Source organism: Podarcis tiliguerta (genome assembly GCF_965153285.1).
Source record: "Podarcis tiliguerta genome assembly, chromosome: 7".
Lineage (NCBI taxonomy): Eukaryota > Metazoa > Chordata > Lepidosauria > Squamata > Lacertidae > Podarcis > Podarcis tiliguerta.
The window spans coordinates 77,082,303-77,133,342 of NC_139540.1; the positions used below are offsets into that span (position 1 = coordinate 77,082,303).

General features: G+C 41.0%; 1 protein-coding gene and 1 long non-coding RNA gene across 5 annotated transcripts; one reads left to right on the plus strand and one right to left on the minus strand.

Moving 5' to 3' along the window:
• Window positions 1-1,217: 1,217 nt before the first annotated feature.
• Window positions 1,218-35,946, minus strand: ANKRD33B (ankyrin repeat domain 33B). Of its 4 annotated transcripts, none has more exons than XM_083449497.1 (4): window positions 33,787-35,946; window positions 16,655-16,784; window positions 9,161-9,301; window positions 1,218-4,117 (listed from the first exon to the last, which is right to left on the minus strand). In XM_083449497.1, the coding sequence occupies exons 1-4, from the start codon at window positions 34,282-34,284 to the stop codon at window positions 3,285-3,287; spliced, it is 1,602 nt and encodes a 533-aa protein (XP_083305623.1). In that variant the 5' UTR covers window positions 34,285-35,946; the 3' UTR covers window positions 1,218-3,284. The 4 variants fall into 4 exon arrangements, with proteins under 4 accessions (XP_083305623.1, XP_083305622.1, XP_083305625.1 ...); XM_083449496.1 differs by having other exon boundaries at window positions 1,218-4,138; XM_083449499.1 differs by lacking the exon at window positions 9,161-9,301 and having other exon boundaries at window positions 33,787-34,718.
• LOC310681678 lies at window positions 35,839-46,015 on the plus strand. Its single transcript, XR_014513501.1, has 2 exons — window positions 35,839-35,964; window positions 45,605-46,015. It is a non-coding gene; the product is annotated as an uncharacterized lncRNA (long non-coding RNA).
• The last annotated feature ends 5,025 nt before the right edge of the window (window positions 46,016-51,040 follow it).

Here is a 51,040-nt window from a genome sequence, read left to right on the forward strand (position 1 = left end):
CAGCTAAAGCTCTATTAAGCTGATAGGAAAACACTGGACAGGGGGGAAACTAGTTCCTTGTGTTTGCTACCCCAAGATGCAGTGATGGCAACCAATGTGGATGGACAAATTCATGGAGGGTCAGACATTCAGTAGCTGCCAGCCATGATGGCTATGTCCTGCCTCCACTGTCAGAGGTAACATATGCCTGTGAATACCAGTTACTGGGAATCGCAGGTGGGGGTGCTGTTGTACTCAATTCCCGCTTAAGGGCTTCCCATAGGTATCAGGTTGGCCACTGTAAAAATAAGATGCTAAAGACTAGATGGGCCTCTGACATCATCTGGCAGAGCTCTTCAGTTCATTTGCTTTTGGGTACTATGGCTTTCAACTGGAGAGCAAGCACATAAAGATCTCTTTGATATCAATAGAATGCCTAAGTTTTATAATCTCTGCCTGAAGTTTTCAGTAAGAATCTCTCTCTCTTCATGCATCTTAACAGTTTTGCAAAGAACGATTGGCTTACCTGAAGTGTAGATTTAAGAGTGGGATGCTGGGGACAGTAGACTGGGTGAGTCCTCTCACATGACTGCAGGCAGGAGCAAAGACTTTTGGAAGGCAGGCACTTGCTCAGTTTTTCTGGACTCGCCAAACAGCATAAGCATAACAACAACAACAACAACAACAACATATCATTTACACCCCGCCCATCTGGGCAGCTCCCAACCAAATCTTAAAAACAAAACAGCATTAAACATTAAAAACTTCCCTAAACCATACACCGAAGCACCTGAAAATGGAATATTAGCCTGCCTCTCTCCCAGCTCATAAACCAATTAAAAAACAGAAGAGACAGAACCCCCTCTAAAAAATAGAAATCAGACTATCTTAGGGAAGGCCAGAGGATTGGGACATACCGCAGCACTTTCCAACAACTGAGTGAGTCCACACTGCTGGCGTACTGATTACAAGACCTGAAGTAATACCGTGCGGCTAAAAGCCGCTTCAGCTGAAAACATTTGATCTAACTAATAATGTCTTATGAAAGTGGAGGGAGACAACCAAGCGGCTGCCCTACAAATCTCCACTAATGGAGCAATTGGCCATAAAGGTGGCTGAAGTTGAAGCTGACCTAGTCGAATGTGCAAAGGTAGGAGTTGGGCGGGGCAATTTCATGGGGTTAGAAGCTGATCGTAAGATCATGCAGTTCCCAAACCAAACTGAAGTAAGGCATGCCATAATTTAAACAGAATTTATTGTTTAACATAATTGAAAATATAACATATACACATACAAATGGGTTACACCCTTTGAACATTACTGTTTAAATTCATCCCTGAGAGTGATAGTGCATTTCAGTCCTTTAGATGATAAAGTGCAAATTCATGTACTTGCTTGTAAGAATTGATTTTTTTAAAGAAACTGACTGATTTGATATGTAAATATAATGTGTTGGCTGTGAAGAAAAAATATATCATCTCTGTTGGAGCATAAGAGAAAGATGCATATAGGCAATTTTGCCATGGGCATGTAAAAGCTTGCCCACTAATTACAAAAAAAGGGGAGAGCATCATTTGAAAATATTACCGACATCTTTTTAGGATGCCATAAATTTTAGTAATAACAGAACTTAATACATATCAGCAATTTAGTTTTGCAGAGAACTGATTAAAAAATGGACAAAAATGTATATGCATTCATTTGGTTGATGGTCTTCCATACTAGAAGCATGCATGGTTAGCTAAAGCTCCTGTTCCATATAGACCAGGAAGTAGTGCTGGAACGGTCTCTCAGTTTGGTATTCTGTTTCTCATTTTTCAAATCTTAGATTCAGTTCTCCACATTTCTGCAACAGTCTGCATAAAAAAAACCCTCATGCAAATCCTTTCTCATTTTAATGTTTTTTATGTACACTTTTGCCTAAATTATATACCAGTACATGCATTTTTGTAAGCACTGCTTGGAAAACTGCATTGCAGATTCAGATACATGGGAATTTCAAAGGATTGCTGTATTCCAGTTCTTGTTTTGATAAATTTGGCTTTAAATGAGAACTGAATCAAATCTCTACCCTGCCAGCAATAAATTCATTGAACTCAGTGGGGTTTATTTCTGAGAATGGTTATGTTTGCACTTTAAGTTCAATGGTGGTGTTCAATAGAATTTTTGCATGTACTAAAAATGCCTTGAGCTTCTTGGGAGAAGCACCATTCCCTCTATTTCTGATGTTCAGGAAATGAGTGCAGCTTCTTATAAAGCAAAAATGGCACTGCCCACACGCAAGCTGGGAATGTAACAGCAGGTATAGGGGTCTGCAGAAGAAGAAAACATATTTAGGAAGAAGTCAGGAGGGATTCAAAAGATGCTCAAATGTTCAGTGGCCACAGCATGCTGACTGGCTGTTGAGAGTTAAAAAAATTAATAAAAATGGTGTGGCTGAGGAACGTGACAGCTAGAATCCTGAACAGGGAGCACATCACGTTGCTAATTTTGCTGCAGATCTGTTTCAGAATACAGAAGTGGGAGAACCTAAAGTTGAGCATTATCCTGATAAATAACTGGGGAGGATCCTCAGAAATGTTGCATTTTGTGAAATTAACCCAATTCGTAGTAGTTTTTACATTTTTTATAAATAAACAGTAAAATCTCATTCAATACAAAATATATAATTTCATACCATTTTGTTTCCATTAACGTAACTTTCAGAAGAAATGCTTTACAAACATTTTATTCATAAAGTTGTTTTTCTACAAAATGCCCTGAGATTTTTGCATCTTTTAAATGTTTGGTTTTTTGTTTTTTGAAATTTCATTACAATGTCCATATTTTCTTAAAAGCAAGCATCAAGCTAAAGCCCTTTACTTTAGTGTGGGGGATGGGGAGATCATAATACACTTGTACAAAATCCGTAGACTTGTCTTTTCACTTATCCTCAAGCCAGTGCTTATGAAATCTATTTTTAATATTAGTTTCCCTTGCAAGATACTCTGTAGCTTAATACTCTTTTATGTATAGAAAAATGTCTGATATCCAGACTAACTCTCCCTTCTTGGAGCTTAATCCCATTACCCCTTCTGTGGGACATCTGTTTTCCACCCCAAGAAAACTACCTTTTCCATATTTTAAACCTGTTCACAGATTCTCTAAATCTTTCCTTACATTTCTTGACGTATATACACTTTACCATATCAGTTGCTCTCTAGATGATTTCTTCTCCTTTAAATTGTGTCATTCAGCTGGCCCCAATATAGCAACTTGACTTTTCTATTGATCTTGGTAGTGCTATCATGAGTCTCAGCCTCAGTTCAAGTCTTGCTTTTCACGGGAGACCCTTGCTTCTGTTTCTGAGCTGCTTCTGCTTTTTTCTTTTCTTCTTCCTCTGCCTTCTTCCTTTCTTCCTTCAGCTCTTTATACCTCCACTTAGGAATCTGCAGGTAAGCCCCATCAGCAGCACTGCTTTTTCGCCTGACTTTCTCTGGCTGGAAAGTAGGGGGAGGTGCCTTGTTGATTCGGACTTTGGGGATGACAAATCCTGGGCGCACACTGCTCCTTCTCAGCAAGTGTAGTGGCAGCAAGCTTGATTTCCTTGGAACCACAATGCTAACCTGAGGTACATTTAGACTGAAAGGCTGGAGGCTGGCTCGCCTTTCCTTCTTTTTGGAGACTAACATAACTCTGGAGTTCTGAAACAGCTTCTCATAGCTGTTAAAATGGTCTTTGCTATCCATAGATTTGATTTCCTTGGCTCTTTGTTTCCTAAAGATCTCTTGTACAGCAGGCCTGCGTTTCCCTAGGCCAGGCGGACTTCCAGGGCACACGGTCCTACAAGCTACGGCAACAAAAGAGCTCCTTAGACTTGTCGTCACCCGAACCATGTGATCAAGGACACCATCGTCTTCAGGGCCTTTGAAACCTCTGGAAGCTATTATTGACCTCACGCCTTCCGAGATCTTTTGCAAACAGGTCTTTGGCTCTGCAGCCTTGGCAAGAAGTTCTTTCAACTTTGGCCATTCTAGCTCATAGTGGTCACAAAATTGCTCAGCACATGGCTTGTCCATAAGTCTTTGCATAAGATAGGCAGATTCTATTCTTCCTGTGAAACATGCCCATTCCTGAGATGTGAATCCACGGCCTGGGTCTGTGGCATAAATGTTTGCCCCTCAAAGGAGAGAGAGAGAGAGTTAGTTGTTTTTTTTAATTATTGGGGTTTTTTAAAAGTGCAGCTGACCACATTATATAGGTAAAGCTAAGCATACCCTGAATTTTGTAAGATATTGCGTTAGGAAACTCTGAAACCTTAGCTGCTTGACAACTCTTATTTTGACTGTCAGTTAATATTTTGATAAAACAACCCAATTTTACTTTGGTTTTTTAGCTACACAAATTATTTAGATATTTACTGCTCAGTACAGAACTGTAGTGAGAGCCAGCAGATATTGTTATGTCCCCATAGCTACACCGTCAGAAATTAGAGTGATGTTTAACATGTGTCATCGTCACAACACAAGTAATAAGTGCTGCCTGACCTTGCATTTCATTGTCTCATTGAGTTGGAGTTTTAAAAAACACTGTATCAATCTCAAAAGTCTTAATGAAGTGCAGTTTTGTGATAATCTCTAAGGTATTTTAAATATTTGTTTAATTCAAATCGCCAGTAAAGAATGTTGTGGAAGTGTGTATTGGGAATGAATGGTTTTTCTAGGTTTTATTCCTAGGAAAACATGATTCTACCATACACACGCTTCTCACATTAAACTTAAATTTCCATTTATCTTATTTTGCCCATGGCAGGGGTGGTAACCTTTTGCCCATGGCAGGGGTGGTAACCTTTTGTAGACTAAGGGCCACATTACTCTGCATAAAACTGTTTGTGGCCCCATATTAGTGGGCACAGCCAGATCCAAGCTATTTCCTGTAGATACAGATAGTCGTACCTTGGTCTCAAATGGAATCCATTCCAGAAGTCCATTTGACTTTTGAAAACCAAGGCGCAGCTTCCGATAGGCTGCAGCAGCTTCCTGCACTCCATTGGAAGCCACGTCAGACGTTTGGCTTCCAAAAAACGTTCGCAAACCAGAACACTCATTTCTGGGTTTGTGGTGTTCGAGTCACAAAGCGTTCAAGAACCAAGGTACGACTATACCATAATTAAATAAGCGTATCTCCACTCAAGTTTCTCCTTTACTTTTCTTCAGCCTTTTATTTTTCAACATTTGTTTTCAACATTTGTTAAATTATATTGCAGACTACATTTTAATCTGTTCTGTCTCTGTAAAAGGCAAAAGGAACTCCGTAATCCTGGAAGAATGCAAATAGTGTCAATGCATAGCTGAACAGCAAAATTTCACATACAGCTATTTAAAACCATACAGCTATTTAAAACCTCAAACTTCAAAATGCAGTTACATCCCCAAAACTGCATGCATGCTATTGCGAAATGCATGGATGATTATTATTATTTCTATATTTGCAAGGAACACAAGTCTGCTGAGAAGTGTTTCCCTCTGTGATGATCTTATTGCAAAGGAACTGCGATTGACATAACATCAAACCCACCCCAGAGGGCCAGATGAAATTTGGCTGTGGTCACATTTGTCCACACAAATTCAGTTTTAAATCATTTTATATTACATTTGCACTTGCATTTGAAAGCAGAGTATCTCTAAATGTAGCAAATTACAGGTGTAGGGTTTGCAACAGATAGATATACAATAAATGGAAGGACTGCAGTTCAGAAAAAGAATGGTATCTAAGCGTGTCTTGTTCATATGCTCCTCTTTCTCCCCCCCACCCTGCCTGCCATATAAACTGCGCACCACAGTCAGCTCCAAAAACGGACTGGAAGGGGGAATGGCCAGGAAACTCGGAATGTTAGGTCTACAATGGATCTTTCATTTTGCAGATGAAAGCAAAATTATACATACTAAACAGCCAACAAAAAAGTACCAGTAAAAAACAAACAAAAGCTATTGAAAGGACAAATGGAAGAGATGTGAATAGTGTTTGCTGACAATTCCAGCACACCAGATGGCACAGCCAGAAACCCAAATCTGTGGATTTAGGCTAATCTCATGAATGGTTAAGAGGTTAATTTGAGATTACATCTGACCAGAATAAGAGTCAGTGAAAGGTATATCTGAAACCATCCAATGCCAGACAGGAAAAGGAGGAAAGGTGATAGGAAGATATGGTTCGCTGACCCCTCCTTATCTCTAGCCCTTATACTGGCAAATATTAAGGCACACTACTCTAATATTCTGCTAAATAAAAAAAATGTTGGCTGTGTTTTTCTTTTATATTTATTTAACAACAAAAAATGGCATTATGTATTCCTCCTCATGTAATTTTCTGCTGTTTTATCTCAGGCAAACGCAAAGTAGTTGACTGCTTTTCCTGCTCTAGGCATTGAAGTTTTGCTGCTCCATGTGTGTACATTCCCAGCTGTTCTTAAGATTGTATTTCAGGATCAAGTGCCCCAAAATTAGGCTGTTTACCTGTAATGGTGGCCATCTGTGCAGTCACACTTGAGTGTAAAACATTTTCAGGAGTTTATAATATGTTAGTCAGGGGGTTAGTATTCCTGTCCCCTCCTTTCAGGGAGAAGGGCTGGCCTGAAACAGGTGAGGCAGATGCCTCCTGTTAAGTTCCTTCAGCCTTGCCATGATGATTTCAACGAACTGACGGCACCAGCATTGAAGAAACTACATGAGCTGTGACTGCACAGATGACCAATCAAATAACGCAATTTACTGGTAAGCAACTTGTCTTTCCTGTTTGATCTCTCTCCAATCACACAGATGGGTGACTGGAGCATACCTTGGAGTGTGTGCTGGTACCATCACTGAAAGAGACTCTGAAGATAATATGAGCATTTATCCCACGGAACACAAAGATTGAATCAAGTAATAAATAATACTAATGGAATGAATTGTAGAAACAATACAGAGCTCAGATAATGTTTTCTGTTATTGTTGTCGTAGGGCTAAGAAAAGAAAAGAACGGAATATGGTATTCTCAGCTCTTGACTCCAGCATCCTCTCTGCCTAAATGGGGAAATTCTACCAGTAAAGCTGTAGATAGAAAATACTGAAGATTGTCTGTACAGTGACCACAAATAAGTCTTCTCTAATAGCTTGTCAAATTTTTGCTGTATGTTCTTTCTCAGGAAATCTATTTGGGATACAATATTTGCTTTAAACACTACTGAAGTATTGCAGTGACTTCTTTAAAACTAATCCCACATGAACATAAATGAGGTTAGGTACTTTGCTACCTGGGTCACACATGAATATTCAAGTCCTCCTTCCAAGTGTCATGGCATTCTATCAATCATTCTGAATTACATTGAGCCTGAAAATCAGCTTGTAAGAAACGTGTCCATCTCCACTTAGACCTGATTTTCCAGAGAGAAATCTAATATTACAAACAGGGTTTTTTTCAGAATAAGTAACCTGAACATCCCAGTCAGTTTGGAATATTAATATTCCATTAAATTAATACCGCTACACATATTGCAATATTATCTGCAAATGAAATATGCTTGAAGTATCTGAGCTGAGGTTTCCAGCAAAAACATCAGAAAAACTCCAAGTTTATAGGAACTTTTGGGCCCTTCTTTTTTAAAAAGGCAATAATAACGTAGATGTTTCATAGCTTCATTTTTTGACTCATTTCAGTATGAGTAAATTGGTCACGTAATAGCCTACTCAGAAGTAAATCTTATTGAATGAATGGGGCTGACTCCCAAGAAAAGTGGGGTTAGGCTCTAGTTTTACAAATATTTCAAACAACTGCGGGAGTCCACAGCAACCTAACTAGCATAGGAGAAATTTGCAGCTGAGAATATTTGTGCAATTGCCTTTAGATGGGTTGAAACTGTGTATCTTACCATTTTACCATATGTTAAACCATATTTAACAAATAGGAGCCTTCAGGTATTTGAATAGAAGAACATATTTGTATCTCGTGTGAATTCCTGTTCTGTAATATTTGCTAAAAGCAATGAGTAATCACTATGGTTTGCCCTGGCTTAGGGATACTCTCTCAAAATAAGGCCGCAATAGCTTAGCTCTGTTTCTCCTGAGCCTTTTGGCAATAAATCCATGTTTCATCCTCTTTAGCACTCTACAAGCTCCATTATTTCTTGCAATTGCTGAGCAGTCCTTAATCCATGAATTATATCTAAATATAATGTCTGGCCAGTAGCTGCCATCCTGACAGCTTCCCTAAAATGAGCAGAAGTAATAGCCCATCTCCACATCACTTTGCTATTAACCCGTTTCCTGATAACCTGAAATACACAAAAAACACTCTGGTCTCCATGAGCTATTGAAATAACCCTGTGAATAAAAATTGTAAATTTTCAAGAGGTGTGTTTTTAGTTTTTTATTGTTATTGCAGATATTTAGTAACACTGTCTTAATTATGTTGTGTGCCCCCCTCAGCCCCCAGTTGGAAGAGTGATATAGAAATTTTAAAAAAATAAGCAAGCGAGCCTGCTGCCAGTTAAAGTCAACTTCAGAGGCTCTGCTCCATCCTTATGTAACATCAGAAGATGGGCACTCAAGACAGTCTTTTTTAGTGGTGGAACCACAACTGTGAAATGCCTTCTCTGTAGAGACATGCCAGGGCTCTTCTCTTTTAAGCTTCAGCTGATTACTGAAGACTTTTCTTTTTTTCTATTTCAGGGTGCTTTTAATATAATTTTAGTGTTCCAATTGTTACTCTCTGCTTTTAATTCAGCTGCTTTGTCTGCTTTTCCTATTGTGTTTTATGAAAGTTCTGCACTATGCAAGGGTTAGTACAAGTTCACTGGGTTATGCCTTCCATTTAAACGTGAGTATGTAAACCCTGCAGGCACTGAAAGGAAATTTCAGCTGCCCTAGATTGTGTTTGGTACTGCTTTTGCAAAATATGGTAGAATATTCATGTTTATAAATAAATTAATGAATTTAGTTTACTTAATGAGATCCATTTGTAGAAAATTCAGTGGTGGAAAGCAACAATAAGCAACAATGGTTTTGCATTTCTCTCTCCCTCTCTCTTCCTTTGTCCAATCTGTAATTAGAGCAGGCAGGGCTGCCAAGAGAGTAAATATCAAGAACTGCAGTCCTTCATTTACAAGTAGTCTTTACAGTAGTTCAAGGGAATGAGAATAATGAAGCATAGGATTTTTCTATACCTGCCAACATTAAAGCTCTGATGCATTCACTTCGGCCTTGCATTGCAGACTTCATGAGTGCAGTAAATCCAAAGACATTCCTTTTCTCAATATCAAGGCCAGGATAATAGTTTAATAAATACTGTGTAATAGTAATATGTCCTACAAAAAAAGAATAAAAAATATCAATACAAAAGTGTATTATTTTCAAACCACTGTGAATTCTACTTGTTTTATTTTAACTCTCATATTCTGAAGCTTCAGGACAGATCACACGCACTCCTCAGAGTCAAATAACCACTAAGCTATCATCATCATCATCAAATTTATTATTTATACCTTGCCCATCTGGCTGTGTTTCCCTAGCCACTCTGGGCGGCTCCCAACTGAATATTAAAAACACAATACAGCATTAAACATTAAAAACTTCCCTAAACAAGGTTGCCTTCAGATGTCTTTTAAAAGTAAGATAGTTGCTTATTGCCTTGACATCTGATGGGAGGGCGTTCCACAGGGCAGGCGCCACTACTGAGAACTATAAAATGCTATGGCTTGGTTCAATCCTAAAATAAGGAAGTTAACAAAATGGGTTTCACCCTCTCCTTCCCACACAGTCACTGGTGCTCCCTGAATATGTCTCTCTGAATGGTTGGCAAATACACATACAGATCAGTTACTTCTTTTCCTTAGAAATGAAAGCTATGCAAAATTTTGTTTGCAGTATATTAACCAAAATTTAATGGAAAGTTGATTTGGTCTATCCATATTCCCTATCCCTGCTCGGAAGGATAATTTAAGCTAATCATGGCAGAAGGTGGGTTCTAGGGTGTAATGTTCATACAATTTAGTGCCAAGTAGATTAAAGCAGTGCTTTTGAGTTATGCCTGGAAAGCTATAGGAAGCTAATTGAAACACTGGATAATGAATCCAGTTTCCTCCTAGCCACTCATTGCCATCACAGGCAATTTCCAAATAATCACCAGTGGCAGGCCTACATAGAATGCTTGAGAGTTATAAATATGATTACATTAATGGTAATTTGTGAGAGTCTATGGTAAGTGGAAATAATAGTTTAAAGATCTGTTGTTGCCTTGCCAGCCGTAGGAGGGTTCAGTTTCCCAACTCTGCTGTAAAACTCTGGTCATTAAGCTTCTCCTATCCTGAACTAGCAACAGGACAGATTATGAACTAAAATGACTAAGTAAGTAAATAAATAGACACAGTATATATATTCTTAGAAATGCTTTTATCAGACCATATCAGGCATAATCTCGCGCAGAAGGTCTGCCTGCTTTGCCAGTATCACTGAAATATGTAGAGTGGTAAAAATCTATCACAGGCTAAAATTATAGACGCTAGGGAGCTAACAGTCTGAAGACCAATTAAACCATCAAGCCCTTGTAATTGGACTGACAGAACAAGACAAACATCTAGTGCCATTATTGCTCATTCAGAACATTTCCCCCCACTTGTCATTTGTTGTATGATGGGTTGATGGTTTGTGTAATAATGTAGTCTGTCAGCCAGCTGCAACAACAACAACTTAATTACTGTAAGCTGTATAAAAAAAGTTCCCTCATCTTATTTTGCAGTCCGGTTAAATATTCTGCAATACATGTCAGTCAGTTAAATTTATCCAAGAATGTTTATGAAGAAGTTTCATACAAGCAATTAAACAAAATCCATAGCAGAACATCTGGTACAGTTTTAATGATCAGTGGCTTCATGGCACCCAAACAAATCTACATATTCTAGAAGGAGGAGAGCTGCATGTTTATCTATTTAAGCAGCTTTAATGACACTCAGGTATTTTATGGACAGCTGTGCTCTTTGGTTGCCTCTTTCCTAACTGGAGCCCTTTTTTAGAGTCCTTCTACCTAGATAGCGACAGGGTACAATAATGCAAAATTATGAAAGAAGTGAAAATGTCAGGCATTCATTTGGAGTGTCTCTACTTGCTTGTTCTTAGGGACGTTTCTGATTTGAACTTCTGATATTTTCCCGTCCTTATCATGTGCTCATGTCCTTTTGAATTGATCAGCAATGGGCTCAGCTGGAGATCCTTACTGTTGTCTGATCACCCAACCCCAAACCCTCTTAGGCCTACATAACTTCAGAACACTCCTAGACTTTCTAGGTAATTTAAAGTACAAAAATCAAGAAATAGGCATGCCCAACTCCACAAAACCCCGTAGAGCAGATTCAAACAACCACTTTGGAAACTGCTTTTCCATCATTACTAATTTATATCACTGGTGCTCTCTGAGCACCAATGAGTCACTAGAAACGGAAAAGCAGCCAAAATGTTCCTGCAGAAACCAGGCACCTGATCCTTACAAATAATATCCTTTCAAAGGGCTGCATTAAGTGCAAAGTCCTACTGCAATCCGTGGAAAACAACTTCATTTCTATAAAATGAATCTAGATTTTCCTTTCAATGTATCTTTTCCCTCCTATTTCTCAGGTAAAGGGCTTCTGATAATAATTGTTCACAACTGCATTAAAACTATTTCATTACTGAGGTGCCCAGTATTGCTGACATTCTGAACGTGCCCCTAACTCCTTAAGCTTCTGTTTACCTGACCTGAGACCTGTGCTAATTTCCTCATGGTAATAAAAGAAAAATCATGCCAAATAATTTGAAAAATCATGCCTCTACAGACTCTCAGCCTTACTTTGCCACCTGCAAAATGGGTGGCGGCCCTTACAGAATTGTTAGAAATAGAATCTCTAACTAACAGAAAAGGCCTCACTATTTTTGAGTAATACTGAGTAAAAGTTAGTAGCAGCATTTTCATAGTACATGCTTCAACATTAGAATTTGGGGGTTTACATCACCGTGCCCTCCAGATGTTTTTGGGCTCCCGGCTCCCACCAGTCCCAGTCAACATGGCCATTGGCCAGGGATTACAGAAGCCGTAGTCCAACATCTGAAGGCCACCATTTTGGCCACCGCGGTGCAATTCATACATGTGCACTAAGGACATAAGGCTCAGGCTGTGTACACACCAATCCCTTTGTAGTACCAAAGCATACTTTTTGTCACTCTGGAATTGTTCGTGCTCATCCTCAGCATGCTGCTTTCAATCTTGATTGACTCTAAATCCTGCCATCCAAAAGGGTGGGTGGGTGTGGTTATCAGACAACCATTTGAAAAACCTCCATTATTTAGGTTATCAATGGCTTCTCCTCCCTGCATATGCCATGAGTGAATGAAGAAGGGAAGCTGTGGATACACTCCCCCATTGCTGGAACCACCTTCATCTGTTTTCAAATGGACACACTGTGGGGAAATGCAGAATCAATCTGCAATGAATTTTTATTTTGGAATGAACCAACCAGTTTTTCAAAATGCACTTTTCAGGAGCAAAAATATGCACTAGATCTAGATTGTGTGTGGACTACAAAGAAAAAGGAAGTACTCAGACTCTCACTGATTCTAAAATAAAATGTTGTTCATATGCAGTCTCAGTCCTTCAGCTCAATATTTCACTTTGGGCGGTATTGAGCTAAACAGCTGTGCTAGAAATAGGATTAGAACTAGTGCAATAGGATTTCCCTCCTTTTCTCCACCCCTCATGCCTACCCCATGCCATACCCAAAGCTGTTCCAGAGGGTTTGGGAAACACCCAGAACAAATTTGGGGGCCCAGAGGAAGAGGTTTTTTTTCCTGTTGCACAAGGATAAATCCTTGCACTGACAAAACAACCTGCTTAACACTACTTTGAATACAGCCCTGGTAACCTTTTTTAAAAAAAAGATTTGTTCTTTAGTCTGAATTCAGACACAAATGGTTGCACTATTCAGACTTGCAGTTTCAGGTGCAGTTGCTAATTCAAGTTAATGGCAATCAGTTAACTCCATTTAAAAGCTCTTATAGAAAACATAATCTTTATATATGCTCACAGTTGAAGCAGCAGGAGAAATGCAAGATGCTAATAAGAATTTCTACTTGTATGAACTCTTTTAACATAAGCTATCTGTGCTGGGGGAAAAGATTGCCAATACAATGCACAATTAATTCAGAATGTTAATACTCCATGAAAAAGCTTAAACTGGAAAAAGGGCAAGAGAGAATTGAGCACAGTAACTATAGGATAGAGGGATGGCTCTCCTATGCAACCGTAGCTGGTTAACAGAGAAAAAGTAGGAGGCCAGATCTGGACGTGGACTCAGCTGAAGTGTTCCTTTCATCAATATTGGATTCAAATGTGTTCTAGGTGCCTGTTCAGGAGCTTCTTCTTTTTTAAGTTATAATTTCAGGTGGTAACAGTAAGTCTGAAATTATGTGTGCTAGGGATGTGTAACTGTGTGCTGTTTTCAAGACAGTTTAACAGTGGTATTAAGACCAGAGATGCAGAATGAAGTCAACAGAAAATAGCAATGTTAGGATTCTGGTAGAGGGGGAAAGCAATCAATTTGATATGGAAATGGAATAGAAGAAATGACAGGCCACCCTCAAATTTTAAAGTGGTATGTTGAAAAAGAATCCGCTCTTAAAAATCTATAAATAAATGCAACTTTAATTAAAATGCATAAATTCTTTATAAGGCTGTTTGAAATATATGTCTATTAATTAATAATAGGACTTTGGCAATTGTGAAAACATAGCTCCAATTCTGCCAGTAGTAAACTCTACAGTGCAACAAGATCATGACTGAAAAAAAGGTTTACTGTGAATGCGCCAATGTTTCCCACTTTCCCACATGGGAGAAACGAACCACAATATGAAGCCAAGGGATGTTCTTGGCTTCCTGGTCATTGCTAATTTGAACAAAACAAACTATGATCCCCAGTTAAGCTAGGAATCATAGTTTGTTTCTAGAACCAAACAACAAAGTTGGTGAGAACTCTCAACTGTGGCTGACTGCAGGGATGGGAAAGCTTTTTTCAGCCAAGGGCAATCTTACCTGAATGGAAAGCTGTCAGAGGCCACATTTCTAAAGTGGGCATGGCTTCTCGAGAACCCAGTCCCAGTCCCTTCTTTGCAGACTTCCGTTCCCTTACAGAGAAACATCTGTAACACACACCAATCTCCACTTCTCTTTCTCTCCACTCTTTGCCTGTCTCTCCATTTCCTGTCTTTTACACACACTCTCACTGCCTTTTCTCTCGGGGGTCCCTTTCCAGATCCTCTCACCACTGATTAGCCACAACAATCACTTCACCCCAAATATTAAGCAGACGGAAAGCATCCTTTTTGCTTTTGTTCTTCTGCAAACCAGAGACAGCCACGCCTGGCAAGAAGCAGCACCAACCTTCCCCAGCAACAACCCTGAAAAGGCAGGAAGTTCTTAAAAAACAAAAAAACCCAACCTTCCTCCAAGGTGGCACCGACATGTCTTAGCAAGTCCATGAACATTCTCCTTCTCACCAGTCATGCTTGGAGCACGTTCAGGGACAATGGCTGTGGAGGACTGTGTGTAATATGTAGCCATTTCTGGATCCACACAGGAGTTAGGGCTGTTACCACAGGGTGGGATGGAACTCTGTCTGGTTGAGGGGCTTTGATTTGTTTGTTTAGTTTTGCCCCAAATTTACTGGTGGTTAATTGAATTGGGGGCTGGCTAGCCACTTAGGAAGGATTACCACACTACCACAGTCTTTGCTTGACTCTCCGTGCTTTGGTGGGTGCCCCCCCCCCCAGGAACAATCCTAGTAAATTGGGTTTGGGGCTGGCAGGTGACTCTGGAAAGCTTGGTGGACTGGATCATGCATGCAGACCTAGCCCCAGCTTCCTCAGTGATATGTGATCAAGGCCAATGTCATTCAGCTTTAGAAAAGAGGAAAATAACTCCATACAATTATAGGAAACTTCTTACATATCCTGTGGTCTACTTAGCCTCATTTTCTTTAGGGAGCAGTATCAGGTACTGGCAGACAGTATCAAGCCAATGTCAACACTCTGGATTAATACTGAGCTCATTATAATTAAATATAAAGGTCAGAAAAGAGCAGCCTTAAATCTAATCCGTTAACAGGACAGATACATATCCTGGGTGGACACAACCCAAAGCAGGTTATACAATATCTGAGACCACCTAACTCTTGTTAAAAAGCCGTATCAGGCATTGGTTTTCTATCAAGGCAGCTGTGAAAACACACAAATACTTTTGTAGTAAAAAATTATAGCCACACGGTGCATTTAAAATGAAACAAAACAATTATCAGATAAGGTAAGAGTTTTTCATTTCATTTTTAAAAATGAATACAGCTTAGTTAAAACACACATGTTCTGGTAATGGGATTCCAGAAAATAATTATGAATCATTATTCTGTATCAGCTCTAATATTTTTTTACAACAGCATTCAGTGATTCCCAAGAGGGAAGTACTGTAACTGCCATGCTTGCATTTCACCAAATATTTATTAAATTCAACATGACACATTTTTCATTACACTGTCTATAGGTTGTCAATAATTAGAATCTGTTGTCATTAATTTAATAATTTTAGCACAAACTATATTTAGTTTATAATTCTAAGCAACTCTTAAATAATATAACTAAAATGAATTTTCCCAGAATTTATCATTTCAAAGCTTCATGCTTCATTCTTTTGCCAATTCTGTATTGCACAGTATGATGAATTGGGCATGATTACATTCCTGGTTTTTATTGCAAAATAATATTTTAAAGCATCTGTGCTCAACCTAATATTTGTTGCACTCTGTCACTGAATTGAATAGGAAAGCTTTTGTATGCAGGACATAACATGATCTTGGGGGGCTGGAGAGAAAGAGGATTCAGAGCAGGGAAGCTATGCTAGGCACCCTTTTGTGCTCATCCAACGTTTTCACTGATAGGCTTATCTGCAGCCCAAGTGTTGCCATGCTCTCATTACTTCTTCTTTTTCTAAGGCTGCAGCAACACAGTTGCCTTAGACTCTTCTGTATATTTGTCTGAATGCCAATTTCAAATTCTTTTTTTGTCAGCACAGCAATGGAAAAAGTATGAACAGGGTTCAGAGAACTGCTTGGGGTTAGAAAATAAAATAGAAAACCAAGAAAAGAGAGACAGAAAACAAAGTTGAATACCCTTCTTTAATGGAATAACTTCCTTAACAAGAGTATTAGGAGGATGGATACACTGCAACACTTTGTTGTAGCTCCATTTGTAATATTATTACTACTTGGTCAGAAATAAAAGTGGACACTTTTTTTCACTAATATGGTAGCTTTAATGGTATACAGTAATAGAAGTAATAGAGAGTACATCATCTTCTCCCCATGAAAAGTATTAATCACTTCCAGAAGATTTAATCTAGTAAGCAGAGCCTGGTGTGCATTAAATTAATAATAGTGTCACTAATTATAGTGCTGGGCTGCATTAAAAGGGACAAGCTTCTCTGAAATGTACGGAAGAGGACAGAGCAGCAATACTTGCTGGGCTAGCCTAAAGACTCACGTTGGGGGGGAAACCTGGCATTTGTTTGCTCAATACAATCACAATAAATAAGCATTTACAATAATGAACTGTTGGACAAAAAAAATGAAATGAGGACCAAACCTCCTTACCTGCCTGGGCCGCTGTAATTAGAGCTGTGTTTCCTTCATTGTCCTGCCAGTTTACATCAATGTGAGGGCATTGTGCTAAGGCTATTACAATATCCACAAACCCTTGGTAACAGGCAACAATAAGGCCAGTCTATAAATAAAAAATAAGGTGGTGGTTAAAGGGAAGCAAGCTCAAGCACTTTGAACTCCAAATCTTATTTCACATTTTATTATTTTACATGAGGGCATTAATGTAAACTAAACACTTAGCAGTGGAACCAAGTGAACAAATCAGAATGCATTGATTATTATTATTTCTAATTTACTTCTAACATTTAAAATGTAGATTTCCTACTCCATGGAAGCAGCTAACAAATATATAAGTGTGTAAGATTAAATTAATAAAATAACTGTGGAAACTATTCAATAAAACAATGCAACAAAATGTGCAGAAAACAAAGCACCCAATCAAGGATAGGATAAAGCAGTGCTAGGAGGCAGATCTATAAGTGTCTAGCTCATGAAAGTGTAACTGGTCCCGTGTCCCCCCCGCCACCGCCTTTTTACACTTTTTCTGAATAATTCTGTGTTTAGGCTTCCTAAGAAAGAGAGAAAGTCACATAACTAAAGAGCTTCTACATTTAGATATTCACAAAATCAGGGCTGCAATAGAAATGTGGGGATGAGAGACTGCAATTCCACCAAAGCTGGTTGAACCATGTGTTTGATTCTGGGGTTGGTTAGCAGCATTTCCTCATGACTAGACAATTTTTGCTAATTTCTTGAGAGCTAGTGATTATTATGATAATGATTATATAGTACTAGCACTACATGTCCTATATTTTGATAAAATCCTCAGAAGAGCCCTGTAAAAATAGGTGTAGCCTCAGAGAGTTGAGGCTAAAATACAGAGGCTACTTGTTAACTCATAAAGGTAAAGGCACCCCTGACAATTAGGTCCAGTCACAGATGACTCTGGGGTTGCGGCGCTCATCTCGCTTTACTGGCCAAGGGAGCCAGCGTACAGCTTCCGGGTTATGTGGCCAACATGACCAAACCACTTCTGACGAACCAGAGCAGTGCACGGAAACGCCGTTTACCTTCCCACCTATTTATCTACTTGTACTGGTGTGCTTTCAAACTGCTAGGTTGGCAGGAACAGGGACCGAGCAACGGGAGCTCACCCTGTCACAGGGATTTGAACCACTGACCTTCTGATCAGCAAGCCCAAGAGGCTCAGTGGTTTAACCCACAGTGCCACGCGTCCCACTGTGAACTCATAGCCCTAAGCAAATTGCTAAATGAGATGAAGGGCACAATCATGGGGAAATTCTCTTGCGCAAACACTTCTAAAATAAATGGGAGCTGCACAAAATACCATTCCCCATAGATTATGCCTGAAATGTGGAGCAGTAATATCTTGCTGTGATGCTGTTACTTTCTAAATAATTATCTTCCTTCCCTCAGATGCATTTAGAAGAAGGTATCGGATAATCCACTGCTCTGTTCCACTTATCTCATGTAAGCAAAGGCAGGAGACAGAAATAGGTCCCAGAAGGGAAGAGCTGTATTATAATGGAAGTTCTGTAACATTTTAGTTTCATCCCTGAAACGGTTCTATACAACTACTTCTACTTGCACTAAGCACTAAGAATATATTTGCTGATTACTGTAACTCTCAGGAATGCAACTATATACATTTAATTGATAGGGGACATTTAATCCACCGTGCACATTAGGTACTATTTATGACAGTAATTTATGATAGCTTAGCTAAGCACTATGGTTTCTCTTTGCTGAGAAATTAATATGAACGTAAGAATAGCCCTGCTGGATTAGGTCAGTGGGCAATATAGTCCCACATCCTAATCTCACAGTGGTCAACCAGATGCACATGGGAAGCCTGAAAGCAGGTCCTGAGCATAAGAGCACTCTCCCCTCTTGTGCTTTCCAGCTACAAGTATTTCCAAGTACATTGCCTATGGCTGTCATGCAAAGTATAGCCATTGTGGACTATTTGCCTGTGAATGTGTTACTGTCATGCAGTGCACACCCAATGCTCTCCCTACATATGTGTGCATGATTCTCAGTGCAGAGATAGAATCCATGTTTGGAAGCCTGCTTCTGGATACAGAACCCTCCCTTCCAAATTTACATTTTTAAAAAGATATTTCAAAGAAGCAGAGCAGATTTGAAGGAAGCGCAGGGGCACATGGGAGGAAAGCCCCATTGCACTTGCAGAAGCCTTTGTGCTGGTTTCTGCTAGCACAATAGGTTAACTGACATTTGAGCTGTATTGGAACAATAAATTAACATGGAGTACATCCTTAGTTTAATTTACTAAATAAACATGGTAAATTAGATCATTCCCTAGGACATCACAAAATTTTCCACTGGGAAAAAAAAATCTGATACAAATTTCCATAGGCAAATCAGTCTAATATGCAGTTTTCCCCTGAGAAAATGTTCCAGTTCATTTTTTTTCTATAAAATCCACATCACTAAAGAGCAGCCAGGTCACTAAATATTATATCACACAATTTAGCTTTTTTAAGGCTTTGCATTTGCTTCTAAAATCCATTAAAGTGGGGAACTGTTTAGAGGGTTTGGTTGGGAGGAGGGCATTGTTGCTGTTATTTAAATTATTCTTTGTATCTTTATTTTAGATCTTATCATGAATGTGGAAATCATTTTGATGTTTTATTTGTTTTTATGATGACTTTTTGTTATGTTTGTAATTATGCAATTTTGTTCATTTTGTAAACCACCTTGTGCGTGGGTTTAACTATGGAAGGGCAGCATACAAATAAAATGATAAATAATAATTAAAAAAAGGCAAATAGCCTACAGCTGCAAGTGAAGTTTCCATGACAGCTTTTCCTGCTGGCCTTGAATCTGCTGAGATTGGTTAAAGGAGTATAAACCACCTAGTTGCACCTGGCCAAAAAACATCCCGCTTCACCTTCAGCAGACGCTTTCTGTTAAAATAGGCCTTTTGTAACATACCTGTTAGAAGCAAAAGTGAACATGTCCTTGCACATAAATTTTGTTGTATGTGATGTCACTTTCCCTAAGAAACGCGACTTATTTTTGTAGCCTAAGAGTTTCTGCCAAACTGTATATTCTCATACAAATTTTGGAAGGAACCCTTTAAACATATGCTAATGCTAAAACTAATCACCATATCAGCCATCTTAGCAGATAATGTCATTTCCTGTCAACTGCATGTAGAAGCAACCACTACTCTATTCCTCCAAAATCTATTTTTAGCAAAGATTTAGATTACAGAGGATTAAGTATGAGATTTTCGCAGACAGAACACAGTCCAAAATCAAGCTTTAGTTACACCTGTGCAGACCCACTTATTGAGGGAGGGGAGGTGTTACCAGCACATGAGGGTAAAATTAAAAAAAACAAACCCAGAAGTCTAGTTTGGATGATTGTTTAAAGTTTCATAAATCTGAATATGATCCTGTTTCATTTTCCTGGTTTGTTGACTTGACATTAGCTCCCCAGTTAAGATGTAATGAGGAACCTGGGCTCGATAGAAGCCAGGATCTTCATGCTAAAGCCAGCTCACAACTCAAGGTGGGAATATCCTTTCCTGCACTTCTTTCACTTTGACAGTATTAGCATCTTGACTCAGGCTGCTATATTGTTGTGCATCAACTACTTTAAAAACAACTCCTCTTGAATCACACACATGATCTGAAAGATTTATACTATCTCAGGAAAGCCAGAGTAGGGAGGGAACCTTCAAACCAAACCTTCACCAAGAGGACAGCAAGAGGGAGAAAAGGAAGGACGAGTGGGGCGGCCTTGGCGGGATGAAGGAGGCCGCGAAAACCAAAACCTCAAGGAAGCCTGGGCAGAAAAATGGATCCAGGAAAACTTTGACGGACCCTGTTAGGGTATACTGCCGGCTGTGCCCAGTCAGTGTGCCAGACCAAGAATGCTGCATAAAAGTGATCAATACCACAACAGTCAAGGTTCAACCACCAGATGCATACAGAATTTTCTGCAATGGGGAGTACGTATAAGGAGGTTCAATATTCATTCAAAGAGGTTTTTAATGTTGGCGGGTCTCAGAGACATGTGTTTGGCGTTGCTAAACCTCTAGTGGATGATCTCATTCATGGGGGAAATGGTCTCCCTTTTACATACGGTGTCACTGGGAGTGGGAAAACTCACACCATGACTGGTTCTCCTGGTGGCAGTGGCCTGCTTCCTTGCTGCTTAGACATGATCTTCAACAGCATAGGATCGCTGCAGGCCAAACAATATGTGTTCAAGCTGGATGATAAGAATGGGCTTGAGGTGCAGTGTGATGTTGATGCTTTACTTGAACGTCAGAAACTAGAAGCTTTTCAGACTCCAAAAACTCCATCTAGCAACTGGTGGCAAATTGACCCTGAAATAACTGATATGATCAATGTCTAAGACAACTGCAAAGTAGAAGAAGTTGATGAAGATAATGTTACAGTGTGTTTGTCTCCAACATTGAGATCTATAACAACTACATCTATGACCTTTTGGATGAAGGCCCCTTTGACCCCATCAAACCAAAACTTCCCCAGTCCAAAATTTTCCACAAGGATCAGAACCACAATATGTACATTGCAGGATGCACGGAGGTGGGAGTCAAATCCACGGAGGAAGCTTTTGAAGTCTTCTGGAGAGGCCAAAAGAAGAGGCACATTGCAAACACTCAATTGTGAATCCAGCCATTTCCATAGTATGTTCCTGATCAAACTGGCCCACAGGTGCCACTTGATACAAGTGGGGATAATGTTCAACAGGATAGAGAGCTGATAACCTTGAGCCAGTTATATTTGGTTGACTTAGTATGGAGTGGGAAAACAAACAGAACCAAAGCGGAAGGGAACAGACAACAGGAAGCACGGAATATTAATCAGTCCCTAATGATGCTGATACTTAATCAGTGCCTAATGATAATGATGCTGGCATGCTCTGGTCCATGGGGTCACGAAGAGTCGGACACGACTAAACGACTAAACAACAACAACAACAATGATGATGCTGAGGACCTGTATTGAAGCTCTGTGGGAGAATCAAACCAATAAGATGGTCCGTTACCGAGACTCTAAACTAACCCATCTCTTCAATAACTACTTTGATGGAGAAGGCAAAGTGTGTATGACAGTCCTCTTGAATCCTTTTAAAATCAGTTTTCAGAGTTAATTTGAATGCACTCACTTTGTTTCATGTATTTTCCAGAAAACACTTTAATGCTTTTATGAAAGTCATCAGTGTTTCTAATATGAACATGAAAAGGAATAATATTTTTTCTAGTATGGGCTGCCTAAATTACGACTTTATTTCATCCACTTTGTAGCTAATCAGCAAAACTGATCATACCAGCAAGATTACAGTTCATCAAAAGACATTGATTTATGTTAATTTATAAATAAAATTGAATTCCAGTATTCAAAATCAGGTATTAATGTGTAACATTTTTTAATTTACTTAGGGTGGGTCTTACTTCTAAGAACACATATACAAGTGTCTCCTCACTTACACAGGGGTTACAATCCATTGCCCTAAAATCAACGGAGATATGATTTTGCATGTTTATTTGATTTATATTTAGTAAACAAAGCTTAAAAGATATATACAAGTATGCATCTCACCCAGCAGATGGTTGCCACTTTTTTGATGGGGAATAGATCCAAGAGCTCCACTTTTTTGATGGGGAATAGATCCAAAGCTGATAACACTGGAGAAGTTAGTGTACAGAAGTATTTATTAAACCCAGTGTTGTGTATAAGAATTGCTGCAATTAATTTTGTACAGTTTAAACTGAGAATTTTTGTCCCCTTTTTGTTCAATTTAAGTTCATCACTGGCCCTGAATTATTGCCTGTGGTCTATTTATTTGCCAGTGGTACAGAAACAAATTATAATTTCTTCACAAATCTCTATATTTAGTTATATTTATATAAACATTCTGTTTGAAAACACCATACTTATCCAATCCTTTTTTGCATAATGGTAGTATTGTCATCTCAATAGCAGTCAAAATAAAACACTCCAAAATACAATATAAAACTGTTAAGGGTTACAAAAAAAATGTAAATATTGAAATGTTTTTGCATCTCTTAACACTGCTTTTTCAAATCATAAAGTACACATGCAACATCACAATTTTGCTATAAAATTGCATGCTTAGTTTCAGATCTTGGTAATCTGCTGTATGTATTTCTTAAAGAGGTATGAATGTCCAAATTACTATATTATCTTACATTGTTCTGATTATTCTCCTGTGAATGATATTACTAATGGACAGAGCTCCCACTTTAAGATATGGTTTAAGCAAAATTTACTGAAATGTTTATTTTAAATAGTGCCACTCACTGAGTAGGCAAGGCCAGAATTGTGGCTCAGTAATGGAACAACATGCATAAATGTGCAAAAGGTTCTCTATCTCTGTGAACTCTCCATTCAATTTAAAAAAAACCACAATTTTCTTCCTCTTGGGTATTTGTCCATTGTGTACGTGGGCAGTCAGAATAGTAAAAATAAGTCATTAATAGTTTTTTAATTGCATGATTTTTAACTCCCATATCAGTATCTTTTCAATGATACATCTGAGATACATCTGTGTCAGATGTACACAAAAATATGTTTGCCGAACTGTCGGGAGCTACTGTAAGGAAAAGCAGTCCACTGGACTTTGGGAATGATGTTTTAAACATAAAACAGGACTGTTCCTTATGGTGCCAAATATATTGCCCAAGACTTAAATAATAATTTTAGCAGGTGATCCCAACACTCACATATATGGATATGTTAATTCTGAGTGTTATGACTAACTCAACAGTAACAGACAAAGGTTCTCCTAAGGCTAAAGTATTATTAAGGTGAAAACCACAGGCTCTGTTGCTACAGCATCTACCTCAACCATTTCCATACCCCCACAGCATCTGCCACTGTATCTCCCTTTGCATAGCTCCTTCCCTCTGCTCATAGCCATCCCAGTCCTCCATCCCAGTTCTCCCTCCCTTAGCAATCCCTAGGTAGTAAATGTGCTGCTGCAGTTTCTCATTACTGTACTGCCAAGCCTTCAATTCCCACAGACAGTGATTCTGCCAATTATTCGTCCCATGTTTTCTTGATTCCAGCATTTAGCGGGGGAAGCAGCAAAGCAAAGACTGTTTTGACATGACATTTTTTGCCTGGAAGCTGCCATACTTTGGCTACTCCTACACTAAGAAGGAAAATGCTATAATTTTGCACAGAAAGACATATTAAAACCTATGTACATAGTAGACCTAATACAGTGGTGCCCCGCAAGACGAATGCCTCGCAAGAAGGAAAACCCGCAAGACGAAAAGGTTTTCCGTTTTCAGAGGTGCTTCGCAGGACGAATTTCTCTATCGGCTTGCTTCGCAAGACGAAAATGTCTTGCGATTCTTGAGGGGTTTTTTCGCTCCCCAACCCCTTTTTCTAAAGCGCTAAGCTGCTAATAGCCTTTTAGCAGCTAATCCGCTAATCCCTTAAGCCTTTAATAGCCGTTAATAGCCCTTAAACTGCTAATAGCGCTAATCCGCTAATGGGCTTACTTCGCAAGACGAAAAAACCGCAAGACGAAGAGACTCGCGGAACGGATTCTTTTCGTCTTGTGAGGCACCACTGTACCCTGTGCTTGTTTTATTTATCTAAGTAATATCATGGGGACCCAACACTGACTACTCTTGCTATAACAGCATGACTGACACAATTACCCAAAGTGGAAATGTTTACAAATTCTTGTATTTTTCTCTTAAGTACTATGAACTAAGCATAGGATGCTGCTTCATTTCCAGTGGCAAAAAACACTGATAGCACTGATAGCAGATGTAGAGGACCAGGCTATTAAGTACTAAACTATGCATTTTATATTGCTGAGGATTCTGTCAGGATTTATTTTCATACATTTTTTTAAAACACTCTTTTATTTTACTCTTTTAAACACTAATTTCAGTGTCCTCCACCAACTACTTAAAAAAAGGATGTGCAGCCTAACTGATTCACAAGGTGTTTATTGCAATCCTGCAGCAATCCAAAATTTTAGAAGCCGAATTCTGCAGTACAAATGCAGTCAGAACTCCTACTTATTTAAACACAATTCTACTCACATAAATCCTACATCCCTATAGATACCTATCATCATACACGGCTTTCAGCTTTTCATTCACATGGAGACCTCAGAGACTTCAGTCATGGGTATAATTAAATAGGAGGCATTGTATGGTACATAAACAAAAAATCTAGTATGCCACAATGAAGGTTCATCTGCAACACATAATATGATTGAATACATTTTGGCTCTTCCCCACAAAATGCATCTGAACTTCAAAGAACTTAGAAATGGTGGGAATTTGCAAAGAAAACTGAATAAGTCTGATTTTCACAGAGTAGTTTTGAATTGTTTCCCATGAGAAAAAACAAAATAACTTGAAAAAATGAATCTTTCCACATTGTGGTTTTAACAATTGATATAATTACTAATTTGCACCCAGATGTGACAACACAAAATATGCAGCTCTAATCTTCATATGGTTCTTAATTATTCTTTATTATGACGTGGAGTGAAAGTTGCAAAAATCTCTTAACTGTTTGGTCTTTAAAAGAGTATGCCAATTTAAATGCAAAGTCTACATTAACAGTGGGTCACATATTGAATATTTTTTCGGGGGGAGAGGGAGGGATTCCTGAATTAAGTTACTGTACACAGTTGTTTCCATTATATTTTACAAAAATAGGTCAGCTATGACAGTGAGCACAAGAGCTAGCTACTTTTTAAACAATGTGTTCTGCTGGATCAAGTTAATGCCAGTCAAAAAAAGTGTGACATGTGAAACAAGACAGCAAAATTTCCCAAGGGTAATGCAGATAAAAAGCTCTAGGTGAAGTGGAGAGAACCTCAGAATAAACTATTATGAGCCTAGATAATCCAACTATAGAATATAATTCTCACTTCTTGCTTGGGAGACAACATAAATGGAAAAAAAACTAGTCTAGTTCCTATCCACATTTGGATAAAGGTAAAGGGACCCCTGACCATTAGGTCCAGTCGTGACTGACTCTGGGGTTGCGGCGCTCCTCTCGCTTTATTGGCCGAGGGAGCCGGCGTACAGCTTCCGGGTCATGTGGCCAGCATGACTAAGCCGCTTCTGGCGAACCAGAGCAGCGCACGGAAACGCCATTTACCTTCCTGCCGGAGCGGTACCTATTTATCTACTTGCACTTTAACATGCTTTCGAACTGCTAGGTTGGCAGGAGCAGGGACCGAGCAACGGGAGCTCGCGGGGATTCGAACCGGCAACCTTCTGATCGGCAAGTCCTAGGCTCTGTGGTTTAACCCACGGTGCCACCCAGCGCCCCTCCACATTTGGGTACTTTATGACATATCTCTACACCTGGGATGGTATAAAATATTGCTTATGTAAATTTTTAGTCTAGTAGAGGGGGAAAACACATATTGATGTTTTATCAATCAATGCTTGATGATGACCACTGTACAGTGTGTCCTGCCACCATTTGAAAGGTCCTTGGGGTAATGGGGAAATTCTGTCTGTGGTATTTGATCTTTGAGAGCTATTTCAGATTTCATTCATTTAAATTTGCACTTATTGGGAGATGAATATCCTTGTGTAAATGCATTCTTTTTCTAAGAAAAGTTATTTGTTTAATCATCTAAACCTTTGCATAGAAATTTTCATGCAGTTCAGAACTCGGCCTGGCAAATTGAGGTATTATCTCCAAAACTGGGGAATAGCTTGTTTTTTTCACAAGCCCAATTCCAAAATTTGGACCAACAGAGCTTGTTAGGGACTTCATACCCCATAAATCCGCCAATCCCCTGTGAGCCCCTGAACTCTGTTCCAGCATTACTTCTCTTCTCAGCAACAGCAAGGAGGTATCACTGTGGACCTATCATCTTATCTGGTGCCTATGTAACTGCAACAGCAGTCAGGTGCCAGGTATACCAGTAAACATAGATTTAAAGGGTGTTTCTGTAACATGGACAATGGAGTTCCCTGTAAATTACCTGATACACACTTTATGCAGAGTTCAAGGTCCAAGGAAAGGAGGGAGGCGCCACAGAATGGCTTCTTCACCATAATTGGTCTAGTGGGAAGTTAAGATGTGGCAGGGCAGGATCTCTCAGGATACCTAGGGTTTAATAAAGTGAGGCTCTCACTGATTGCATCACAGAAGCACGATGGGATCTGAATTTCAGAACTGGGCTCAGGGAAGAACAAGCTAATTTCCGTTTTGGGAGTAATAGTTTGCTTTGCTGAACCCAATGAGAGAAATCAAGCCAAGGGGAGTTTAATCACCACTAGTACTGGGCATACTAGATGATGGGGTTGTAAAATCTGAGGTCTAGATAAGATGCTTTGAAGATGCTGAAAATTCCCAGTATTTGGTGACATGTTTTCAGGTACATATTTTGCTAGGGAGATTGCTAGCTGGTTGCTTCCCAAAAATTTCTAAGTGGGATAGAAAGGCATATTTCCCCTACCTACTTAATTTGCTATTTTTGAATTGTAGAGTGACAGAGAAAGGGAGGGAGTACTGCCTTGGGTTTTTGTCAGCTACATAAACATTTTGGGGTATCGGCTGACTCTCTGGAGATCTGATATATGGCAACAGATTTTGGTGCTGTAATGTTTTAGCTATTTGTCTCCAACTGTGTTCAATTTATATTTTTGCAAATAAATTCAAATATCATTAAAGGCCAAAAGACTCAAATGACTACTATACAAAGGAAACCAAGCCTACATAACTGCCACACCCAGGAAACCTCTCTCACTGCTCAGAGAAGTAGGGTAAGTATAACAGTAGGCTATGTAATGTACATCACTGTGTGAATTAGCCCTCTAGGGTGTATTTTTACGAGGCACTTCAATCCTTGGTCTACTACAATACTGAATACTTCTTCAATATTATTGGACTTTGCCCACATGAATTAAAAAAAAAAAAATCCCAAAAGGGGCATGTTGGTCAATTTAACTAAATCCTTAAGAATACAGTCTCTATTTACACTCTATTAAGAATTTATTTTTAGTATGAGTGCTATAATCAATTTACCAGCAATTAAATCCTACTTATTTTAGATCATGTTTTAGTAGCCGAGGACAATTTCCCCAAGTATAGAATTGCAGATGAGACATAGTCTTGATTATATAATTCAGTGTGGAGTACCTCAAACAGTACAGATGGAACATACAAAAAAAAGAGATCAGTGTTGCATGCAACACAGCTTTTCTCTGTTTATTCCAGGGTCTTTATTTTTGAAGCTCTCCAAAAGATTTAATTCCTTTTGAAAATCCTACCCTGTTTCATCAACAGTTTTGTTCAATAGCTGGAATGAACTCTCATTTCTATGACAAGTTTGTTGTTTGATGTGTGCTTATAATGGGTTGCAATAGGTTCTTGTTTGCTTGGTTAGTGAGCAAAATAATGTATACCTATGAGATTCTGATATTTCTGTGCTCCTCTCTAGTGTATTGCTTCATAGGCTTATGTTTAGCACCCAGCTGCTGAAGCAACTTCAGAATTCAGCATTCATGTTAAAAAAAAGCCTAGCAACAACTCTGTGTGTTTTAATACAGAACATACAGCATCACCCTTCAAAAAGTGAATTATTCCCATTTACTATGGGAAAAATGGGACGTGGGTGGCACTGTGGGTAAAACCTCAGCGCCTAGGACTTGCCGATCGCAGGGTCGGCGGTTCGAATCCCTGCGGCGGGGTGCGCTCCCGTCATTCGGTCCCAGCACCTGCCAACCTAGCAGCTTACCAGCAGGAAGGTAAATGGCGTTCCGTGTGCTGCGCTGGCTCGCCAGATGCAGCTTGTCACGCTGGCCACGTGACCCGGAAGTGTCTGCGGACAGCGCTGGCTCCCGGCCTCTAGAGTGAGATGAGCGCACAACCCTAGAGTCTGTCAAGACTGGCCCGTACGGGCAGGGGTACCTTTACCTTTACTATAGGAAAAATTAAAGGCTCAAATGAATGACCCCAGTATCAGGGGAAAACTACAAACAAGTACTGAGTATAAAAGCAAAACTATATTTCAGCACTAATTTTCTCTTGTATTAAAAATGTTGATGCAATATTAGAGTTTTTAAATTTAAATTATTTATGAATTATTAAATTTACCCAGTCATCTTAATAGCCTTCTGACATTGTTATTTTAAATTAGCAATAGAATATACACGTAAGTATATGCTTACCTCTATGCATGAACTAGCATCTGTACCCACAAAATGCATGAATGCACATATATGACACATCCCATTCTAGTGTAAGCAATTTTGGGTACAACTAATTTCAATGATAAGACAGTTAAGCACACAGTTGATTCTCCCAATAAAATCAATGGCACAGAAATCTCTGGCTGGACTGTACCCATAATATTTAGGTACTTGTATATGTTCAAGATTTTTATACTGCCTTTTCCAAAACAGAGTAGTTTACAGCATTTGAAACAAAACAATAATACGTCCATGTTCATGATATACATATGTCATAGTTCTGTGTCTCTCAAAAGGGCCTTGGGTGACTTTGAGGTGGTCCTCTTTATCACAGCCTGCCCATGGCCTCCTTGCCTGCCTTCCCCACTCCCTAGTCTTGCCAGTCTTTTGGCTGGACCAGTGCCAGCACTAGTGACTCCTTGACCAGAGTAAAGGTGGCCAAGAAACAGATTTGTTCAGGGTCTCCTTCTTCTGAGAGGAAAAGGCCAGAGGAGGTGAAAAAATGAGACAAAAGGTTAATATAATCATATTTATCAAACAGAGAATGGAAAAGGAGGATAAGAAAGGAAAGCTGTTATAGAAGGAAGATGTGAATTTAAAGTATCAGGGAGGAAGGCTGAAAGAAACTGGCTGGTTGTGGGGAGAATGGAATAAAGTACAACCTGAGTGTGAAAGGAGAATGGGAGAATATATTATTGGAGATGAGTAAAAATGGTTGGGGGACATATGAGAGCAGGAAGGGAAAAATATAAAAGAAAATATTTTCTCCTTAAAGCTTCTAGATCAGTAAATTCTGCCAGGAAAGGGAAGGTTGAGTCACAATACCTCCACAGCAAATGTCTGTGTTTAAGTTGTGGAAGCCTGAGCTATGGTACTCCTTGACACTAGGAAAATGCTGTAGCAAAGAATTTAGCAATTTCTAAAGACGAATTAGACATCAGTAGAAAATTATGTCTTTAAATGCAAGCTGAGTATGTCAAACTGCCTCATCTTGAGACTGACTGTCCCTGCACCACCCTTTTGTGACTGGTGGGCCTCAGTAATTTTTAGCTATCTCAGCTGGGCTCTGGGGACAAAAAGTTTGAGAAGTCCTGCAATAGTTCATATATTAAAATTTGTACTCATAGCTGTAACAAAGCCTGCAGTCCTATTTTTCCAATGGTGTGTGTTGCTATCACCTACCAAGAGACAGAGGAGCAAGGTAGCAGGAGCTTGGCGCAAGTGCAGCACAGGAATATTGGATTAGATCTGCTCCTGGCCCCGGACCCCATCAAACCACTGCCTTGCCTCTCCCCCTCTTGATATGAGGCATAGATATGTGGGATTGGGAAGGTGGGAGAGCAGTGCAGCTCCACTGGCTGCTACTACAAGAATACATATTATAGGACCACTTAGAAAGTGCTGTCAGGAGTCTCTGATAGGACTTCTGCATGAATAGAGCACAACACCTAAAGTTATTTTAATGCATAGGCTGCGAGTGGAGATGGAGTGAGTATCTGAGGACATGTGGTACAGATATCAATACAGTAGAACAAAAATTTCCTTGGCAGTAATGGTGGTGTGGAAAGTCTTGTAATAAATGATTATAAGGACTGGGGGTGGCTGGGGACTTTTGTAGTTGCATTCTCTCCCTTTGTCAACATACGGTAATCCTTGATGAGTGTATAGGAAACGAATAGACAGGGATACTATAACATGTATTATATACCCATGAACACATCCCTCTATAGTATACTCACCATCCAGGGTAGAGGATTAAAGACTAGTCTAAAAGGTGTGAAATCTCTGCTGCACGTGCACACATACATACACCTTTACCTGTTCAACTAGGTGTGAAGCATGGTATCTTAATCTACTGTGGCCCAGTTTGCCTAATAATTTTTTTGTGTGCTAAAGCCACTACAGATTAGAGGATAATAGTACCTTATCAATTTTATGTGGGAAATATTTGAGAAACATTTCATTACTGATGGCACATAAGATTGACCACAAAAGGCTAGAGAATCAAGGTGTTCACTTCATTATCTTAGAAGCATGATCACCACTAGCAAGTCAAACTGCACTTCTTAGCTAGCTGTTAGTGTAAAACAGCAGGTGTATTCAGGCCAAACTTTATCAAAACAGGGAATCCATTTATGTGATAAATATCAGTTGTTTCAATTATTAAAGCATCTCCTAGATTGTAAGGACCAATCTACATATTATGTTTAACACGTGGAGATTACTGGAAATTATCCCTTTTACTTCTGTTTACTTGCTACTTCATCATCCGAACAGCATCACCAGCAATGGAAAATAGTATCTGCATAGAAACACATGCAGTGCCCAAAGTGGGAAAAAGAAAGAGAAGAACAACGTTTCTGAAGAAAGAGGGATATTTTCAAAGCAAGAGAAAATACCGGTGGGATATGGGATGTTTTTGAAAGTTGTTTCAAAGCGGGAGGAAAAAGTGAGATAGTTTTGAAGGAAGTGGGACGTGTCATAGTAGGGTAAAAAGGAAGTGGGAGATTAGGCCCAACTATTTTCCACCTGAAAAGAACTGAGATGATGATACGTCTGTCTAAAAGTGGCTCCCCAGCCAAGACCGGGCTCAGGGCGGCTGACACCAGGTATAAAAATAATTGATTGAAATACAACTTGAAAACAAGATTCAAATACGACATTAAAACATTAAAAATGCAGCCTCATTTCAGTAGGAACTCAAATCAAAAACTTTTGGGGGGATGAAAATGACAAGTCTTCACCAAGGCCAACTATCCAGACTGGTCCTACGTGGGCCAGAAAAAAGCCAGGGAAGTCCCCAAATAGGAGTTCCATCACAGAAAGAGAAAAGAGAAAGGAAAAAGGAAAGGGGGGAGGGGATCAAGTTGATTCCAAGCCAAAGGCCAGGCGGAACAATTCTGTCTTACAGGCCCTGCAGAAAGAAATCAGATCCTGCAGATCCTGGTATCCCACTGCATTTCAAGCCCCAGCACCAGGAGCTGTCCATACAGAATGTCAAACATCCAAGGCAGGGAAGTGGGTAAATAAAGTTACAAGAAAAAAGTGCAAGGTATTTGACAAAATTTGGCAAAATATGATGTAGGTGTAACACCCTTTATTGATGGCCTTTGGGGTGAGGATATACAAATCAGGGACTGATACTAGACATTATTACAGCCTCGGTGGAAGCTGTCCGCAAAAGCCTTTTCATGATAATCATAACATGTAAAAAGTAAAGCAATGTATACTGAATCCGTGAAACTGTTTAAGATTTTTTAAAAGATCACCTCGTGGTGTTTTCTACTTACCCCATCTATACTGTATTGACCGTGTGGTGGTAAAACTTCTGAAAGGGACTGGCTGAGCTGGTGGAATGGCATAGACAGAACTTGCTCAGGGAAATAAATAGTATACAGTAGCTTTGCAAGTAAGGGAAAGCTGTCCATTTGTCTGGGATTACAGCCTCATAGAGGAGCTAAGGATTAGGAAGAGGTCCTAGTGTTCAGAGAATATAAGGGACAGAGAGACTAAAGGTTGAAAAACGGGTGCAGAGAATAAGTAAACTGGGAGAAAAGAGAAACAGGACGGTGGAAAAAAATGTTATTCTTCACTTCCTTTCCATACTGCTTTGTATTTTTTTAAGGGGAGAAAAAACATCAGAGCGGTTTGCAGCAAAATCTTGACCTTGCTCACACTTGAGTAAGCTATGTTGAGGGAGGGAAAGGAAATAGCCACCAAGGAGACGAGGCAGCTGAAAGAAATGGGCTGTCCTTGGGAGAGAGCCTTGGGACTTGGGACTCAGGCTGCTAAGAGGACAAAGGAAGGCTAGGCCTTGCCAGTTGCGGCTTTTACTTGTGATCTGCACCTCTGTGACAGGGGCACATTATAAAAGGCCAAAGGCAGGCCTGCCTAAACTACAGTTTGATTTTGAACCATGGGTTGGCTACAAGATAGGGGCCCAGAAGCAGGGCCTTGCAGAGCCAAGCAGAGGCCCCGGCCAGGTAGATACAGTGGTACCTCGGGGTTAAGTACTTAATTCGTTCCAGAGGTCCGTTCTTAACCTGAAACTGTTCTTAAGCTGAAGCACCACTTTAGCTAATGGGGCCTCCTGCTGCCGCCGCGCTGCTGGAGCACAATTTCTGTTCTCACCCTGAAGCAAAGTTCTTAACCTGAAGCACTATTTCTGGGTTAGCGGAGTGTGTAACCTGAAGCGTATGTAACCCAAGGTACCACTGTAATGTGCCCCCCCTTTTTTTTTTACCCTGGGGATAACTGAAATCAGTGGCGTAGCGTGGGTTGTCAGCACCCGGGGTAAGGCAAGTAATTTGCGCCCCCTAACCCGTAGATTTGCGCCCCCTAACCCGTGGATTTGCGCCCCCTGACCCAACCCCCCAGATGTTGCGCCCGGTGCGGCCGGGCCCCCCTGCACCCCCCACGCTACGCCACTGACTGAAGTCTTATAAATAAGTAAGTATATAAATAATTGTGAATATGCTGACCGAGGGCCCTTTTGGAATAGGAGGCCCAGGCCAAGTGGCCCCATATGCTTGATTTACACCGGAGTGACTGCGAGTAAGGGCAGCAGGCGACGGCGATGGTTCCTTTCCCCCCCCCCCCCCCCGACAAACAGGCTGCGGGCATACACAACGCCTGGAGCACTGGTGTGGCCTAAGCTCAGAAATGGAGGAGGAGGAGTAAATAATAATAATAATAATAATAATAATAATAATAATAATAATAATAATAATAATAGAAGAAGAAGAAGAAGAAGACACAGGGACAAGTGGGCTGCCTGAGGCGAACTGACGCGAGAGCTGAGGGAGCACTTTAAGGCCTACTTTCCCGCCTTTTTCCTGGCGCGCGTCGCGTGAGGCGCTTCCCCCAACCCCGGCACCCCGGTGCTCACCCTCTTGTTGCGGTCGGTCTCCTTGGCCTCCTTCTCCTCGGGCCCCTGCCGGATGATCGCTCTCAAGGCCACGGCGTTGTTGGTGCAGCAAGCTCGGAAGAGGCTGAGCGCCTCGGGGCTTCCCGTCGACGAGTCCGACTCTCCCAGAGACCAGTCGTCGCCGTCGTCGTCGCTGTCGCCGTCCGCCCGCGGCGGGTAGAAGGAGTCGTCCGAAGCGATGCTGCGCGTGTCCGGGAGGTCCGAGAAGTCCTCGTACTCCTCGTAGTCGCCGCCGGCGTCGTCCTCGTCGCTTCCTCCCTCAGCGCCGCCGCCATCGCCTTCGCTGCCCCTTCGCGACCTCTCCGCCCCGGCAGTTGGGCTGGAGCTGACGACGACGCTCCCCTCAGGCGCCGCGGCTCCCGGCCCGGCAGGCTCCGAGGGCGGTACGGGCAGGTGCTTTGCCGCGGCGGGACTCCGGCCCTCCCCGGCCGCTTTGCCGTCTCCAGACAGGAGCACCATCGTCGCCTCCCTTCACGGAGGGAGGTGTTTGGACTTTATTTCCCTCGGGAGCTTTTACCTTTGGGAGCAAAAGGTCGCCGCCAGGTCTCCTGCACGCATGCATCCGTGTTCAGACGTGCAAGGCCCGGCGGGATGACCAGGGAGGGAAGAAGAGGGGCCGGGGACCTGCGACATAAAGAGCTGCAACAGGCACCCCTGTCTTGAGAGGGAAATGCCACCTCCCTTTTCCAAAATAAAGGGGATGCGTGTGTGCGCAGCGTGGGGCAAAGCTGAGCTCTCTAGTATCCAAATCTTTTTATGATTCTTTGCAGAATATGGATAGGTATCTTTTCACAGTGAGAGCAAGAGCATACTGAGAACAAGCCACAAATGCTGAGCTCTCTAGAGAAAAAAACTTGGCCCCAAAGACAACATCCTCACACTCCGTGGAGCTCCCTCTGTACAGGGACGCCACTTTTTTTTTTTTTTGTACTAAAACACAAAACCCAGTGCAAGTATTTTGGGGGAAGAAAGAGGCCTGCGATGCCCTGACATGCAACACAGCCCCTCTTCAGGTGCACACGAGAAAGTAGGTCTCTCGGTCCCAAATCTACTTAACTCGCACCAGAGCGACAAGATCAAGAAGGGATCCACTGAGGATCACACTCCCCCGCCCTCTTAGCTCAAGAGACCTTGCTCACACTTCAGATGCAAAAAATACTACTGCACTCATCCTTCTGCCCTACCTCGACTTCTATTGGGCCAAGCGCAAAGAGTTGGGGCTTTCTTCCCGCATTTTTGTCAGGTTAAAAAGAAAAACCAGGCATTGGCGACTCCAGGCTATCCTAGCCGTTGGGATGACAAGGCATTTCTTGCCAAGGGGGACCGAGCAGCGTCTCACCCCACCTCCTTTCCCGCCGCAGCTTGCTGATGCGCGTGGGTGACACGGCGGTGGAAAGTTTGGGGAAAACACGAGCGGTCGCTCCTGACGCTGTTGCAAAGCGGGAAAACCCAGGCTCGTTCCTTTCCAACGAGGCGAACGAGAATGCAACAAACTTTCTTTTCCTCTTGCTTTTCTGGGCAAGGCGCTCGCTGATCTCCAGCAAAAAACCAAAAGCAGCACTTCTCACGCTATCCTGTTTCAACCGATCACAATACTCCGAAAAGGTTTCCAAAGCTCCTCGCTTTTACCAAAAGGGTGACTTTTGCAACCAGGAGGGTGCTTTTTTTCCCGCCAGAAAGCGATACCGAAGTTTGTTCGCACGCGGCAAAACTGGGAGCAGCTGAACTGAGAGCCTCCCCTCGGGGACCATCCGATTTCCAGAAATTTTATTGTAACGGTCGGATGAGCTAAAGCAAAATTTCTCCGCGCCGCCGGCTGCTTTTCAGAAGGCCAGCCACTCTTTCGTAAGCCCTTGTCGCGAAAACGAGGGAGGGGGGCGGTGCTGGAGAAAAACCACAACAATAAGCAATATTTCCGGCGATAGATCTTGTTCCAAATATGGTCCGGGGAAGACTGCGGGAAGAGACAGAGCGACCGACACGTTTAGAAAACTCCTGGCAGTGACTCTTAATCCGATCACCAGAAGATTGAGGCTCCAGCTTAGCATGTTGACATCAGGGACACATTTGCAAAGCGATTTACATGCAGCTGTCCATGTTGGGGTTTTATGCACCAGCGAAGAAAATTGCTATTGACAGGTGAGTAATTTGAATTCCCTGAGTACCTTCAACTTTATCTCCTGCCGGGCTTCTTCTCCTTTTCTTAGTTCAGTAGTTTTGCAGGCATGTATGGCTTCGCTAATGTTTTACACGACCCCACCTCCAAGTTTCCTCAGGCTCGTCGTCAGATGTCCCCATACTTTCTGGGCGGCGGGTGTGAAAAATCGGGGTGGGGAAGAGTAAATTAAAACATAAATGGAGTTGTTACAGTTGCTGAATACAACTATTCGGGAACCCATAACTTTTGCGGCGCGGAGCTGTGAGTTAACATCGCTGCGGGGAAAAGTACAAATCCATTGTATGAAGAGACAAGTACATTTTATACACGTTTTAGTGGTATATTTTAAGAGTGAAAGATGCGTTTGAAAAGTAATCACACGGAACCTGCTTTCTTGGAATCTCCTATTCCACGTTTGAATGTAGTAAATCCCTTGAAATAGTCGCACGAGCTAGTCAATACAGAGATAATAGTCAATTGAGTTAACGCCAAGGAGGCAGTGGTTCTGTGGCATTTTTTAAAGTAATACCAAGAACAACAACAATCACAGAAGTTGGGTGGCTTTTCTCAAAGGGACCAGTGTAATAAATACGTCAGAGTAAAGACCTTTGTAGGGTTGCAAGGTAGCAGTTTCAAGCATAGCTATTTAATAGGATTATAGTTTTAAATGCCTGTGATCTGTTCCATTCATCTTGTCTTTGAGTGATCTATATTTAGAACTCTCTATTGGATGCTTGTCTGTTGCCAGTGGACCTTTTTTTTCTTGCAAGTTTTTCTGCAAATTGACATAGATTCAATCCTTCTTGTTTTCCCTGCTGCTGCTGCTGCTGCTGCTGCTGCTTGTGCTTGTGAGTGAAGGGAAAGGGAGCAGGTATTTAAAATTCAAGAATTTTAGTATTTTCATAACCACATTAAAAAGCTGTAAGGAAGACATATACATTTGGATTTCCAGCGTAAGTTTAGATCATCCTTGCAAATACGGTAATTATTTGCACAACTTGTTCAGGGCAAGTAACAATTCCTTCTCTGCAAGCAACTTGCCAGAGCTACTGCAAAATATGACCCATCATTTATTGGTGTGATCAGTACTTCCGTGACATGGTCAGTTTATACTTATTATCCTCAAGCTTGCCTTGCCTGGAAACAAGGTGTAAGCAATGTGGTGTACGCTATACTGCTGTTGGATTACAGCTCCCATCAGCCCCTGCCAACATGGTCATTGGTCAGGGATGATGGGAGTTATAGTCCCAAAACATGGAAATGCATTATGTCGGCTATACCTAACCCCATTAAACACAACGGAAACTAAGGAAACACCAAAGGATTGTTCTGTATCAAAAGAGTCCCAGTGTTGCACTCAACCACAGTTCCCATGGTTCTTTGGAAGAAGCTGTAACAGTAAACCAATTTTAAACTAGTTTGAATCTGTCATTTATGTGTGCTCTAACAAAGTTATCAAGGGAAATTCATTGGAGAGGGCGCAAGGGATAAATTGAAGAAAAGGTAAAATATGGTAAATACAGTATAGCAAAAAATACAAAGGAGAAGCCAAGGAAGAGGGGAAATAATCTAAAAGAAAAGCAGCAAATGTGTGTTGCCTTAAACAGTAAACACTTGCCAGTTTCTCCTCACTTGACAGTGAAATGTTGTATCCAGATACCCTGTTTGCTTTAATTACTGTTTTCATCGTAACAGTGTTTCTTGAAACAATATAGGCAATCTCAAAAGTTATTTTGAAAGCATACCCTACGTCCTGCTTTTTGTGACATGGAGTGAGACCTGGTAAAAGACAACTTCCCATGTTGTGCTTTCCATTTTTATTTAGGACCATACACATTGGTTGATCTAGATATGAGCATTTGATAGTGGTGTTGGAAGATTGTGGCAGGAGAAGAAAAGAGTTTTCTCCCTGGTGCCACCGCTAGATCTAAGTAGCCTTTTAGATGTGCTTAATTTGTTGTGTGGGATGTGCTTGAGCTGAATCTTGACATAGAATTCAAAACATTTAACTTGAAAATCGTTCACTAATCCCAGATATGTGTCATGTGGCTGTGATTACTCAGAAGTGAAAATCACTCTGCATGTGCTCCAAGGTGCTGCCTTTATTGTGATTCATATGCTTCAGGTTGAGATTAACTAGTTTATATTAAGATCTGCCATCAATGGAAATTTGTTTTAGCATTATAGTCAGGGTGTGCCAAAAAAAAGCAGTTAGCAGGTGAGTTTTTTGGAAGCCTGTTTACATTCTAAAGAAATATATTTGTTATGTTTTATCATTCTCATGGTGTTTTATCTGCACTCCTAAGTTTGAAGTATAGATGATGAAGGAACAACAAAGCCTCAGGCAGCATCAGTTCCTTCACTGAAGGGATTTCCATGTTCCAGGATGCACATGTTCTTCTTGCAGTGTGATGCCAAGCATCATTAAATAAATTTGGAAGTCTAATTACTCCTGCATTCAGTGAAGCTTAGATAGCTTTTTTCATTATCCTTAATGATACGGGCACAATTCACCAGGAACTTCTCCCATACAGATTTCATTAAAATGGATGGGATTCGCAATGTGTATTGATTTTCAATAAAACTTGGAAGAATGCAAAGAGCAATGTGCTTTGTGCAATGGCTCCACCAGTAGGGGATCCTTAGCCTCAGTTCTGCCCTCTTAGACTTTAGATGTATCAATTGCCTGTTCAGGGAACTCCGTGTGCAACTAATTACTACACCTCTTAAATTACCGTATCCACTGGCATTATGAAATTCCACTTCATCTTTGACACAACCCATTGCCCAGATGGCCTCACTCCCTTCTGTACTATTAATTAAGGTGTGCATCCGGTGAATTAAAAAACACAAATACAACAGTACTTTTGAAAGTCAACATTTGTAACTAGACCTATCTATTTATGCCAGTGGTAAAAGCTTTAGGGTGAGCAGTCAGGGAGGACCATGGAAATTATATAATACAGTAGTTGTTTCCCTTGTAAGGTAGCTAATACGTTGGGGTACACAGAACAGATGTAAGTTACTACTTCTGCCATTCACTTAGTTCTGGATTCATTCCATCCTCTGTGAAATAGCAAAGATAATAACATCTCTTCAGTATGGCTTGTCAGACTACATGGTTCCTTTAACCAGGACTTTCCATCTCCTGTTTCTATAGAAAGTATAGCATAATAGTGTTCCATGGTTTCTGGAGCTTCTGAAATGAGCAAGCAGAGGTGAATATAACTGTGGCAAAATGCTGATCTGCTATTATTAGTCTGAAAGCTGCTCTTCTGGTTCTCTCTCTCCACCTAAATAGAACTGGCCTTGACTGGTAATTAAATGGGAGGGTGCTTGGAACTCTATAAATGCTGTCAAGGAAGACACTAATATACTGTAATAGTTAAATGAACCCAATATTACTCATGCCTACATGATCTCTTACAAATAATATTCCTATCATCAAAGATCCCATTTAATAACAAGCTCTGCAAACATTCTTGATGATCAAACATTTAAAAGACTGTATTTTATAAGAATGCTTGGATGTTTTGACATTAATATTATTGGCAGGCAAGAAGCAGGATCCAGCAGAAATTTCATGAACTGCAAGCAGTTTATTTTAGCTGTTGCTAATAGTCTTAAAAGGTATAATGTGCCTGCAAAATGCCTACTTCTTTCTTCCTTTGTTTATATTTGCTATTTATAATTTATAAAGCATATCTTTTGTACCATGCACTGAACATTACTTAAAAGAAGTGAACTGTGCTTTCAGAGTAACAATCTAATTTTTTTATTGTATACATAAAACAGTATGTTCCCTTGGGTTCAGTAAGGTTACAACAGCATTGATATTAAATATTGTTGTGGGAGTGTTGTTTGAGCTCTGGGCCTTGGGTAATATATTGTGGCACAGCTCAGCTGTTCACAACAATCACACACTTCTTACACAAACTGCAACAGAGAGATTTGCACTATTTGTGGATTATTACATAGTGATCACTTTCAGATGCTGTTCATTCAGCAAAAGAGGGGGGTCCCAGAAAACAATATACCTTGGATGTCAAAGTCCAGGGTAGAGAAGTATGTCTTCAGCATATACTGAAAGCTGTACAGTGAAGCGCCTCTGTGGAGAGGGAATTCCACAGATAAAGCCCTCTTCTGGACCGCCATGCCCCACACTTCTGAGGGTGTCTCAGAACTGCCAATAGAACCCCCTGTGCATATCTTAACACCCAAGAGTATTGGTCAAGATGGAGACAGCCTTTCACCTGTTTGGAACCTGTCATTCAGGACTTTTAGACACTAATGTGAGCACCTCAAATAGGTCCTAGAAACAAACAGGTAACTAATGTGGCTATTTTAAAACGGGATCATATAAATTCTAACTGCAGGGGTGGTGAATCTTTGGCCCACGGGCCAACTTAACCAACCAGGGGTTCCACTTTGGTCCACCAGGCTATTCCACCCCCCAAAAAAGCCCCACGCCTACCCACCCACCAGCTGGTGTCACTGCTGTCAGCTGATGGTCAGGGTTTAATCATGAGTTGGCAGTGTTCCCAGCAGGGAACCGGATCTTGCTGCCAGGCAGCAGGATCTAATCTCCACTTTTCAGCTGATGAGCAGAGATTAAAGTCATTTGTCTTCTCCTTTCAGCAGGTAATGGGGTGGCGCCAATGCTACTGCCTACCTGCTTAAAGGAGAAGCAGAGCAAGGTGCTGTTTGAAATAGCCTCTTCCCTTGGGGTGGAGGCTAGGAAAGAAGTTGCTTCAAAGAATGCTTTGCCACTGTAAGTCAGTCTCCATGCTTCCAATGGAAGCACAGCACAGAGACTGCCTTTAAGCACCATTTCCACCAAGCTCCCTCCGCCTTTAAAGGAAGAGAGAAGCTGGTTCAAAGGTTGCTTTGCCGCTTTAAGAGAGCCTCTGTGCTTTCATCTTGAATTAAGATGGCGAAGTGAATCTTCCAAATCTGAATTTTAACCACTTATTTCAAAACTTCACTGATTTTGTGGTTTCTTATCGAGTGCCCAAGCAATGATAGGTATGAGGTTGCTAGTATAAAATATATATGAAGAGCATTTGGGTGAATCTTCATTGACACACCGAATAATCCTCTATGTGTCTACTTAGAAGTGAGTCCCATTTAAGGCATTGGGGCTTACTCTCAGGGTTGTAGTCGCAGGTGTATCTTTAATCAAATACTCCAAGAACAATGGACATAGTTAGGCTAAGCCTTAGCAGATGAAGCATTGCCAGTTGATTTCAGGGGGGGAAAACACTTTCCAGGCATTTTAGAAAACCCTTTGCTGGATTAGTCCAACAGCATTATTTTAACTGGTAGGAGGACTGGCATTTTTTCTGCTCACATGCTTTAACAACAGCCCAGCACACACTACTATCCAAAGAACAGCAAGAGGAATTCCGCTCATGCAAAGAACTTTTGCTGCTCCCTTTCCTGCTTCAACTCTTTACGCCTGCTGAAATCTGTTCCCTGGGTTGGTATACCCTCCTGAACAGCATGACACAGGCTGTAACTGAAGGGTGGTGGGGAGAATCAGCAGGAAATGGTAAACCTCTTCCTCCCACACTACTAGGAGCTCTTTCAATTTAAGCCGCAGGGATTAGATAATGCTTCTTTCCTTAAAATGTTCACATGTAAGTAAAGCTTTAAAAGGTATGGAATGGAGATAAGTAGAAGGATACCTGAAAAAACTCGGTTGTTTGGTGAATTTTTGTATAGGGGCTTGCAGTTAAAACCACAGGAGCAGGAGCAGTTTTTCCTTTTTTTAAAAAAAGAAGAAGTGATAACTCTGACTGGTGGGCAGAACAGAAAAGCCAAGGTAGAGAAAGTCTTGGAAAAACCTATGAGCCACTTAGCAACAAAAATTACATAGTGATAATAATTAGCAACTGCCATGATCAGCAGGTGTGCTAAATGTAACCATAAATGAGACTAGTCAAGAATTCAAATAATTTATGTCTCATAGGAAATGGGAGCTGTTAAATGTTTGGAAAATGAGAAACTGAGTGAAAAAGCTAAATGGTCAGTGTCTTTCCCCCACATTTTCACATATTATTTCATGTCATAGTTTATTTCTATACTTTTTAGGCAAAGGTCTCTGAAGCGGCTAACAAAAATTAAAACACAGATTGCATAGTAAAATACAAATCATTGCAAATGAATATATGTTGTATTTTAATATACTGCTACCAGCACAGATTTTAAAAAGACTGAAAATGCACAACACCAAGAGGTCAGCAGCAACAGGCTCGGTTACAGGGGTACCTCTGGTTACGTACTTAATTCATTCTGAAGGTCCGTTCTTAACCTGAAACTGTTCTTAACCTGAAGCACCACTTTAGCTAATGAGGCCTCCTGCTGCTGTCGTGCCGCCGCGCGATTTCTGTTCTCACCCTGAAGCAAAGTTCTTAACCCGAGGTACTAATTCTGGGTTAGCGGAGTCTGTAACCTGAAGCGTATGTAACCCGAGGTACCACTGTATCGTAAAAGGCTTAACATCTGCCACAAAGAGGAGAATGAATAAATCAAATGTGTTTCCTAAGGAATGTAATTCTAAAGTCACCATGGAGAAAGTCTAGTCTCACATACCCACCAGCCTAATGGTAGGATACATAACAGTGCCCCCTCCAAAGATCTCAACAAGTGAGCAGGCACACAAAGTGAACTGCTCCTACTTGATCCAAGGGTCTCCATCACACAGATCAGCATTCTAATTCAAGATCAAGCCCTGGTTGGCCAAGGTCCATTTACTGACCAGGCATTCAACAGTAGGCTAGGAGGGAAGTCACCATAGGTTGGGAGAAGAATTGGAAAGGGAAATTCTCTTACATTCTTAACCTTTGCTCCCCGGAAGAGCCTAACCTTTTACTGCCATCTCCTTCAGACCACTACACTCATAATTGTGAGGCCTAGTCCCTCTTACCCACTAAACATAGTATAAAATATCCAGAAAATGCAAAACAGGCAGGAATTAATACAGAAAAAAGGCTTTAAGGCTATGAACCATATTTCAAAGTGGAGCAGTGAGTAGAGGAACCAGAATTGCAGGTGGCAACTGAGAAAGCCCCCCTCTTTCCGATGTAATATAAAATGTAAGGTGCCGGGCAGTGTTAATAATGCGACCCTTTCATACAGATTGGTTTTGGTGTTGTTGCCGTTGTTGTTCTTTTGAGATCCTTCCAACTATACAATAATAATAATAATAATAATAATAATAATAATAATAATAATAATAATAATAATAATTTATACCTCACCCATCTGGCTGGGTTTCACCAGCTACTCTGGGCGGCTCCCAACAGAATATTAATTATAAAAAACCGTCAAACATTAAAAACTTCCCTAAACAGGGCTGCCTTCAGATGTCTTCTAAAAGTAAGATAGTTGTTTATTTTCTTGACATCTGAGGGCATTCCACAGGGCAGGTGCCACTACCAAGAAAGCCCTCTGCATCGTTCTCTGTAGCTTCACTTCTCGCAGTGAGGGAACCTCCAGAAGGCCCTCGGAGCTGGACCTCAGTGTCTGGGCTGGACGATGGGGGTGGAGATGTTCCTTCAGGTATAGACTCAATATAGATTGTATACTGTAATCAACATCCCAAGGACCTTTATAGGTATGGTATTGTATGGTATGGTATATGTCCTCCAAGTACTCCATCCCACAAAAATGGAAAGAGCAGAAGCAGGACCAGGAGTAAGAACATAAGAAGGTGGAACATTTATTGAAGGAAATATTCTCCTTTCCCCCTTAGCTGGCCAAGGACCCAGACCTAGAATGGAGACAGCGTGAGTTATTGAGAATCTCTGCCTCTGGGATGTTGCACCAGTTATGCTCTTGCCCAATTTTATAATGAGACAGAATTTTACTGATAATATATCCAATGCAGATGGAGCTGTCTGAGTTCATTATTTCTGCAAGCAGGAGAGTGTTTTAAAAATAAACCCTAGAGCATAAGAAAACCTTTGTCTCATTCCAAGACAATATGGTGAGACTGTGCCCTAGAGAGGCAATCTTGAATGCACTCCACCACAGAACTTCAAGGGGTGTCGGATAACACCAAAAGACTCAGTAGTAAGAAAAGTTTAACATTAATTAAAATAATTACTGCAAAATATGTTTATTTCATGAATATCCAGCTGCTTCTACAAACTGTTTTTGCTTTGTAAAATTGGCCTGAATAGTTAATGGCGGGACAAGGGGATACTGTCAACAACAGGTGTAGCAAAGGCAATTTTCAAAAACCCAACCTTAATTTCCATCAAAGTTAGAATGCAAACTACTGGGCATCAAAGCTGATTTGATAACTGTACACTTACATGGTTTTGTCTTTAAAATGTTATTTTAAAAATATGATTGGAGAGGTAAAATGTGCTTTGCAAATATTGAATTAATTAAATTACGGTACAGTACCACACACATTCTGCTATATCCATGATACAGGCAGCCAACCCAGGCAAACCTCAACCATACCTGAACAGAATCCCTGAAGTTCCAAAGGTTGTGAAACCCATTTTGTTCCTGGAACAGATTTTGTTGCTATACTGCCAATTCACAGTCACAAAAACCCCTAAACCAGAAATATAATTTTTTGTTTAGAGTATACAAAATATGTATACTTTGTGTAGTTTTCATATTTTCTAGCCGGGACAAGTAAAATATCTAAACAATAAAATAAAAGCCAAATCACATAGTTACCTGGAAGTAAGATACACTGATTTCGAGGTGAGCCTTTGTTTTTTGCAGCTGATGGGTCTCAAACCCCCAGTGTGTTAGGGACTTCCCCTGCATACAAAGACAAGCTCCAGTGGATTGAGCATCTGACACCAATAATGGGTCCAACAGTCAAGAAGATGGTTTCTGCATGGGCTGTAGAGGAAGTGAGGCGCAGATGGGACTCACCCACCTGGGAAGGTAGCCTGTCTAGGAGAAGGAAAACTCATCCCAAACCTCTAGTGTCTTGCGGCATATCTTCAGGAGAAGTAAAGGCTAAGGAATAAGGTGTTATGTACTGAGTTGAATAGGATCCAAACTGCAGCAGTCTGATTGGTCCTAGAACAATAGGATTCAGAATGCAGCAGTCTGATTGGTCCTAGAACAATGCAGCAGTATGATTGGTTGGCAGGAACCACCCAATCATGCTCCAGATATAAGTGAATCCACAACCTGATTGGCTTACAGTAGAATTCCAGAATTAGCCAATCATGTGCAGCCCATTGTGTAAATAATGTATATAAAGCAGATACTTTGAGGGGACTTTCATTCATTCCTCCTCACCACTGTGAGCTGAAATCACTTTACAACTCTGAGTATATTTCAAAACCCTACACAAATCCAGAGTGTAAACCCTACACAAATCCAAGCTGGCGCCAAACGTATTCTGGGAAGAGGGTCTTATTGTCTGGGCAGCCCACGACTTCCATATACACTGCTCAGGCTTGCATCCTGGGGAGGTCATTTTGGTGCTGCTAATGCAGCAGTTTGACTTCACTCGTAGAGGCGCACTCCATTGTCTCGAGCAGACGGATGGCAAAAAAATGTACAATATTCTCATGGAGTTCCTATTGATTTAACTGGGAATTGTGCAGAATGTCCTGCTGAGCTGTGTCATTTTTACAGCAGGTTCTCCGCCTCTTCAGCATTTGGAACCTTATCTACACCTGGATGGCTGCCAGCAGGAGTCCTTATGCAGATCACTGCTTTGAGGAAACAAATCCCCTGTCAGGTGTGGGTGTACCATTTCCAGACGTGGTCGAGTCTGTCCATCCGCCAACTGCCTTCACCTACATCTGCTACATCCCCATCTGGGAAATTACGAGACTGAAAACATTATGCTGAAATAGCGAGACGTCCTTCATATGTTTCGTATTGGCTACCGTAATAAAATTAAACAAGAACAGAAACAGCCTCATGAGGAATTAATCCTGAAACAAGTATAATACTTAATTACTTTTCCGGCAGAAGGGTCAACACTATGCATACATATACATACATACATACACACACACACACATATGTATAAACAACAAACAGATTGTTCTCACTTATAGATGGGACTAAAAAATGGTGAAACGTTGGGAATTTGACATGATTGAGCTAATTATCCTTAACAGATTAATCTGACAAGTACAAATATATTGGTTGGGTATACTTTAACTCAACATAGTGTGTTCTTGCTTAATTTAGGAGCTAGAGTGGATTATCTTTACCTGCTTTCTAGTTAGATCATTCTATAATTAGTTACTGCTTTTCTATCAATTAAAAGCAGACCTGGTTCACTAACTCCCCACCCCCTGCCCCCAGTCTTAATGCTATAGCCAAGAAGACCCTGCCCCATATACCTACCAACCGTGTCCCATTTAGAGATTCAAAGGTTAGGGACACAGGAAGCTGCCTTACACTGACTCAGAACAATGGCCCATGTAGCTCTGTATTGCCCACACTAAATGGCCATGACTTTCCAAAGTTTCAGACAGGACACTCCCAGCTGGGAATGTGCTTCAGGACACCTGGAGATGCTGGGAAATTGAACTTGGGACCTTCTGTATACAACACAGATGCTCTACCACTGAGTTACCATCCTTCCTTTGTGCTCGTTGTGACCATCATTTTGAATTAAGCCCAGAAATGGACCAGAAGCCAATCTTGGGAGTATAATATTGGAATATTGTACTCTGAAAAACCAGCCCTCATTGCCATCCTAATTGGAGTATTTCAAAGTACTTGAAGTTTATGAATACTTTTCAGAGGTACTGTGTGGTACTAATCCAGTCTGCCCGGTAGTAGCCAGCTCTGTCATCTCCAGCAAAAGTAGGCAGCTGGTGCATTAGCAGAAGCTGAGCAAATATACTCCTGGCTACAGTGGTCAATGGATCATCCATTAACAAGACTAGACCTAGGCCCATTCCCAACATGTGAACTGGATCCTTCAAGAGGAGAGCAACCCTGTCCAGAACAGATTGTACACCTAATCCGAGATCAGCTTTCCTACTGACCTAAAGCACTTCTGTCTTATCTGGATTACTTTTATCTTGTTAGTTCACATCTAGTCAATCACTGACAGACAAGAGTTCAGGACCTACGTTGCCTCCCTAAAAACTAATTGACAAGAAAGTCAGAGTTGGAGATCATTAGCATTCTGATGACACAAGAACCACTGCAACATTGTGCTCCCTAGCCCCACCCTGGCAAGTCACTCCAGAAGAAAACCACAGTCAAGATCCCAGGTCAGTGGGGAAAATACAAATTAAGCTTCCTTTCCAGGCCAGAGCCTCACCTGGGATGAGGTGTGGATGGTCCATCACAGATAAATCATTGGGTCTTTGCCAATAGAGGTTGCCAAAAATACGCTGAGCAATGATATAGGCTACAGGAAAAATTGTCACCTTTTAATGGGAATGGGGGAATGGGGGGAGGGAGGAAGCAGACAGAAGGGGAGGAGTTGTTTTGCAAAGGGTTTTCTGGGAAGGAGGAGGAAGGAGGCAGAACTCCACCTGAAGATCAGATACATCTTGTCGGGCTAGGACAAAGCCACGAAGATGGCATTTGAGATGCCTTGGGTATCTAGTGCTGTACTACTGGGTGAACAAGCCCCTATTGAGATGTGAATGTTATAAATGCTGCACTCCCTCCATTGAAAGCTTCTGGTGCAAATATGTGAAAAATAAACTGTATCATAAAGTCACGACAGTCTCCGCCACATCTTGATTGCTTACAGAAACATGACCCTGGGTAAGACGCCTCGAATCTCAGGAGAGATTGGACATGGCATGCAACCTTTGTAACACTATGTTCAATCAGACTTACTTCCAGGTAAGTATGTATAGGATAGCAGCCTTCAAGTGTGAGCAGGACTGCTTTTAATAGTCACCTAAACATTAACAGGGACACGGGTGGCGCTGTGGGTAAAACCTCAGTGCCTAGGACTTGCCGATCGTATGGTCGGCGGTTCGAATCCCCGCGGCGGGGTGAGCTCCCGTCTTTCGGTCCCTGCTCCTGCCCACCACCTAGCAGTTCGAAAGCACCCTTAAGTGCAAGTAGATAAATAGGTATCGGTTTATAGCAGGGAGGTAAACGGCGTTTCCGTGTGCTGCGCTGGTGCTGGCTCGCCAGAGCAGCTTCGTCACGTTGGCCACGTGAACCGGAAGTGTCTCCGGACAGCGCTGGCCCCCGGCCTCTTTGAGTGAGATGGGCGCACAACCCTAGAGTCGGACACAACTGGCCCGTAAGGGCAGGGGTACCTTTACCTTTAAACATTAACACTGAGAGTGAAAACTAGGAAACTATGTAAGGTATTCTGAGCATTGTCTTTCTTTTTTCACCTCCGGATTCCCTGGCCTTGACAAACACTTATTTATCCCTACGGGCGTGTATGAATGCTGGTAGCTAAGTGCAGTTTAAACTAAATAAATGTAAATCAGATAGCATTGTTTATTTTTTAAAAAATGTACTTTCTGACTCTCACTTGTTTTGTTTTTTAGTTGAATGTAATATAACAAAATGCATTTTTTCCCATAAAATTATGCACGAAAATTATGCATGCACACTTGCTTAGCGAAGATAATGTTATCTGCCTCAGAAGTCTGAAAGAAAACATTAATATTTGACTTTTCAGGATATCTTTGTATGCCTTTGATTTTTAATGTCTAAAGAAAATGAAAATCAGAGAGTGGGCAAACCTGCATTGGTGTACCTTAGCTATTTGGCTACTCTGTAAAGACTCTTCCTTTAAAGACTCAAATCCCAGTAGCCACACAGAAAATGCCACTGACCTAACACCATAGCTTCTTACATCTTTGACAAGCTGATAATTTGTTATCCTGGCTGTGCTGGAAAATTGTAGTGATGTGAAGTTGCAAATATTCTGGAGTCACCTGCAGTACCTCATCCTGCCAGCAGAACGTCTAGCTTATTCTGTCTCGCGGGTCTACAGGGGAAGCCACAGTTATCTCAAGACTTTGCTACCTGCTAAAAAAATAGCAACTACCTTGATTGAGTTATGGTGGCTGCTGATTAATTTATTTGAAACCTTTTGAGACTATATGAACTAGTTTTCACTCTGTTATTGCATGAAACTCAGGAACTAGGACGTTGATTTGCCAGGAGCAAAAAATGGTATCACTTCACAAAATTATCCATCCAGAGCAAAGAGAAGTGAGGCTGTACCTACTAAGCATTGCTGCTGGTACAGGGACCCCCGAGAAAAAATGCCCATTTCCTTTGCTGTGTGACTTGGAAATCCAGGTTTCCTGCCAAGAGGTTTATCATCATTGGGGCATCCATTCACCTTCACTTTTTTATAGCAGGGAGGGGGAACCTATGGTCCTTCAGATGCTAATTACCTCCAACTCTTAGCAGCCTCAGTCAGCATAGCCAGCAGTCAGGCATGATGGGAATTGCCGTCTAACATCAAAAGTGCTACAAGTTCCCCACCCTCCTTAGGCATAAGAGATTCAGCAGGGCAAAATTTGATTCAGTTTGCATTAAAGGTGAACATATGTTAATTGGAATACAATCATCCTTTGAAATTCTCACTTCTCCAAATTTTGCAATGTAATTTTCCAGCCAAGTAATTGTCAGGAGCTTGTCCTACACTTAAGTAGGATCCTGGTTGAGACACATACCCAACTGGCATGTTCTCTCCCTCCTGGTTGATCGTTCGGGAGCTTCAAAAGCTTTCTTCTGCCCGAACATCAAAGCGACCGATGCCAACAGACATTGGCACACTTAGGGATCCGCAGAGTCTTCGCAGCTTGCGTAACAGAACTCAGCAACTCAGCATTTTGGCTAATCTACTTTATTTACATATAAACACACACGGAGCACTGGCTCCCTCTCTCTCTAGCATCAAGCAGCAAAGAGAAAGAACAAAAGATAATAGTCCCACCTCACGCAACACAGTAACACAAACATCCTGTCTCCATCACTTCCCACTCTGTGGACTGAAAACATACAACAATCCCATGACTGCAATCATGGAGCAGGAATTCTAACAATAATACAGTATGTGCAAAAATGCATATACTAAGGTAAACTGCGCATGTATGCATAAAAATAGCATTCGAACAGTTATATTAGGGGAAATTGCATACAGAAATGTGTATATTAGGAGAAATTCAAAATATTTTACTGGTAATACATTTAGAGAGAGACATACAGTGGTAACTCTGAATACCCACACCTCCGGTTGCGTATCCTTCAGGATGCGAACGCGGCAAACCCAGAAATATTTTTCCGGGGTTTGCCATGCGCACATGTGCAGAAGCGGTCTACCGTTGTGTGCGCATGTGCAGAAGCAGTCCCTCCAATTGCAGAAACCTCGGGATCCGACCAGAGCTCTGGAACAGATCCCATCCGCAACCGGAGGTACCACTGTATAGATATAATCATAAACAGATGAAGAAATGTGGAGAACTGAAGACTGGAAAAATGAGATAAGGATAAACCCAAGCTGGCATACCTGTCCATTCCTACCTCTGATCCACAGGCCAAGTCTGCCATCATGATGTCATATGTGATGCCAGCTGTGAGAGAAGTAGAGATGCAGCTGAATCAATGGGGAAGTCAATCACACTGATGATTCCTGCAGAAAGTGGCTTTGGCAGCTCTATGCTAGATGCTTTGCCAAAAGCCTGACATCCAGATGACTTGTGACTGACAGGTGAGCCCACCTATCAGAGTTGGCCCACAGGGGTGGGGATAAACAACAATCTGGCCCACCTGGCTTTAAAGGTTCACTACCCCCTGCATATGCAAAGGAGAATTTGTCTCCTCTACTGCTGTTGTGTGGGAATTTCAGTAGGTGCAGCTTTTATGAAGCCCTAAATTATATGTTGTGCACCTACCGAAACCTCGAGACCATGCACCAGTTTCAAATGTTGTAAAAAACCCCACAACTTGTCACACTTCACATGGTGGGGGTTGGGGCTGGGGAGATAAGGATCTAACCTGGCCGGATCATTTCCCATTCATAGGAATTGGTTAGTAAGCAGACTTGTTAAAAAAAAAAATCCACCAAAATAGATAATTGGCTGAACTCCAAATTAATTAGTTTAT

Excerpts from the sequence above, each read along its gene's own strand:
- ANKRD33B (XM_083449496.1), bottom strand. The coding sequence starts at position 34,284 with ATGGTGCTCCTGTCTGGAGACGGCAAAGCGGCCGGGGAGGGCCGGAGT. Across the intron at positions 16,785-33,786 it reads AGACCGACCGCAACAAGAGG|ACTGGCCTTATTGTTGCCTG; the intron begins GTGAGCACCGGG and ends TTTTATTTATAG. Across the intron at positions 9,302-16,654 it reads AATTACAGCGGCCCAGGCAG|GACATATTACTATTACACAG; the intron begins GTAAGGAGGTTT and ends CTTTTTTTGTAG.